At 42.1% G+C, this 66529-nt stretch overlaps 4 protein-coding genes across 8 annotated transcripts; 3 read left to right on the plus strand and 1 right to left on the minus strand.

Moving 5' to 3' along the window:
- The first annotated feature begins 3808 nt into the window (after positions 1-3808).
- kcna2b (potassium voltage-gated channel, shaker-related subfamily, member 2b) lies at positions 3809-8951 on the plus strand. The gene has a single exon (XM_012834532.3). The coding sequence runs from the start codon at positions 4457-4459 to the stop codon at positions 5942-5944; it is 1488 nt and encodes a 495-aa protein (XP_012689986.1). The 5' UTR covers positions 3809-4456; the 3' UTR covers positions 5945-8951.
- An 8848-nt stretch (positions 8952-17799) lies between these two features.
- On the plus strand, positions 17800-33102 carry LOC105906387 (potassium voltage-gated channel subfamily A member 10). 5 transcript variants are annotated; one of them, XM_031566545.2, is made up of 3 exons: positions 17800-18268; positions 25660-25765; positions 29778-33102. In XM_031566545.2, the coding sequence occupies exon 3, from the start codon at positions 29919-29921 to the stop codon at positions 31608-31610; it is 1692 nt and encodes a 563-aa protein (XP_031422405.1). In that variant the 5' UTR covers positions 17800-18268; positions 25660-25765; positions 29778-29918; the 3' UTR covers positions 31611-33102. The 5 variants fall into 5 exon arrangements, with proteins under 5 accessions (XP_031422405.1, XP_031422404.1, XP_031422403.1 ...); XM_031566546.2 differs by lacking the exon at positions 17800-18268 and adding an exon at positions 23029-23567; XM_031566544.2 differs by lacking the exon at positions 25660-25765.
- Positions 33103-46522: 13420 nt separating this feature from the next.
- On the plus strand, positions 46523-50504 carry LOC116220316. The gene is made up of 6 exons (XM_031566549.2): positions 46523-46648; positions 47447-48093; positions 48473-48616; positions 48752-48822; positions 48921-49187; positions 49832-50504. The coding sequence occupies exons 1-6, from the start codon at positions 46560-46562 to the stop codon at positions 49868-49870; spliced, it is 1257 nt and encodes a 418-aa protein (XP_031422409.1). The 5' UTR covers positions 46523-46559; the 3' UTR covers positions 49871-50504.
- Positions 50505-51284: 780 nt separating this feature from the next.
- Positions 51285-54514, minus strand: LOC105906388 (patatin-like phospholipase domain-containing protein 2). The gene is made up of 9 exons (XM_031566548.1): positions 54168-54514; positions 53851-54083; positions 53681-53746; positions 53351-53560; positions 53167-53227; positions 52804-53043; positions 52243-52372; positions 51983-52105; positions 51285-51873 (listed from the first exon to the last, which is right to left on the minus strand). The coding sequence occupies exons 1-9, from the start codon at positions 54397-54399 to the stop codon at positions 51678-51680; spliced, it is 1491 nt and encodes a 496-aa protein (XP_031422408.1). The 5' UTR covers positions 54400-54514; the 3' UTR covers positions 51285-51677.
- Positions 54515-66529: the final 12015 nt, after the last annotated feature.

The following is a 66529-nucleotide window of genomic DNA, read 5'->3' on the forward strand; positions in this document are numbered from 1 at the left end:
CAATAGGAGAGGGGATGACCACACCCTTTAGGTGAGATAGTGGGGTGAGGGGTTCACCTATGGGGGGAGGGGGGGTGATACCAGGGTGCAAAGAGTTTTAGCATGAAGGAGGCTATCTGGGGGGGAGGGGTTCACATGCCTTTTGTTCAGGTCTCAGTGAGACAGAGTACACATCCAAAATGAGTTGCAGATACAAACTAATGCTACACTAAATGCATGTCTTTTACAACAACAGAATATCAGTCCCCTATATGAGCATTTATATGCTCACACAATAACCACCATGCAACAGCAAATCAGAGCAGGAAACATCAATATACTGTATGTTAAAGATACAAATGATACAGAATAACAGTAGAATAGCTATTTTGCAGTTCCATCAGTCCCCTATATGAGCATTTATATGCTCACACAATAACCACCATGCAACAACAAATCAGGCCAGGAAAACATCAATATGCGGTTCCATCAGCTGTAATGTTACAAAATGGAACACACATAAGAATCAGAAAACAATTTTGTTACTTCAGTTCTTAAGTTTCCTATTTGTCTTGATATAAACTAGACTATTACTTTTTGTAGTTTCATATTATCTATGGCTTCTAAAATCATTTCATTCCATTTCATTACGCAACATCATATTACCATGTGGACTAATTCTCATAATAATAACAGCTGCTGACATAATTCTGTCTGATGCAAGGCATACTACATACTATTGATCTGCAGCACAAGGAAAGGGACACCGAAAGAAACGAACAGGACTATACCAGAGATAGCTTTGCTGAACCCCACACATACACACAAACAAACACACAACCACATCCTCCAGCCACCCCATCCATGTGCTATGCCCAGTAACTGAGCATGGTCCATAAAATGAAGGCTTTGGCTATAATTCATAATGACATAGAAATACAGGGTGCATGCACAACAGGGTTTCACTGCAGCAACTGCTACCCATGTTCATCTCTTAATTGCATTAAGCCATTTGTCTTCCACACTAAGAGCTCCATGGAGGATCCTGTGGGCTCCCTACAGAGTGATTTATCTGCTCCAAACCTACCCTCACCCTTCCTTGCTCAGAGTGATTCTAAACCCCACCAATCAGGTTCTGAAATGGGCTCCGCCCTCACAGCTCATATACTGAAGGCAGTTAAGATCTGGCCAGCATATAGAACCATAAGTGTCCACCCCCTACCCTACCCCTCCCCCAACGTTTTACTCTATTGTATTTTTCATTAAGATCCCTGCTAAAGAAACCTGCAGTCCTCACTAATGCTAACAGGACAAGGTATCCAAAACAAGACGCCTCTGCAAGACAGTCGTCTCTCTGGCACTGTGCACCGCAGTCTTTCCCAAGCCCTCCTTGTGGGACATATTAAGGTCTGCTGCCGAGAGCTGGCTCTCTGAGTGGGTAAACAACAGAAGGGTATGGCTTACTGGCAGCCCCATCTCACAGAAGTGTCCATTGCCAGCAGAGAGGGCTGCTGATGGCTCCATTATGCTCTGATGATGGAAGTTCATTGGATTAGAAGATGACTCTGGGCAGTGGAGATCTCCAAGGCTTTTACAGGCACTTAAGGTCCTCTTCATGGTTGTCTCACCCTCCACCTCCGTTTATGTGATGGTATGGGAGGCACTGGGGGCAGATGGAGGATGGCAGTTCATGAGACAGGGCAGGATAAATGAATGCTGCATGCAGGCCATGAATCACCATCATGTTAAGGTGCTGAAATGAGATGTGTGTTTAACACTTGCTCACACTTACCATGTTTAACCACGGCTCATACTAACCCTCACAAACATGTTTTAAGGCTATTCCCACCCCCTCACTTCAGGCATGTGTTACTGTACCTGTGAACAGGATCAGGCATTTTTTATATGTAGGTTAACTAAACGGTATCATAATAACAAAATTACTTTTTATGGATACCCCCTCATCTGCGCGTTCATATGTTCAGTACTGAAAACAACACAACTATTCTGATGAATTGGTCTAACATTTCTAGGTTTCTTCCAGACTGTGCCAAGCGCTCTTGGCAACAGATGAAGTAATAACGCGTCCCCTTTAATTTGCCCACGCTGTACATCGGGAAGGAGTGGTACAGCGCAGAGGGATCGGCACTCTCTGAAGTCCCTTTGTATGCGCGGCATTGCCTAACTGCAGCCTAGAGCGTTGATTGTAATAGACATATCGTGTGAAATTATCAGCAAATGAAAGGAGAAAAACAGAGGCTATTATATGCTGCCGCCTTGTTTAAAAAAAAAAAAAACCGGGTGAACAAGTAAGGGCATGGATCATCCTAATCCATCTTTTAAAATAAGAAGGCAGTCAGATATTTGAATCTTGAATGTAACTAGTTTAATAGGATCTGCATGTAACGGTTTTGCACTTTATGTTTAAAGAGTGTGCGTGCTTTGCATGGGCATTGTGATGCTTTGATCTACCCAGAAAATAAGAAACTATTGCACTGCAGACACCTTTCTCATCTCATCTCACGGCATTTTCAGTGCTTGACTATGAGAAGAGAAACAATGTAATTGGACACAAACAATATCCTAATTAAATGGGAGCTTTCAATTTAACATACTTATAAAGAAATCATACATTTTGGGATAACTGTTATCACATTAACCCACTTTTAAGACTTGTCTGTAGAAGGTGTAGTGTCACGAAAACAACGTTTAACGGACCAGGCATAGGTGTTGCCAACAGGCTAAATTGCATTGTGGGTTCCCAATGCTTTAGTGACTAAAACTAAAAAGAATACAAAACAACCACTACTATCTGTTATGTGAGATTTTTAACTGTTCAGTCAATTGTATGCTACAATTTGTATGACAGCGTAAGATGGTGGGAAGACAAATGTGGAACACTTTGCTTTCCTGTGGCAAATGTGTTTTGTATTAAATGATCTGTAATTCCATGTGTTGTTTTCAACACACCTTTCTTATATCTTTGCAGAGAGCTGAAATTGTACAAGGACTACCTTAGATGCTGTTGCAGACAACGTTATTAGTAGTGACACTGGGGGCGTCAGATTTAGCTTATCCCAGCATATCCAGATGACGATTATAGGGGGGCTCTTGGAGATATTAAAATACAGCTTGACAAGCTCAACACTTCGTGCTCCCGATTACTCCGCACTCTGCTTCCCCTGAAGCAACCAAATTCTTGTGGCTGGAGACGCAAAAAGAGCAGGACTCTTCCGCATCTTCCTGTGTGCGGTTCCTTCCATGCCCAGCGCTCTGTTGTCGGAGCCCCCAGTTGCTGCAGAGCAGCTCTACGATGAATAAATACAAGAAGTACCTTTGACGGACGCCTAGACATGCCTGGGGAAAGGAAAACAACACCGTTATGACACAAAGTGACATCTACAGAAGCGTGTAAATGTGTCAAAGACCTGTAATTGCAATCGTGGCCGTTGACAAAGGTGTTATTCATAGGTAAGTGGACATGCTTTGAAAAACCAAGATGCGCTCTCAGAGCAAGTATATTACTTTTTATAACAGCAGATGTGGAAAAAAATGTACGTAAATTGATTCATAGTATCCAGCCTAGCCGTAAGTTCCATGTGGATATAAAATATACTTTGTTTACTGTTTAATAATAGTTGTTCATTGTACATTTAATGGTACATTTAAATGTCATACGTTATTTCACACTTATATGTTATTTGAAAGCTGATTTGTGTCTTAGTAAAACTATATAATGTGTATAGGAACATGTGATCTTTGAAACTCTTGAAGTAAGGTATATTGTTGTGACTCAGATGGTTGAAGTAAGTGCTAACAGTTTCAAAGCACATATTGATAAAATGCATACCTTATTTCTATTGTAAGTCACATTGGATAACAGATTGATAAATAAATAAATGTGAATAATGTGTGGGTGGCTTAGTCTCCTCCCAGGGATGATTTTAGAATGGCCATGGTTGGATTTAGAGTGCATGATTCCACCCCAAGAGAAATTTGAGGAAGTATTGATCTCCCTGGCAAAAATAAATAGATGTAAGCCTAATACATTAAGGTAGTAAATACAGGTGATAATGTGTCTGTATGCTTAAAATAATTCAGAAATGACAGAATAGTTGATTATTTACTATTTTTACCATTATTACTATTATTAGTGCTGGTCATCCAGATACATTACATTGAAATCCCTATACACAGGCACATTTGTGTAATACAACTGACAGGAAGCTGAATGGGTTTAGCATCTTTATTGATCTTAATATCACTTATACAGATTACATTTAGATTTTAATTATTTCTGTTTTGACTTCAAGATAACGTCTGGTGACCTGGAGTCTGAACGTGTGAACCGTGCTTCTCTCCTTCTCCTTGGCCGCATATCACAGAGGTGCCACCCTCACCCACCCCCCCACCCCTCTCCTCCCCACCATCACCACCACACTGTGCCTACTAAGAAGAGGGTCGGACCCCCCCAAGCATGACCGTGGCTACAGGTGACCCGGTAGATGAAGCGGCAGCCCATCCCTGTCAGGTGCAGGACACGTATGGCCATGCGGCGGACCACGAGTGCTGTGAGCGAGTGGTCATCAATATCTCTGGCCTACGCTTTGAGACGCAGCTCAAAAGCCTCTCGCAGTTCCCTGAGACATTACTGGGGAACCCCAAGAAGCGCATGCGGTACTTCGACCCCCTGAGAAACGAATACTTTTTCGACAGGAACCGGCCCAGCTTCGACGCCATACTGTATTACTACCAGTCGGGTGGAAGGTTACGTCGGCCGGCCAACGTGACCCTGGATGTCTTCTCAGAGGAGATCCGCTTCTACGAGCTCGGGGACGAGGCCATAGAGATATTCAGAGAGGATGAAGGCTTCATTAAGGAGGAGGAACGACCACTGCCAGAGAATGAGTTCCAGAGGCAGTTGTGGCTGCTCTTCGAGTACCCAGAGAGCTCAGGCCCTGCCCGGATCATCGCCATCATATCTGTGATGGTGATTCTCATCTCAATCGTCAGTTTCTGCCTGGAGACCCTGCCTATATTCCGCAACGAGGCGGAGGGCATGCACAAAGTCTACCATACCGATATTAACGGCACTTCGACATACATTTCAACGACCTTCACCGACCCCTTTTTTATCCTCGAGACTCTTTGTATAATCTGGTTCTCGTTTGAGTTCCTCGTCAGATTCTTTGCCTGCCCCAGCAAAGCTGGGTTTTTTGTTAACATCATGAACATTATTGACATTGTTGCCATCATACCTTATTTCATCACCTTAGGAACTGAGCTGGCGGAACAACAAGATGAGGCCCAGCAGGGCCAGCAGGCTATGTCATTGGCCATATTGAGAGTTATCCGACTGGTGCGAGTATTCCGAATCTTCAAGCTGTCACGACATTCCAAAGGCCTTCAGATTCTAGGACAGACTCTCAAAGCCAGCATGAGGGAGCTGGGGCTGCTCATCTTCTTCCTCTTCATCGGAGTCATCCTCTTCTCCAGTGCCGTCTACTTTGCAGAGGCCGACGAACCCGACTCTCAGTTCGTTAGCATTCCAGAGGCCTTTTGGTGGGCCGTGGTCTCTATGACGACGGTGGGTTATGGCGACATGGTGCCCACAACAATCGGCGGGAAGATTGTGGGATCATTGTGCGCCATTGCTGGTGTGCTGACCATCGCCCTACCAGTGCCTGTGATCGTCTCCAATTTCAACTACTTCTACCACCGCGAGACAGAGGGGGAGGAACAGGCCCAGTGCCTGAACGTCCCCAGCGTTCCCAAGATCGACTCCAACGAGGACCTGAAGAAGAGTCACAGCGGCTCCTCAGTAAGCAAGTCAGACTACATGGAGATACAAGAAGCTGTGCGCAACAGCCACGAGGACTTCCGTGAAGAGAACCTCAAGACGGGTAACTGCACTTTGGCAAACACCAACTACGTCAACATAACTAAAATGCTCACGGACGTATAACCCTCATCAGGGTTTAGAAAGGCATTGACCACCTTCTTGGGGGACATGCTTTCGAGGACTAAAGCAAGTGAATCTTCAAGAAGGTCATGGTCGTGAAGACAGAAAGCAGTGAGATGGAGCTGTCCGAAACCTCTCTTCTTATGGTTCCTTCCATGTGCCCTACTCCCAGGCCAGCCTTCTAAAAGTTAACCTGAGGAGGTCTGGCATCTGCATGGAACTCATCTCATTAATGTGATTACTCTGTTGTCGTCCTGCTCACCATAATAGCCTAATAGCTTAATAAGGAGGGCATACTGCATAGACGTAGCATAAGAGACCCATGGGTGTCCCTTGCTTGTATACCACCCCAGACACACTGCCAGCGCATTAAGATTTCCCTTGCTGTTACATCCAAGGCGAGAAGTGTTGGTTGGTTGCCCCAGATCAAATGCTGATGGGTTTGTACAGCATTGTCAACCTATATACCCTGAATAACACATAGGGTTTATGTCAGTGGAGAGAAAACCAGATTATTCACTGCCACCCCTGCCTACATGGTGTCCCATGTGAAGCACCTGAAGAATGTCACATTCCACTTCATGTTAGGCACTTATCGAAGAACCTGTGCGCGATTCACTGTTGCAGAAGGTAGATACATTGATATTTTCAGTGATATTATTAGTAGCACAAAGTTGTCCACTTTTTGCCACCATAGTTAATGGGGCAATGGATGTCCAAGAAGAAAAGTATATTCTTCAGTATCAGGCTCACCAGTGAGTGACAGCCGGTCAACATAGAGCAAATGTTTCTTAGGCATGTATCAATATACATGTGATACCATCCACTCTACCCTTATCATATGTTCTTGTTTGAATGTACACTGCTGGCTTGCATAGTATTGTTTTTATTCACTGAGGCATGCAATGTCCTGGGTTCTGTTTCATGTCAGACGTGAAAGAATCCAGGAAGTGAAAATCAACAATATCAGAGGTAGCCGCAAGCTGCTCTCATCGCACCATTTAATTCCTCTCATACTCCATCACTATTTGTCACCCGCTTCCTCATACATCTCATGCTCATGCCTTGTTGTCAGTCATGCCCTGCCTAATAACTTCATAGCATTCCACGTTTTTTAGGAAACATATTACTAGAGTCATTTTATGACTGTATAGGCATTCCAACAAGCAATTGTGTCATTGGGAAAAAGTAGGGTGGGGTTGGGTGGGTAGGGACTGCCATTTACTGTGATATTGGCAGCTTAATAAGCAAATAGTTTGCTTGCTAGACAGGTCACCAAAGACAAAAATCACTGCCATTGTACTTTTCTTGCATTTTTAAATGTTTTTTAATTTATCAGTTTCATCAGGGATCACCTGTAGTGTATTGGTGCATTTTGCCCATCCTGTAATGCTGGAGAAAATGTGGTGACACCTGTGTTCGAAATATGCTTCGTAAAAACAGCTTTTTTGTAAAATAAGAGCTATACGATTACTTAAGTGCTGCATGCCATGTAAACATTCCATATAGCATGCATTTGGAATGAATGGTACTTAAAGACACTAGTAATGTGTATTTATATCTCAAAATAAATTTCTCTGTGAGACATTCATGCTATGTGCAATATACGAGAGTGTAGAGTTATGTATAATATCTTAAGGTTTTAATAAACTGCAAACCCCTTTGCTTGGCTCATGTCACTAGGCCCATTAGCCACTGGTTCACCCACTGGAAGGTTGCTCGTTTTTCTTATATCTGAATTGAAAGATGGTGCAGATAATTTGGCTGTGGTTGCTTAAAACCCATATGCTGTTAATGAGAAACTGGATGTATTAGGAGTCCAAAGCATCACTTACACCTGTTGAGATGTCTTAAAGAACAGTTGGACATATCACAGTCTCTCTGTTACAGCACTTACGGTTACATTCCCTTTCAGATGACACAAACTGACAAACAAATGACAGATTACCTCTGCACACCTGTATCTGACAGGTACACCAGGGAACACACAAAATATTAAGATAATATCAGTTCCAAGCCCTGTCAATGTTTCCCATATACCTTAAGTCATCATTCAATAGCACAATGACTCAATGAAGGTCTATACGCCTGTTTCATTGTATGCTGAAGTAGCCTGTACAGTAAGTATAAGCGCATGGGTTTAATTGGTTTAAATTGAGCCAATATTAGACAAACGTTGTGGTGACATTTTATTAATATATTGAACATGGTTACCACAATTGCTGCCTTTGGAAAGGGCAAGACTACAGAGGTTATGAGTTATCAATTATCTTTCTCAGTGTAGCAGACTGCTTGACTTATTTGTATTTTTTAACAATGATTTTATGACAGAAGAGAACATTGTAGTATAATAACTAGTTTTAGATTATTTAGTTTTTTAAACAACTTTTATTTAGATATTTGTATGTTTCTATGTTTGAAACATTTGATGTCAAGAAGTGTTCAAATATCCCGTATCCTAAAGTATGCCGTTTAAAGTTTCAACACAATTTCAACTGTGTCCCTTTGACTTTGGAGTTTAACCTGAAGTGATTCTCAGTTGATAAGCAGGCACACAAAGCACAAAACCTACAGCTCTGTATACCTCTGCCACTTATAGTAAAGGCCCAACTATTTAGTCCCACTACATAGCCTTGCATGGAATGATTTTATGAACGGGACTTTCTGCCAGTTGGTTTCAATGAAAAACCTGCCTCAGGCAACTTACACCAGAGTGTCTGACTGTTTAGATCGCTTGCCATCTCTGAAACAAAGCCAAGATCTCTTAGATCCTTTTTACCTCCAGGGATGTGGTGCCCTGTTCACTCTATCCAAATCTGCTGCCCTACTTCAGGTGTGTTCTACAGTATCTGAGCAGCTTAGCGACAGCTCTGAAGGCAAAACTGTGCTCAAAGACAGACAGCACCATCTACAGATGTAAGGACCCCAAAATAAATGTATGTTGGGAGACAATTGCAACCTTCCTATAGAAAAAGTCTCCATACCAAGACAAATACAGGATTTCTTAATTGGCTGGAATGTACAGGGCTTCTTCTTTCTGAGGTAGACATGGCCTTAACATGTTTGAGGTTTGTGTTTATTGATACTGATGCTGTTCATTTCTTCAGTCTTCTGTTTCATATTCTAACTGTATGGAACTCCATGCTAATTCTCTATCCATTTATGTATGTTTCTGTAATTTGTCATTTTTTCAGTTAAGTCTGACTGTCTGCATATAAGTGTGACTATACTGTGCATACCAATGCCACCATGTGAATGTGGGTGATGCCATAATTGCTGGTTTGCCAAGTGTTGCAATGTAGGCTTGCACTCTTGCTTTGTCATCTACAATGGACATGAACAGATGGATTATGCCTAAAGGGATAAGCAGGAAGTCAGTATACTTGATGGACTCCAACACTGGACATTTTTTTTATCAATTGCTTTCATGGACAATGGCACCCTTTTTTTGAATTCACAGTTGCCTCATTCCAAAAACAAACATATACCTACACATATTTCTCTCTCTCTCTCCCTCTCTTTATGTATATATATAGAGAGAGAGCGGGAGGGAGAGAGAGAGAGAAAACAGTCAATTTGGGATGTACAGTCCCGTTAGGCCTAGTGTATGTACACCCACTATCATTATAGACAGAGCCATGGGACTACTGTCAGAAAATACAGCTGCTTCCCTTATTGTCTTACAGTAAATGCAATATTTAGCTTTAAAAGAGCTTCTGCCATATAGAGCAGCTACTGGATATGCACAGCTGTCATTATGTACTTTTGATCTCCATCACGAAGTATTGTAGTACTACTATAAGGTTTTGTATATTACAAGTGTATGAGATGTTTGAAAAAAGAAAACCATAAAGGAGATATGAAATGTTTATAGCAGCTTTGCCTTTGATTGTAAATATGTCAGCATATACTCCACATATAAAGCCTTTAATTTTCTCAGTAATATAATTTATTAATTATTCACTATTAATACGCTCTTAAAGTCCCTGTACTGAAAAAGAGAACTTGCATGTTTCATATGTACTGTAAATATATACTGGTAATTATAGATATATTGATCAATCAATCGATCAATAGATAGAAAGATAGCTAGATAGATCAGCGCCTGTGTTTCAAGATTGTATTGATCCAGGGAGACATTTTATGCACCATTGTTCACGCCATTTTGCTCCTTCCATATCAATCATGTCTCGGCCCCTCCATTACCCCTCCCATATCTATCCACCTTCCCCTCTCTCTGTCTCCTTCTCTTTCAGTCTCTCTCTCTGTCTCCTTCTCTTTCAGTCTCTCTCTGTCTCCTTCTCTTTCAGTCTCTCTCTGTCTCCTTCTCTCTCTCTGTCTCCTTCTCTTTCAGTCTCTCTCTCTTTCACCTTCTCTTTTAGTCTCTCTCTCTTTCTCCTTCTCTTTCAGTCTCCTTCTCTTTCAGTCTCTCTCTCTCTCTGTCTCCTTCTCTTTCAGTCTCTCTCTGTCTCCTTCTCTCTCTCTTTCTCCTTCTCTTTCAGTCTCACTCTCTGTCTCCTCCTCTTGCTTTCTTTCTCTCTTTCAAACTGCTTTTATTCTCACCGCACCTGTTATCAGCCAGGCTTGAGATAGAACCTCCACCTCAAGAATCAGCTAAGGGTTTGCTTGGCTTGCTTTTGCAATTGAGCAAATGTGTTTGTTTGTTTGTTTGTTTGTCCATGGATGAGGGTTTATGCGTGTTTGACTGAAACCCACCATCACAGCAGCTGGATCTCTGACTTTCTGTTCAAAGCAAATTTTCCTTGGAAGGAGAAAAACATGGAAAAACTAATATTGGAACACAAGGAAGGAAATAGGAGTCAAATGACTGAGGAAATGATCTAATGTATACACAAACACACACGTACACACACCACGGTACTCTGCATCTAACTAAATGTCCTGCACTTTAAAAGGACCTCTGAGTACTCTGGATGCTATACCAGACCATCTATGAAAACTAGGGAAAAGGAACCCTCCAGAACATGTATTCCATTCAGATGTTTCAAATCTGTATCTAATAATATCAAAAATGATGGTATTAAAAACAACAACAACAACAATAATAATAATAATAATAATAATATCAGTATCAAATCATTAGTACTGAACCGACTCTTGTGCCTTTTTCTCTGCTTGCATTTTGTGCCAGATATAGAGGCGTGCAGGTGAGGCCTTTGCAATTTGATCCAAACCACTGCTGCTCGATCGATTCCTATGATTTTGGTATATTACTCTAGGTGTTCCACAGGGTAAAATGATTTGGCTTTGATCATTACCAACATTAGGTGCCATCCTATAGATGTGTGGGGCTGTATGAAAAAAAACTGAGACATAATTTACTGCCTTTGAAGGTTTGCATCAGTAACGCGGATAACAAACCAACAACAACAGTGGAGGGTTGGTGACGCAGTGTTCAACCGCCTTTAGTCTTGTTGGCCTTGACAGAGGCGCTGAGGCTCTTTGTCTTGATGCTGTGGAAAGGAGTGTAGGGAGAGGACGAGGGTGAAATAAACACCTCTCAAATCTATTGTGTTGCATTCATCCTAAGTGAATAACATGCACTTAGTGGTTTACAGAGAAAGCAGAAGTATACCATGGAGAGGAGGATGTTCCGGCTCCTACTGGAGGACAAACAGCTTTAACTTCCCATCAAGGCAAGCGGTCTGACATCCACTTAATGTTTCATGCTCTGATCGTTTTGTCGTTTATTTCTTATTCTGATTCCCCTTCTCTGTTCTCTCAAGCCAGACTGATGCAAATCTGATGTTTCATCTTGTCGTCACACTTTCAATATTGCAAAGCTTATTGGTGGAAAGTGCTATCAAATATCTGATTCTGTACTCGTTTTATCAGCACTCTCATTGGCAATCTGATTGAGAAGAGACAGTCAGGCTGTTGTCAGAATTTGAAGTAGCTGAAAGATATTGATCCAGATTGCTATTTCATGGCTCAAGCGTAGAGTGATTTGGCAGTTTTTCAAGTAAGAAAACAAAAGAAAAGCTTATGTGTTGGTTCTGACTTTAATACACAAAATATTCTTCCAAATTGTACACTGTTTATTGAATATCCAGTATGTTCAAGGATTAAAAACAAAATCCGTCTCCAGATGTAAACTAAGATAAGCACAATGCCTGATTTTGCAGAGAAATATGTGCAAGTGGCAGAACTGTAATATCGTTAGGTAATTATTTTAGCTTAAAAATACATCAAATGTCTCCTGAAGACATGAAGTTAGATAAGATGATAACGTAACACCGTCTAGAACCAGACCATATTTTTACCCCTTACTGTGCGACCATTTGGGACATTCGTCTAAAATCTGGGACAAAAAAGCCCTGGAGAACTACCTCGGGGGAGCCTGGCATTCTCCGAGTGATTAATATACTGTGTGAACCAGCAGAGGTTGGCTCTGTTGGGATGGCTTTTGGCTATGCAGTTTGTCAAGGAATGATAACACGCTATAACACATATGCAGTGACAAAACATGGCCTTTATGAAATTCATCAACATCCTTACAAGGGTACAGTATAAGGTTACACACAAATCTAATGACGTACGTAACGTCTTTAAGTAGAAAAGGTAATGCATTACTTTAACAGCTGGTGACATCACCAGCACATGATGCCCAATCATACTTTCAGTCTTCTTCACCCTATTTTGGTAAATCCATTGGAGGGAAATGTGACCTGTTGATTGCTGGTTCAATTGTCAAAAAGAATTGTCCAGTTCAGAATAACAAGGAGTATGTTGCCCCCATGGACCTTAAAAGGCCAATGTCAGATCAACTATTCCTCGAGATGATCATGACAGATTTTCTGTTGAACTCTTCACAGTATTTCACTATATATTGCATGACTGACATGATATAAATAGATTTTCCAAAGGTTTACCTGGTGTAAATACACAGATGAAGACAGGGCACGGGTACCATTTCTGACCAAGCTTTTCCCTGAAGGAGGGACAGGCACAATCTGAAGGACAGAGAGGGAAAGGGAGTCACAAAGACTATGAGAAAAAAACAATGCTCTGGCAGATCTCTCAGAATGATAATACAGTAAAAGGTTGAAAGCAAACAAAAAATTATAAAAAAAGTAAAAGAACAAAAGAGCTGTCTCTCTTTTTCAATGTTTAACACCACAGATACAGGTACCAATAAGTACGCTGCAAATGTAATGTCAAAGAGATGTCTCTGTGATGTCATACTACAAATGGCACATTTGACCTTCATGGATAATTGAACAGAGCAAGATCAAAACCACTTTAATCATATCAAGGAGACAGCAAGGAAGTCCATGTAATTGCTTCTAAGTGTGGCAGCCTGGGCTTCTGGTCCACTCTACTCTGATTTTGAGTGTGGAAGAAGACTTGAATTTTCCAAGTGCAATCATCTTTGACTGCTAATACGTCTCCATTATACTACAGCCATACTCCTTGGTGAAAGGCATTTGTAATCTGTGAATGAAAGCTTAAGGGGAATTGGAATATACTGTATGAACAAGACTATTGTAAGGGTATCAATTAGCTAATGAAGTTGTAAGTAAGCCAGTAAGCTGGTTAGTTAGTTGGTTAGAAGCTAACTAAATTGTAGGCTACTCTGATTTCATGAGTTATTTGGTTAGGCAAATTCTGGCAGAAATGAAAGTCATCACCTCAGCAGAAAGACCATGGGTCAAACATACAGTCAGGGGCGGTTTTTCCTACAGGCGGTATAGGCGGTCGCCTAGGGCGCCACTCAGAGGGGGGCGCAAAAAAAAAAAAAAAAACAAGAATTGTGTTTTTTTTTTGCTGGACAGAGGTTTTTTTGCGCCCCCTCTATATCTCCAACCAATATTTTGACATAAAAATTAAATTCTAACATTAGGGTAAAATTAGGTAAAATTCGAAAACGGAAGGGGTACGTAGGCTACGTCCTTGGTGTTGTCAGAACATGCTAGCACAGAGGCGTTTCGTTAGAGTGTGTGTGTTCAAGAAACTTTGAAGAACAAAATAATGAAGAGGCAAAAGCCATCCGGGGCGCAATTTAGGAAGAAAAGAAAGGAAGAAGAAAAGAAACGTGCCAAGGAGAAAGGTAAATCCTTAAATCCTGTTCTAGCCTAGAATGAATTCCAGATAAGAAAACGTTCACGAATGCGTGAATTGCCGGCGGCACTTTAGTGTAGTTAAGAAGAAAATATGTACCTTATCATTGAAAGTTTTCCTACTCCCTGTCACATAGTTCTTTAAGGATTTTACAGAGGCGGGTATATCAAAAATGATATGTCCATTTATTCTACATTATACAAAAAAAGACATGATTAAAATAGGGGCGCACATATAAAGCCAATAGCCAGTGCAACAACACTACACATATCTTACTCGTTGCACAGCGCACACCCATTAAGGAAGCCAAACACGCCAACTTGTCAATAAGTGAGGAATACTGGTAAAAATCCAAGTGTTGTATTGTCAACTTTAGCGAATGGTTTGTATGTAATCTTGATAGTTAGCTAACGCTAGCTAGCCAGTGACTTGTGACATTCCTTGTTATACAGTTCATGTAATATGCACAATGCACCTATAGGGTATCATGTGTCTGCTTGGAAAGACTGGAGAGGTTACTAGTGCAAAATGTATTTAAAAAATGACTGATATGAATACGTGAACAATTACAGGTCAAAGAAAGCATCTCCTATCATTATTCATTGTACTCTGGCCTCTGCCTCTCTGGTTTCATCCTGCTAAATGTTTAATATCCAGGCTTCATCAGATCCACGCTCACACTCTTCCCTGCCTGCATATCATCACAGCGGTGTGACTGCTGGGCAACTACCTGTTTCCTCTGGGCAAACATTCATGTAACAATTTAAAGATCATGAAAGGGCGTCGTCTTGTTTTCTCTGAGGTGCTCTCGCTCTCTCTGCTGTTCCCTACATGACTGCATGTATAAGTGAATGAGTGTGTCTGTTCCCTACATGACTGCATGTGTAAGTGAATGAGTGTGTCTGTTGACTACATGACTGCATGTATAGGTGAATGAGTGTGTCTGTTCCCTACATGACTGCATGTATACGTGAATGAGTGTGTCTGTTGACTACATGACTGCATGTATAAGTGAATGAGTGTGTCTGTTGACTACATGACTGCATGTATAAGTGAATGAGTGTGTCTGTTGACTACATGACTGCATGTATAAGTGAATGAGTGTGTCTGTTGACTACATGACTGCATGTATAAGTTAATGAGTGTGTCTGCATATGCCTTTTTTCTGTCTGTGTTTGTTTGTCAGGGACGTCTGTGAATTTGTGCCCAAGTTCTGAGGCACAAAGTTCTGCCTCTGAACTATGTGACTTTCCCAGATCCAACACCTTGCCTGCCTGCCTTTGCAGACCGTGCATTCGGCCCACTGTGGAGAGTGCAGCAACAGACAGACTCTCCACTCTAAATTACTATGACATCGTCATCATCGTCATCATCATCATCATCATCATCATCAGAATCTCTTCTATCTTCCTGACATCTACGCTGCTGGAGAGACCTCTGCCCAGCTATTCATTCCCAGGAACTCACAGGGAAACGTGTGCAGCGAAAGCTTCAGAAACCATCCCAGAAGATGGAGTAGTCTCTGGTGAAATATTAATTCAGCCAGGATATTTAAAACCCTCTACATCCTGTCTGCTGGAATGACATTAGAATGTAGTATGTTCAATAGTTTTTTTCTTTTGTGTTGAGACTCAGGGAAGCTTCAACATACATTACAGACTATTGCTGGAGAGAAAATAGTTTCTGTGCTGTGTGTAAAATGCAATTCCATAATGGTTGTGAATTTCTTTCCACACAAAGAAACATTTTGATTACTGTAGGTCTTTTTTTCATCATAAAGTGGTTTGGCAGATGAAAACTACTAGACTTATATATTTTCATTGCTTACAGTATATTGAAAAATATAGATTTCTCATGTGGTTGAAATTGTAGGGCTTCTCTTCCAAAGACAAAGTAAAGCGTTAGTGTTAGTGTGAGGGCATTGCACCGGATCATGATACAGCAACAGCACCTAAGCAATCACATAATCAGGTTATATATCAGGAGTGGGTTTCCCAAAACCTTCTTAGCGCTACACCATCCGTTAGTTATACCTTAAGCGGCACCTTAACTTTTCAAGGTGATTCCCAGAACATCCTTATCTAAGGTATACTTCTCTTAGAGATACTTTCGTAAGGTTGGTCTGGACCACGCTTAGCTATACAATCACACAGTTTTCAGATTAAATACACTTTTTAGAGACTTACAATTTTACATGTCAGACACATTACTGTAACTGTTATGTAAGACCAAGACAGGGCCTATGTGTTGCATTAAAGTTTATACTTCATTATATAATATATATAAAAAAAATATTGGCAGAAATTAATTAGCCTTTAATTGTTAAATGCCCATCATACTCATCTCATGCATGCTCAAGCCTTCGAATGACAAAATTAGACTCTAGAATCATGGACTGAGCGTCTTAAGGTACAGTATAAGTAGGAAGGTTTCTCTTGCGGCTTGAATATATTTTGCACATCCGCAAAGGTCCATGTGATATACATTTTGTCATGAGAGGGTGTCAAGGCTCTGTGCAGACATGTTTCACATACCCTTCATTTTTTTGTCCCGCTATGCTACAAGAACATGAACTGCACAACTGCAGATTTAATGAACAAAAGAACAAACACCGCATCCGTGGTGTCTGCAACTGCCCGTATAGGCGAATAATCAAGGCCTTAGGCCAATGTTTAGTCTTCAAGCACTGGCTCAGGGTCAAAGGAAAACTAAATCTATTTATGCTATTTATTCATTTAGCAGAAGTTTTGATGTTTACAGATGCACATTGTCATTAGTATGTTTGCTCCCTGGGAATAAAACTATGGGAGACCCACTGATGAGATGAGAGTTTTGTTTACGTCATGCTTCAGCAGATCATATCCGATTAGATTACCAGCAGCTGTATTTTAAGGTAGGTAGCTCTTGCCATTTAGATAGAGGAGTAAAGTGGCTGGTATGCTTGACGGATTGGTCCTTGGCGCCAAAACCTTTTATGCCCACATTTGGTGCGCATGTGAATCACTGCAGTTTCCTCCTAAACGATAGGTGTCGCTGCAGAGAAAAATACCATCTACACCACTGGAGAGTAAAATGCGCTGAATTAGAGAACAGTGAAATGTACATGACAGTTAACTGTATCATCAGTATTCATTTGTGGATTAACCGCTGGAAGCAGCAATAAGAAGAGGCAATGTGCCAAACAGAGCCCAGTGAAATAGCCTAGGCCCTAGGCTATATGACATGACAGTTAAACTGGATCACCTGTATTCATTAAAGGCACAGTGTGTAGTTTTTAGTGGCACTAGTGGTGGGGTTGCTGAATTGCAACCAGCTGAATACCCTTCCTTTACAAGTGTGTGCGAGTGCCTATGGTGGCCATCAAATACCAAATGGTATCAAATGGTTTATCCGTATTGGTTTATCCTGAGCAATAGGAGCTTAAAGAAGAAAGGGCAAAACAAAAAGAAATGCAAATGAAACGGGCTACAATATAACCAGTAGGCTACAACACCTACAAGACTATACACACTCACTAGTGAGCTAATTATAGATTAATACAATCAGGAGTAAGTCACTGAGCAAGTCATTGTTTTTATTCATTTTAGTTAACCTTACAGTTAAAGCATTTGTACATGAAAGTGTTTATTATTTGCTTCATATAATTACATTTGCTTCATACAGCATTTGCCAGTGGGGGGCGATATATTACAGGGACAAATTGAGTTCCTAACAGTAGGACCCTGGTGGCCCTGTATTTCAGTTTCATGTATTAGAATTGTTTTAGTTTTCATGTATTGTGTATCTGTCCACTATTTTAACATATTGTCATTTTTAATATTACTAGTAGTAGTAGAAGAAGAAGAAGAAAAAAGTTATCTCCAAAGGGATGACACGGAAAGTAAATGGTAACACATGCTACAACCACATCGTCCGTCTTTTCTGTAAACCAAAATATTCTGGCTGTACATCTATTTATTTATTTATTTATCTATCTATTTATTTATTTCCTCGTGTTTATGTATTCCCCCAGTCAGAGAATTGGCTAAATAAACTTAACGAGCTGTCACTGTTATATCACAGCCACATCTGTCCTCGTGTTGATGACCCAAACAGTTTGCCCAGCCTTCTGTGCCGCTGTCCCTTGGCTTGAACTGCTAACCCCCGTCCTCTCGCGGGTCCTCTTAGACAGCCATGGAGGGGAGCTAAAAAACTTTCAAGGACAATGCAATGAACTTCTCAAGGATATTCGACCCGAGCAAAGAGGTATTACTTTGCTTTTTACACTTTTGCGGGTTTCCTTATAGTTGAAGAATTTTCTTGCGTTCATCAGCTCGACCACAGCGTCCCCTTTAACGTAGCAGCTGTTGCACAGTTGTCAGCGGAGAGTCAACTACTTGTGCGAGCTATAGATTATTTATAAGGCATTTTACTATTTCATCTCAATGAAGCAGGTGATATTAAGAGCGCTGAAAATTCGGGCAAAGATTCACGCAGGTTTGTGATGACAGAGATTTGTAGATGCTGAGCTGATACGTCTCTGTCATGTATGCATGCGATGCTCTTATCACTTTCGTGTATAAAAAGAGTTCAATTGACACTAGTAAGATCTGCAAAGTACGTCCATTCTGACACAAACAATTAAAACAACATAATTACAATACAGTATGGTGTGTGACCTACTCCCTGTAAAATGTAAACAGCTTATGCTCTAAATGTTTTGACTCGTGACGCCATGGAAGCAGAAGATCAAACGTGAAAAGTGAGACTAAATAGTGAAATTTCTTTTTAATGTCAGTGATATCTGCCAATGCCTTTGTGACAGAATCACTATCATTGTTTACCATCATAGTAGTATGGGTAGTTACAATATTGCTCATCATTTCTACATGAAGTAACCAATATGCATTCAGAGTGTTCTTGTATATTATACTGTAAAACTAGTTATCAATCAGGAGTGTGTACAACGATAGAGGTTAGCACTGAACTAACATGGTATTTTACGTCGTTAAACTTACTAACAAATTAAGAGCGACGGTTTCCCAAAACTATCGTAACGTTACCAAATTTGAACCATGCTAGTTTGAACTAACTTGGTTAATGACGCAGTGTAGCACATGGGCTAGCTCACCAGCGTATTTTAATGAGGGGCAAATATAAAATATCAACCACGAGTGGGAATACATTCATAATGATTAAGTTGGGCACCAATAACTGACAGTGACATATACCTGAAATAATTAGCTTCTACCACGGGTCAAAGGTTGTAGTTAAAACTACGCAATTCAACAGCAGTTCGAACGATGATATGGGAAACACCTGTGTCGCTTAACGATAGTACTACTATATAACCTGATTTACCAATGTTGTTAGCTTACCTCGATAGTTCGTACTATGGCTCTGGGAAACACTTGGGTCGCAATTGCATGGTTCCAATTATGTAAGTTGCAGTGCTTGTTGGAAACGTACCCCTGCATATTATTTAATGCTTCGGTTTGGTTGAACATGCTGCTAAACAGACACATGAGAGACATTTACTAGATTACCATAATCAGCATTAATCTGGAAATATATTCATTTTAATAGTCATAATAAATTATATGTGATATCATATCAATAGTCATAATGTATGATAAAATGGACAGAAAAAGTGTAAGCAAATTAACCAAATAGAGAAAACTGCATAACGTGTGCATGAACACACAGTAACAGGTCCTGGTGTCGTTATCATAATACAGTAACAGACAGTCTGGCTCTCCACAAACAGATGGTTGCATTTTCTGCTTGCTTGATTTAAAAAAACTAAAACATGAAGCTTCTATAAAATGTCATATTTTCTGTAAATGAGAAGGGCTTAATCTCCCGAGAGGGAAGCAGAGGCAGAGAGTTGAGGCAATGCGGGGGATGGGTGTGTGCACATGTGTGTGTGTGTGTGTGTGTGTGTGTGGGGGGGGGGGGTCATGGGAGAAGTGCCCACCCTCTGTTCCCGGAGCGCGTTGGGTGGCGAGGGATTACGACGCATTACTCGTGGGCATCAGAGGCCACTGCTCCCCAGTGTCTGTGGTGTGTTTGCCCATGCCCGACTCTAATGCCCCGTCCTTGCCCGGGCTGCAGCACAGATGGACACAAGGTGGGGGCTGTGCTATTTTTAGCCAGGGGGTGAGGGTGGTGGTGGGGTGGGGTGGGGGGGAGTTGTAAGGACTTTGCCTACCCCAACCCAACCCAACCCAACTCCACTCCACCCTCCCACATGCACCAACACAACAACCCCAGGAAATTAGTTTCTGAACACGGCAGGCCATCACAGGGCCTGTCAAGTTAGAGCTGGGCAGTGTTCCGAGAGGGGCTTACCTATGTATGAATACCCTGAGTGGGCACATTTTATGTGTTTGTGTGCATATGTGTTTGTTATGTGTGTGTGCATGTGTGTGTGTGTGTGAGTGTGTGTATTATGTGTGGTGTGTGTGTGTGTAGGTGTGTGTTTGTGTGTGTGTGTGGGGGGTTTATGTACACAAGCTTGTGTTTGTTTTCTTCTGTTCGTGCTTTTCCAATGTCAAGTTCACTGCAGTGGTCATTATTAAGGGAATCAGTAATGAGGGTAGGTAGAGCTCAAAAAAGAGAGGGAGGTGGTATGGATTGCCTTGGTTAGCCCCCACACGTTCAAAAGTGAAAGGTCTAAACTGAACGTTTAAAATGTTCCATTACGTTAAATATTCTCTAAAATCAATGGAGTCCACCTCTTCCTTCTTGGATTGCAGTTAGGTTCATGCAATTTTAGAAGCTACATGATACCTCCCATAGCCCTCAGTGCTGTCACCTCCTCTATCTTGGTCACATCTATGATGTGTAGACCACCCAGTTATTATGGGTTTTACATATCCTGTTGCTATGGATAAGCTGAACAGATACACTTTTTTCTTATTTTCCAGCCTCAAATTACACAGATATGTTATTGTGCTGCCTGGACCTCATCCAGTCACCACTCTGCATCTCCTTTGGTAATCACTGGCTTTCTCAAAATCCAACAGATGAATTCCCAGCCTCTATTATTTTAAAAGGATTTTTGGGGAGCAACTTATGCTTGGGAAATGGGTGCTGCATGCAGCTCTAGTCACTCAGAGCTAGTTCTGCTCTTTTGTCCCCTAACCTCCTGGCCCACTAATTGCTTGCCGTCTTGACGCCTGGTGATTAAGCAGCGGGAGGATCTTCCCGTCGGCCGGCCCGAGGAGGGTTTTTAATCACAGCTGTGAGCCAGGCAGCCACAGCGGGCCGCCTGAGGAAGGGGCTCATCTGGGCTTTGGAGAGGGATGGAGGAGGGAAGAAAGAGGATGAGGGCGTCCTCCCTGTTCATCTCTCCAAACTGTGCAGTGTGAGTTTAACCCTGTCCACAGATGCAGGATGTGATCCCAAAACGAACCCACATCTGTGTCCTTAAAGGCCAGTGAGACCTAGATGATGAGCAGTGTAAGTAGTTTAAAGCATACATTACATAGTTTTTTGGTGAATATGTTTTATGTACTAAATATCCTGACCTATCATGTTCTCTTATTTCTCATATTTGAATGCCTTATCAGCTAGCTAAGTAGCCTGACCTGCAAGCAGAACTCTACTAACCTCCCATCTGTTTTCCTGTCCTGCTCAGGCCATCGGCTGCAGCGTTGTGTTTGATTGACACCCTTAAGGCCCAATCCCTGATTTACAGCCTTTCTGAGTTTCTGATAACTGAAAAGGCTGAGGTTCATGGTGTTAAGGTAATATCTAATATATAAGGCATTACGGCAAGGTGACATTGTTCAATCAGACAGGCTTACAGAACCCTTTGAGGATACAGTACACTTTTGAGTTTGATGTATGTGCTAGTGTGAGCTCTTAAGCTATTTATAGTATTCATATAATGCATGGCTATGCGAGTAATAAGCAACATAGTTACATACAACAAACAAACCCTGTCTGTTGATAACTTGATCTGATATGCCTGCAAGACAATGTTTTAACAACAAAAAAACAGACAACATAGCATAGATTAAAAAAGAAATAGTGGGACAGTTGTCTTGGATGTCAAGCTGACGGTCAGTTTTCTGGCAGTGCCTCTGGGCTGAAATACTTTGGTTCCCTTGTGTATTTCTGCATCTGAAAAAAGTGTTTTTCTACTTCATGTATTATCTTGGGACATCATGCCACCTCTGTCTTGCATTGCCAAGGGAAATTCAGTGACATTTAAATAAGACATCCATGCCCGTCTGCCCTCTCCCCAAAAAGTATGTGTTTGCTTGTGTGTGTGCATGCATGAATGCGTGTGTGTGTGTGTGTGTGTGTGTGTGTGTGTGTGTGTGTGTGTGTGTGTGTGTGTGTGTGTGTGTGTGTGTGTGTGTGTGTGTGTGTGTGTGTGTGTGTGTGTGTGTGCATACTGGCACAGGTGTTTTGCAGAGTTGTATGTGCTGTGTGTGTATATATATTTTCTTTTCGTGACCTTGGATTCTGGTAGCACCCAGATGTCTGCAGGGGCCCCAGGACGATTTGTGTGTGTGTGTGTGTGTGTGTGTGTGTGTGTGTGTGTGTGTGTGTGTAATAGTTTAAACATCTGAGCACTGGTATTCCTCGCCTCTACAGTAGCAGCATGCGTGCGTGCGTGTGTGAGTGTGTGTGTGTGTTTATGAGCATGCGTTCGTAAAACAACACTCCTTGGGTCAGGCTGTTAATTTGTCATTCCGGCGTCCTTCCTCTTTATTGTAAACCTCCGGGCCATAGCCAAGGTGCTATCTCAAGCCTGCATGAATTCTCAGGAAGGCGGCTGAGGGCATCGCTGCCCAGCAGCAGAAACAAACACCACACGCCCACGTCATCCGCACACAGTCAGCTCATTTCACCACAGAAAGACTCCCACAGGGGCTCCCAACTACACTTATCCAAACAGAGCCCCTTACTCTCTACAAAGCCAAAATCCAATAGAAGCACTCTTTACTAAATTGTCCATTGATTGCACTGATTTGCAATGACTGCTTATCTGCAAAGTAGGAGAAGTGCCATGTCAACCCCCTGGCCCCACTTAACACACACTCCAACCCTCCCTGTCTCCTCCTATCCTTGTAGACTCATTTAAGTCCTTGATCAATATCGTCCCCTCCTGTTTATGCCCATGGTGACCGACCATGTCCTCACAACCCATTTGGCATTTTGTAGTCATCAGGGGGTATGGATTATGTTATTCATGTGTCCTGTTCACTTTGAGGCTCTTTCTGAGACAGCAGGCCATACGTTGTGGACTGGAGGGCCCCCGTGAAACATGGCCCAGAGAGGGAGAGAGAGAGAGAGTGTCTGGGTCACATGTCCCTGTGTGTCACAGTGAGAGCCACCCTCTCAATCCCCACCCCTGGACATGCTGACTTGGTATTAGCAGTATTATGGAAATGGAGCAATTCGTGCACGGTGTCACTTTTTTTTTGACAACTTCCCTCTCAGCTGTGCATAATCGGAGTAGTTGGAGATAAGAGGAAGTGTCCATTTCCTTTTTAGCTGTGGACATCTGTACGCAGGCTGGACTGTGTGTCATTGAGAGCAACAACAGGTATATTCTTTTCATCTTTGAGAAAAATAACCACGCATATCATACTATTCCTTTCTAAAACACCTCCATTAATTCCATTTCAGAAGCAGACTGTCTGCTACAGACTGGCAGTAGAGCATCAAGTTGTGTTACTTTTTCACTGTGATTAAAAGACAGAAGCTGCTCTTGTGGGGGGGTTATCTTGTATAGACTGCTCGAGAAGACTCTCTGTGTGGTGAACTGATGTTTTTAAACAGCGTCTTGCTCTGTTCATTGAGCCCAGGGCTCCATTGCAGCTAGTGTTCATCCGTGGGAGGCGATCCTCTCGGCTTATGCCATTGAGCCCCCAGAGGCGATTAATAGGGTTATTCCAGCGCTGGCCCAAAAACACCTGGTCTGGAACACCGGGCTCTGAGCAGATATGCTGTACCTGTGTGCCTCTGGGCTCCAGAGCATTCATTTAGACCTTATAGAAAGGTCTGGAGTTCCAAGCTGAGAAAATGAGGAAGGCAAGGGAACAGAAGGGAAAGCCTTGACTAAAGTGAGACAGCTGGTTTGGGTTCCTTAATCTTGTAGTTCATTTGGGGGAAAAATGGCGAACACTAGTCGGGGTTTACAAACACTAGTCAGGGTCAGTGACAAGCTTTTGGAATGAATCAGGGCAAAAATGGTAATCCGAAGTCAGTTTCTAAATAAAGAGTGTCATCACAGCCCACATTACTTAATTTTAAGTGGAAATTCCTGTCAATTAATCGCTCATTGATGCCTTTGTGTGGCCAGTCATTTGTCTCTCTCAATTATGCTGTATTAATTCTATAATACACCGTATAATTAAATGCTGCATAACAGTTTGTCCGCAGTGTCAACAGGAATGAGGTACTTAGGCGCTGGCATTTGTGTTGTCCGTGATGAAACATATACACCAGTGACCTTTGACACTGCTGCAGAAAGTCCGCTATGGCAGCTGGTCTTTTCCATTAACATAACTTATATTGTTACAGGTTGCCCTACTCACAGCTCCAGGATATAAATAGGCTAAGCTCAGCAGAGGACAAAGGTTGCTCTTTTTTATGGCAGGTTTGCAAAAAAACCCTGCTGTTGGTTATTCCATAAGGTAACATTTTTCAAGTTTTTGCCAGTAACTATTGTTTTGTTTCATTCATTCTGATGAACATGAAGGAGACCTGTCATCTCCATTTTCTGCCTAGGCAATTCACTGTGGCCTTATGCTCCAAAACAGAAACCCTGTGGAAATGTAAGAACAGCTGTTGCTGGCAAATATATCGCCAAAATACACCAGTTAGCAAAACAGTTCTCTTTTTTCAGTGCCAACTGAGTTGTAACTGGTGATTGCAGTGTTCTGTTAGCCAGTTAGCTTGCTAGTTGTTGTCAAATACAGCACAAAGCAATCGCACCCTGAAACATAATTCATGTGACCTGTGTTGCTTTAAAATAACTTTATAGGCCAGAATGTTTGATAACAATGTGTCTGAGAAGCAAGACAAATATTTAATTTAAAAATACTATGAACATTTTGGATCTTAAGGAGTCATGCCAGAAGTGATCAGAATGTAGGGCACAGTTTTAGACAGAGGGCCTGGATAGAGTGACTGTGTTCCTCATAGTATCCCCAAGGCTTGAGTTTCTCACTTCTTTTATTTACAGGGCAACAACTTCTATTTCCCCTCCTTGTATGAAGAGAAAAGCTGTTCACTGTAGTTCCCTTCAGTCTTTGCTGTCATCTTTGCTCCCAAGACTCCTCTCACACCACTTATCACCGCTGATTTAATCATCTTGTTAAAACATTAAGAATTTAGAATGAATTCGTTAGTGAGTCGGGCGAGGCAACCTGTAAGTAAGTGGTTCCAGTCTGCAAGGTTCTGTGTACAATGTAACCGATCAGGTAGGTTTTGGTGTTAGGTGAGCTGAGATACTTGCCTACTGTAGCCTCATTAAAACTCAAACAAATATTTATTCTCCAATTCCCTTCACTGGCCCTGTGCCCAGTCAAACTGTAGACTCTCCAGGCTAGGGAGATGGTGTTTTTTGTTGTGCCCTGGTTTTGACTCATGCACTGTAGGTGAAAAGAAAGCATGTTTATATGCATCTTCAGGTGTGGATATCGGGCTGCAGTGTAAAACCTAGACCTTGGAAAGTCATCAAATGATTAAAGAGCACTGAAATGGGTACCCTGCATCTCACGTCAGCCAATGTGCCAGGTGAGCCCCAAACTTTCTCCACACTGTGAGAGTTTGTGTGATGTTTTTGAATGTATATATATATATATATGTGTGTGTGTGTGTGTGTTGAGGAAGGGGTTCTCTGTTTGTGTGTATGTACTTGTTTGTGTGTATACGTGCTAATGAGTGTGTGCATGTGTGTGTGTGTGTGTGTGTGAGTAAGATTGCCAGCTCCCCAGCTCTGGTTTCTCCTTAGCGTAGAGTTACCCAACGGTGGCTTTAATAGATTATGCCAAACTGAGCCCAAATAAAGAGATGGTACACGAGAGTAGGACAAACCCTTGCTCTTCAGGGCTCATCCCCTGCCTCTTAGGTCAGCCCCCAGCCAAGGAACCCACTCAGGTACCTTTTAGATGAATATGTGTTCAGGCTGAGCTCAGGGCTTTGAAGAGCACCTGTTAGGCTACACCATGTGAGTGTAAGTAATGCATCCCCATTCTTTTATTTACTGTACCGTGGGTTGACTGTTGTGATTGCGACCAGGCAGGTGTGAGAGAAGGAGATGATATGGATTTCCAGGGTGAAGTGTGTGTGCGAGCAATTGGAGCTGGAAGTATTGTCATGTGTTTACCATAGTTGGGTGACAGTGCATGGTGAATTGACTGGCAGGGGTATTGATGCAGATAAATATTGTCGTATTAAGTTCGACATAGGTTCGAACTGAGAAACATTGACTGACGACCCTCTGGAGCGCATCCAACCGGAATAGTTTCATGGATTACGTTGCAGAGGTATCACTTTTGTATTACGTCGAAGGCTTTATTCAACCCGATAATGGAAACCGCTGTTAAATTAGGACACTGGTCTCAGAGCGTGAAATGGCTGTAAACATTGAAAAAATATGGTATCAGATGTTTTAAAGAGTGAACTTCTTTTTTTTTACAATCTACAAAACTTTTTAACAACCTCAAAAGCCAAAAATGTATATAGACACTATCGCCTGGGTTAATAGTTTTAATTCTTCCCATTATCTCTTGAACAGTACTATAGGCTGTCTCCCCAGTCTCACTAAAACATTCCTGTTGCTAAATTCTTCAGGAAATAACATTAGCCTGAGCTCCATGTGACCTCTCCTCCCATGCGTCAGATCCTCTAAATGCCTGTATCGTTTTCCTCGGTTCCTTCTCTCTCTCTTTCTCTCCAGTGTTTCCTGGCTCTGTCCGTCTCCCACGCAGAGACTGTAACCCCCTAATCTCATCCCCTCTGTCTGACCTACATGCCCCGTCCTCCCTGCCCGCATCAGTGTGATGGATGATGACTCATTTTTGGTGGCTTTAATTAAACATCTGTTGGCTTCTTCTCGCTAGCTCTGCTCTGCACTGCTGTGGGGTTGGGTACTGCGCTTATGCCACGCTGCTGATATTCTCATAGCTCCTGCCTATGCTCTAATTGATATGAGAGAAAAATAGTATTTACCTCATGCAGTTCATTCCATTGCAGTACAGAGTATATGAGTTCAATTGAGCACCTCCCTTCCTAACTTGCACTTCTACTAGTACTTAACTTGCACTTACAGTAGTTACTTCCCTGCACTTTTCTCCATTTCTTATGTAAAATAGTATTTATTGTTACACTATTGCTCGTAGCTTGATTGTTCTCTCCCTTGTACGTCTTTGGATAAAAGTATCTGCTAAATGACTAAATGTAAATGTAATTGAAATACTCAATATTATCTTTTTTTACATGTTAGAAACATTCGCTCTCTTCAGTGAATGATCTCTATACTTATTTGCTTGTGAAAAACATTGAGAGCTATAAAATCTAAAAGAGTTGTTGAGAGCTTGGACCAGACCCTGGCAAAACAAGAATATTTCTAATCTACCAGGTGCTTGAAAATAAGCCAAAATGTGTGTATGTACACCTGAGCTGGACTTGTGCAAATGGCCAAATGTTACAATTATGTAATCATGATATCACAAAATACTATGATTTCCATGACATAGTTGGTAGAAATATAGGTTTTAAACCAGTTGTGTCATCGTATATTAGAAGACCTAGCAAGGTACGGTAGTCTACAGTACAGATCATCCCAGATGTTGGCTCTGTGTAGTCTAATGCAGATGACACAACAAAGTAAGTCAATTAGACCACCTTCACTTGTTTCAACAGTGACTCTACTGCCTTGTGTGAAGCCTGCTCTACTTTACCAGCATGTGGTATGATTTGGTGAAATAGCTATGGGTTTATTTGATCAGCTCCTGGTTGGTGGTAAACATTGTTTTTCTTCAAGTACAAGTGTTGATCTGAAGGTATCTGTAAGACATATGTATGAGCATATGTGTTTCAGTGTGATGACATGTTTTATGATGCCTGCTCCTGACTCCGTGAAGCCTTAACACATTCTTAAATACAGAGGTCACGCATGTGACAGAGATTCTTCTCTGAAAGGTTTCCTTGAAGCTGTTATTTAGGCAGTCTTGGTCAACTAAAAATATCTTGCTTTAGAAAATATCTGAACATACAGTAATTAGAGGATAATTAAAGAAAAGCAATACATGTATACACATAATTAACCGCCACACTTGACACTTGATCTTTGTTGTTGAACATTACTGCACTGGGTTAAGATCAAAGTATTAAAAAAATCTTTGACTGTCCCAAAATCATGAGTTTTGGCAGAAACCTAAAATAAATAAATAAAACAACAACAACAACACACGGGTCACAAAGGTCGGGGGCTGTCTGTGATCTCATAGTAGTGGGTATCTGTGCCGACCAGTTAAATAATAAACAGTAATAATGTATTCAAGAGTCTCAGTCTTGGAGCTCTACTAACCCCTAGGGGCCCTGGCATCAGTTTAGAGGAGGGTCACTGGAACAGTGAAAGGTGAGTAAAAAGAGGAGGAGGCTCTTGATCCTGTCATAGAGCCTGATGCTGAATCTGTGGACTGTGGTGTCAAGTGAATGGCAGCGGTGGCTGTGAAAAAGGAATAAAGGAGGAGGGGGGATGGCGGTGTCAGAGGAGTCATCTCCAGCCTCGCCGGCTCTCTGAAGCGACAGATCTAAAGGCGCTTTCAGCACGCTCACACTTGTGTCAGAGGTCTGTGGAGTGGAAGGCCAGAGATGGGGTTTGTGACATGCTCAGATGTCTAAGGTGATGGCAGTGAGGACTTCCACTGACTTGAGCTCCAGAGCTTGACAGAGGTGGGCAGCTTGTTTGTTTGCCCTGTGCTGTGTTTCGGCCTTTTTCACACAGATATAGTCAAAGTTTATGTGTATCACTGCAGACAGTTGATAGGTAATATTTTACAGTTGAAGAGCTATTATCTATTCGAGATAAGATGTGTATATGTGTGTACTATGTGCATATATGCCTTGAGGTCAGATCATTTCCCAGCTTTTCTTTTTGCTGTAATGCAGTGTGGAAACAGTTAGATTTATTTGATTTCATATGTGGAGTTCATAAATTCCAATTGGAAATTGCACAATATGCTGATGAAAAGGCATAACCCTTTTGACATGCTTTTCCTCGTAAGTCATTTTTGGAAACGCTGTCAGGCTCACACCTCCAGAAATATGTTTCCTCACCCTCTCCCAGCTGCTCTCCTCTGGTTTCCAGAGAGACAAGTATCCAAGGAACGAGGTATTGGCCTCATAAGTGCCTTCAGACGTCATGTTCCAGAGGCAGCTAATGATTCCCTTAGCTACAAAGTCTTGATTTGCTCATTCATTCACTCTCTTTCCTCTCTCTCTCTCTCTCTCTCGCTCTCTCTCTTTCCTCTCTCTCTCTTTCCCGGTCCTTTTGCTTTTGTTCCTCTCTCTGTCTCACTTTCACTCACCTATTCATCTCTTTATTTCATGATCACTCACCCTCTTCATTAACTCTCACTCTCTTTTCTCCGTCTTTTTCCGTCATCATGAACACCTATATTTACCTCTAGTCTCTCTCTCTTTCTCACACTCACACACATTCTTGTTCTGTCTCACTCATTAACAAAAACACTCACAGTCACACACTCAATCTGACTTTACCCTACCTCTGTCTTTACAGATATTTAGAGGGGCAGTCCCAGCTGTACCGGTGACCATCTGAATGCTGTTAAACTACCTCTTTGCCCTGGTGGAGTGGTTTCTAATCCAGGTCGGGACTGAAATCCCATGACTCCCAGGCCTGACTAAGGCAACAGGCACCATGGAGGTCGCGCTGGTAGACTTCGAGAATGTAGACGATGTCGACTGCAGCATGGGGGACCTGGACGGTCCGAACTACCCAAACGAGACGACGGCTCTCGCGGTGGACATGCCAGAGTGCAGCGCCAGCAGCAACCACCTGTGCTCCCAGCGGTCTTCACCCCCGCGGAAGCCCAGTCTGCACGGACCGACCCTGGGGCTGCCTCACTCGCCCACCTTGCCACTCTGTGCCTCGAGGGGACGAGCCAGCTGTGCCAGTCTCATATCTAACTGGAAGCTGCTGCTGAACAGCGAGGGGAACCAAAGTGAAACCATCTTCAGCAAGCTGGCAAAGGAATGCTGTGAGGATCTATTCGTTGACAAGCGGGGCTTGGATGACGGTGGACAGAAGGTGATCATCAACATCGCTGGCTTGCGGTTTGAGACGCAACTCAAGACTTTAGACCAGTTCCCTGACACCCTCCTCGGGGACGCCATGAAAAGAATGAACTACTTTGACCCTATGAGAAATGAATACTTCTTTGATCGCAACCGACCAAGCTTCGACGGTATTTTGTACTACTATCAGTCTGGAGGCAAGGTGCGTAGACCTGCAAATGTACCCTTAGATGTTTTTGCAGATGAGATGATTTTCTATGAGTTAGGGAATGAGGCAATGGAACAGTTCAGAGAGGATGAGGGCTTCATCAAAGAGGCAGAGGTGCCTTTGCCAACCAATGAGTTCCACAGACAATTCTGGCTGCTCTTTGAGTACCCCGAGAGTTCCAACGCAGCACGAGGAGTTGCTTTAGTCTCCATCTTTGTCATCACCATCTCCATTGTCATTTTCTGCATGGAAACCTTACCGGAGTTCCGAGATGACCATGAAGTCCTGCCCACTGCTGGTTATCCCTTAAACCAATCCCGAGGCAACTTCCCATCTTTGTTCCCTCCAAGTGCCACGCCCAAAACAATCACCGCCACCCTCTCAGACCCGTTCTTTATAGTCGAGACTGCCTGCGTCATCTGGTTCTTCTTTGAGCTGTTTGTGCGATTCATTGTGTGCCCCAGCAAAAAGGAATTCTTCAACAATATCATGAACATCATTGACCTAATCTCCATCGTCCCTTACTTTGTGACTCTGATCACCGAGGTAGTGAACCATCCAGAAGTAATTTCCACCAACCAAAACCAAAACATGTCCCTTGCCATCCTCCGAATTGTCCGGCTGGTGCGAGTTTTCAGAATCTTCAAGCTCTCTCGCCACTCCAAAGGCCTTCAGATCCTGGGCCAGACCCTGAAGGCCAGCATGAGAGAGCTGGGACTACTAATCTTCTTCCTCTTCATCGGAGTCATCCTCTTCTCCAGCGCCATCTACTTTGCTGAGGTGGATGAACCAGACACGCAGTTCACCAGCATACCAGATGGATTCTGGTGGGCTGTGGTGACCATGACAACTGTGGGCTATGGAGACATGTGCCCCATAACACTAGGCGGCAAAATGGTGGGCACTTTGTGTGCCATTGCTGGTGTGCTGACCATTGCTTTGCCTGTGCCTGTCATTGTCTCAAACTTTAACTACTTCTACCACCGGGACACTGAGCAAGAGGACAAGAAGCCTGTTGCTGAGGCAACAGACAAGAACATGAAGTCAGGGGCAGCAGCCAAACATGGCAGCAGCACATCTCTGAACAAAGCCAATGGCAAATACTGATGATTGAATTTCACCACTGTATCTCAAGGTATTTATAATGGATCAGGCTGTTGATTTGTTGTTTGTATTTTATAATGCTGTAAACATGAGACCAGCACACAACTTGTACATTAGATGTGAACGTTATTTAGAGGTTAGAATCTCAAAGAAGTTTGCATGTGCTGCAACTGTTCTGATATTACCTCATTAATTAATTCAGTAATTCAGAAATTCTATAATTTAATTAATTATTCTGTACATCCTCAATATTTGTAGCAAGGTATACTTATCAGACTCTCTACCCAATATCCATAATATATAACAAATGGATCCAGTTTACTTATCGAGTGATCGGTCATGACATATTCAAAAGGAAACATTTGTCTGTCGGTCATAATACAGTACATTATTTGACATAGTTGCGGGTATACTGATCTATCTATAACATACATTAATTTAATAGATATTTGATTTCCAATCGTGTATTGTTGCATTATCAATGAGTGAAATTACATATCTCATTCATATAATTATGAATTGATTAAGTTAATCAGTTATAGTAATCAATAAAGTGCTGTATTTCTTATGTGATGGTATTTTCTGGTGTCATCTTGTATAGCGTCTTGAGCATCGTAATGACATTTGCTTTGAGTTGTAAGAGAAGAACATCATTATACTGTTACTTTGGAAAGCATCATTTTAATCAAACCTTCTCTCAAATGTTTAACTTTTTTTCTTATCATTTTCCTCTCATTTTCTGCTCTTCGTCTGTTTGAAGTAAGTGCCTTTTATTGTGAGTGAATATTAAATACTGTATAAATACCTTAGTCCTCTACACAGACAAAGCAAGGTCATATTAAAGGGAGAAAGATAACTGGTTGAGGGGGACATGTTTTTTCAGTTCTATCATTTCTGTCATCTTCATAGGTGGGAGGGAGTTTTATTGCATAGAAACGCTAACTCAGCAAGGAATACAGACCCTGTGAACTCAGCTGCCCCCTATTCATAAACTAATGGTTTGTTATTGGACCTGAGAGAGGATTATGTAAGTAGTGACATTCTGTCATGCTGAGGTGGTTCTTTAATCAAAGTGCACTGTAACCAAGGGAGGTGATCCACTTCTTCTGTCTGTCCTCTGTTACATTTATTATTTATTTGTCAAGTACCTTTTCATCCGAAGCAAAGTACAACAGAAAGAAAGCATACGTTTTATCATTGTCTGGGCTACCTTTTTTTATGTGGAGATTTTCTTTGTTGTGGATTTCAAAGGGGAGAATGATCAGGAAATGTTCTGAACTTTTGCCATGGGACATCGTTCCTACATTTTTTTTTTTTTACTGGATTATCTCTCATAGCTTCACCACCGGAGATGGGATTACTGAGAACAATTTTGCTTGCATAACAGACATATGTGAAGTTTGGAAGTAGTACTGTATATATCATATATATGCATTGTGTACTGGTAAAGATGCTGCTGTGTCTGAGCTCAAATACAATACACGCTATTTTAAAAGCTTCCAACATTCCTGTTTTTTTTTTATTTCTTATTATTTGACATCTGTCTCTGCCTGTTTCAAGATCTTCAAGAGTAACATATTACTGCAATGCAGCCAATGGCAATACACTGGGAAATGGGAACATGGGAAAAATGTGGGGGCTTCACTGTGGCGCAGGAGTCAAGCCCACAGACTGCAGATTGTGCTGACGGTCCTGAGAACATAACAAAGTTATGTCATCAGGGGATGGGGACTGAGATCACAGGGAAAGGGCAACTGCCAGTTACTCAGCCTCAGCAGGACAAAATGGGCCACAATTAGTCAGGGAGCTTTTATGTTGTGACACAGACCTTGACAGAAACACGTGCTGGGGGTTTGTATTATGGGGGGGGGGGGGGGCAGTGCGCAGATCAGTGGGGAATGTTTTTGTTGGTAGGTAAACAATTGGGCGTGGTTCCTGCAATCGCCCTCCATATCAGAGGTCTGAAGACAGCCCGCCCACAGACTTAAATGTGATCCAATCAGGGGAGAGGAAGGCATTGACTGTACCAAGCAATGCAGGGAGATGGACCTTTATCTTAGGATTGCATCATTACTGTCTCTCCTCATGCGTTGACTGTTTATTTCTGCTATGAAGTGCCATACACAGGGAAATGAACTGACTGTAGGTTACTGACTACTGTTTAGAGAACGGAGATCCCCTGGCTGCTTGGAAACCCCATTAGCTACCCCTGTTATATAAGATGCCGTCATTACTATCGGTAACCATTCTCTGCTTTCACTGTAATCCGAGTGCACCTTCATTTTCCCCTACGACCAGGGAGTGCGTGGGCTGGACCCAAGTCCCCCTCATCTTCCGCTTCCCCTGCCAGGTTATCCTATGGATTGCACGAGGTCCGACACAGGCCCAGGCAGTGGCTGGGATTTTTGCTGGTTCAAATGGAAACCCTCTGTGACTGACAAGCTACGTGACTTAACCTACCACTGGCCCTCTTCTTGGCGCCGCCAACAATGCCATAGCATAGCATTACCAGACTCTGCCTGTCGGCTGCATGGAGCTCCTCTCCCCTGTCTGGGCTGTCAGGCTCTGTTGCCCCCATTATGGGTGGTCATAATGCCCCTATGTGTGAGGTAATCTGACAAGGTGCCTGAGACTATGGGTGTGATCAGTTAACCCAGTAACATAACCCACATCAGCACACCAGGCTGCTAAGAGTCTAAGGGGGGGGGGGACAATGGCCACCGGTCAAAGAGAGAGGCAAAGCAATGTCCAGTGAAGGTATGAAATATAGCATGGCACATGGGTGAGTGAAACAGAGCTAGCGTGGGTGTTAGGGGAGACGGTGTCGAGTGATGTTGTCGCTCCTGCTGATTGTGTACTGTGCATAGCTCACCTCATCTTCAGGTCAAGGACAATATGTGTTATTATGGAGCCTGAGATACATTACCACCATGGCAGTCTGGAGCCATTCAATGAATGTTCCATTCCATTCGGTTCCTCTGTTATACAACATATTGTTGTATTGCCACATTAGGCTATGATTTTAAGTTCTGTGATTGTAAAAAGGAAACAAAATGCAAAAGGTTTTGTTAGGTGAATGTACAGAGTGTATGCCCACACTTTTTGACATAACACTTGATGATTTACTGACATGAAATGGAGTTTAATGAAGCACTGATTGTTAGACAGTTGCATTGTGCTATAAGTGTTACCAACAGGGGCCGAGCAGGGGGTAGGGGAAGCGAAACCTCAAAAATAAGGGGTTGGACAGGGGCCCTGAAACAGGCCAAGCAAGATCATTTTTTACATAGAGGTTGAGATATTAGGGGACCCCGAATATCCAGCTCTGCCTCTAGATGTGAAAATGATGTCCCATTTAGGGAGTGTGTACTGTAACATGAACACGGACTGATATTTCTCCAATGCTTAGTCCTGACAGATTTTATCAATTGGGCAGGCATTTGTATGTATTACCGGCTGTGAGATTCCAATGACCAATCACACTGAGACACTTACAAAAGAACAAAGGAAACACTGGAAGCATGAGGGGCTAATTAATATTGCAACAGCTGCTTAATGTTTTATAGCCTTATCAATCTAGGCTTCACTTGCACAGGTTTTGATGGAAGCAAAGGTCTCAGGTATTTTCTTTTTCACGAAGACTGTTCATCACATGTGTGTATGTGAGCGTATCTGTTTTAAGATGTATAGCTGTAACTGTAACATCTATGGAGTAACTGTATGCGTGCATGTCCTGTGTGGCATGTGTGATGGTACCAGATTTCTGACACAGGAAGATCATCCAGTGTGTTCAAAGGTATGCTTGTATCTCCAATACATGTGTTTATGGTCATGTCGTTTGGGTGGTTGCAACTGTCAGCACATCTAATGCTGAGTCCATTTAAGTATAGTTCTGTGCATTTAGCTGTTACCAACTACAACACTCACTACATAACACTCATATGTCAAACAACAAGACAAATTGATTTTACGATTCTGTATCTCATTACCTTTTCTCCCTTACATGACAGAATATATCAAGTGAGAATTACAAATATGTCTACAAAATAAGATAATGACAGAGTTCATATTTTTATACTCAAACTAATTCACGACTTTGACTTCTGATCTATTCAGTTTTGCAGTGCATCATTTTGAATTCAAACCTTTGTGTGCAGGTAATCTTTTGGGGTTAAAGCCATTTTATGTTTGGAATCATGAGGTCAGTTGTCATCAGCAGACCTGTCCACCACAGTATTCAACATTAAGAGTGATTCATCACAGTTGTTAGTGTTGTCCCCTGTGAGTGTGTTCTGTTCATAGGCCAATAAAACACTCCCTCTGCTGGTTCATTTGAATATGTAGAGAGGATTGAGTACAGAATGTGCAGTGTGACTCGTCTCCTCCTGCCTGTTCTCCTGTGCCTGGGAGGTCAGACTTTATTACCAAGAGGTGAGTCTTCAGTCATGAAACAACAACACCTCTGGTGAATAAGATGCAACAGCTGAAGGAGTTCACCTCTTCACTTTCATTAACTGTATGTCTCTCTTGCACACAGGCAATCTCGCTCTCTCTTTCTCTCCCTCTCTCTCTCTCTCTCTCTCTCTCTCTCACACACACACACACACACACATACACACACACACACACTCGCACACGCACACTCTCTGCCCTTTGACTGACCTTTCTTGTTAGGTTGTTTCACTGAGATCCAACTTTAAAATTCAAATCTGCATTCAGAGCTAAGAGACCCAGTGTTGATACATGAGTGATGCAAATTTGTATTGTATCACAGGCATGTGGTAGTCATGGCCTCCGCTTGGGTTGTTTCCCCTCTTCGCTTCCTGGACGCGCGGTGCTTAAGGTGTACACAAACAGACGTGATGTGAGTGCGGTGCTTAAGGTGTACACAAACAGACGTGATGTGAGTGCGGTGCTTAAGATGTACACAAACAGACGTGATGTATCACCCCATAGTCATCTGACTCACTCTGCGTCCTACTTTTTAGTTTTGGAAGCGTGGTCCCATCCACTGTACCCCTGACCACTGCTGCCTTTAATATAAACAAGACCAGACTTGTGATGTATATTCTGACTGTTTTCCTTCCTTCCTTAGTCCAAATGTTAGACATTACCTCAGGTGTAAATTAGCCTGATCATATTACCAGCTTCCATGAAATTATGCAAGATTAAAATACACGACACAGTGTCAAGTATCAAGTTAAAGGGTATAGCGGTGAATCACATACAGTAGGTTTTAAACCAAATCACTAGAACAGGATTATATTTGGTCCTAGAACTGGTTACATGAACAGCAATATATATAACAATAAAGTCAACATTTGTGCATTTCTAGAAGTGTGTTCTTTTTCTTTTTTTTTTTTTTTGAGCCATCCTATTTATTCATTCACCAGACATCTTGGCAGACACCGTAAATAGGGATTACTCTTGCTGGCAAATTGCTTGGCAGATGTTGCCAAGTGGTAAGTTGTGACATCATCTAGATTTCCTGACCTGCAAAAGGCCCTTGTTCCTTTAAGTAGAAGAAGAGAGAATCTGATGAGGTCGTGGTTTAAGATTTTATAATCTCCACCTGTTTTTAAAGCTTTATCATACCGACACCTAGAAGCTGGGTGGAACCATCATTTTCATTTTCAAGGAATTATCAAAATCAAAACAAACTTTAGAGACTGCATTTCTGTGCTACATATTTTCGCTTAATGTAATTGTGAATTGTGTAGAAGGTAAAATGACTCAAGTTTAGTCTGCGGCTGCGCCTATCTCACAGCTGTGATGCTATTCATGATAACACAAACCCTTTCATTGTATGTTACTTAAAAGGACAGCCGGAATGATACTACAATCAAAATAAGATAAAAGATAGAGATAAAAGTATTATAGACATATACAAATAAAGAAGACAAATGGGAATAAGTATTGGTAAAAAAGGAGAAACTCATAGTAGATAAATGGCTAGATAAACAAATTGATTAAAAAAAATCCACTTGAATTACTTGTTTACAAATGCTCTTTCACTAAAACGATTTTCATTGCAGATATAGAGACAGGCACGTAGGCAACAGATCTAATCCCAGCCCATCTAGAGTCTAAGACCTACCACAGACAAAGATCTGCCCCCTTTAGATTTAAAGACGCTGGAGTATCCAGAAGCAATATATATCTCTAAAACTAAGCCATGTAGAGTCATGATGCAATCAGCACAATTTTAAGGTGTCCTAAAACTTGCAAAGTTCAGAGAGGCCAAACCTGGACTAACATGGAATCTTTGTTTCGTTCCCAGCATGACATGCCGGTTCTCATGGTTTTCAGTTTTCCATACGTGATGCTTTTTTTAAACACATCCACTCAAGAAATATACTTGCTGAATAAGACTTTCTTCACCATCATGTTTGAATGAGTCTTGTCAAGTCTCTTCAGCTAAGTGAGATTTAAAAAAAGTAAAAAGCAGTCCAATTAAAGTGCATGACACATAATCTAGATTATTTACTAGATTATCTACTTTTTTTTGTGAAGAGAATTTGTCCCAGAGGGTGAAGGTGTATCTATGAGAGATGTTGATGCTGTTTCACCAGGGCTTGGACAGTGGAGGAGTAATTAGCAAATCTGTTCTCAGATAAAGTATGAACTCCTTTGGTGTCGCCAATGGCAAGATAAACATGTAGTCTGCGCAGAGTATAAAAATGTTGAGTCTGTGAGCTATGTGGTTTGGATTCTTCCGCAGTCAAGAGGGGCATTGTGGGTACGAACATAATTCATTTTCCATGTATAGCAGAAACAATACACTCTTAATACCTCATGGCAGATCTACTGATAATAAGCCCCCCCCCCCCCCAAAAAAAATTATGAGATCCTAGGCCTCTTTAAGTTATATTAGCCGGAAGATCTCTGTCTGCATAGTTTCTGGGAAAGGTTTGAGTGTTCAGACAACCTTTCCAAATATTTGGTGCGTCATGTCCTGAGGATGTGACATCGGACAGTACATTGCTCAGTGACCTTTTCAAGACAGAAGGCTGGCATTGTGCTGTTAAACACGGGCATCGGACTGCATCTGGATGGTGTCTTGTCATTACACAGTCTGCAGATCACGCACACAGCACGTCAGTCTGAATTATTGATCGGGACTCAAGTGCGGGTAATCAAGTCAAGCCACCCGGGATCTCCCGGCTCCACAGTGAGATCTGTGGGATGCCAAAAATAACCCCTGTCACCAGCCTCCTCTTCAAAACAAACACATTCTCAACTGCCTGTACAGTTACACTGGAACTTTCCATCAAAGTCGCCTCGTTAAAGATGGATTGACGTCATGCATCTTTAATTGTTCATCAAGAACCTTCCATGGCACGCCAGGCAGCCCTATTAACCCAGAATGTATCATATATAATAATCAGAACATTTTTATTTATGGCAAATGAGAATATCAATAATAAGTCTTTCAAAATCATGTTGACAGCAAATAAGGGTTTTTAGAGGATGTAAATGGAAATACTCTTCCTCTCTCTCTCTCTCTCTCTCTCTGAATCTCTCTCTCTCTCTGACTCTCTCTCACACACATTCTTTATGAAGTGAAGGTTTGCTATTGCAGTGAAATCTAGGCCATTGTCATGTGTTGGACATGTGCACTGGCCACAGTTAAACCCACACTGAGCCCCCCTCCAAAGCAGAATGAAAGTGTGGTGCGCCCTGAGATTAGCTAGATTAGATTACTGGCTACATGCCCCCTGCACCTCTATATTTCAAAAGGCTTGAATGTCCCGCAAAGGTCCTTTCTGTACTGTTTCCCCCATGAGATACAGCTGTAAATTAAGCTGTCCAGGTACAAAGATTAATAAAGGATAATATGTGACAGGTGACACTAAACAAAAACAAATATGAATAGATAACGCATGATAATGCCCCATACACTCTGCCTGAACGCACATAGGTTAATCTCATCTCGGCACATCAGATTACTCTTCGCTGGCTGGCATGAAACCAGACGTTCAAACTGGGGAGGGTTATAGGATCAGGGTTTTGCTTTAGGATTAAAAAAGTACATGGCGCTTTCCTTATGGAGCATTAACAAAACAGTGCATTCCAGGGATTGTCTAAAAAGAACCCGACTTGTGTTAATGGAATGCCCAGCAGAACGATTTTCAGAAGCATGCTATATGCATCTGATACTATAAAAAAATAAAACAACGCGTGGCACAGCAACCCACAGTAGGGCACAGCACATGACAAGCAAGATCCAGCCACAGAAGAGAATAATGCATTACAAGACCACCATGGTGATTATTTAGCATTGTGCAAACTGTGCAGATTTGACTTCAGTGACCTGGGATTTTATAGATACGTAAATACATGGATTTGCACCATTTACACAGCTGCTACTTATATATACGTATATAAAGAAGTGGACATGAAGTCGATAAAGTTAAAAAAAGGTGAGGACAAGTTGTAGGTCTTTAGGGTAGAAAATAAACGTGTGTAAAAGACTTCTCATCTTTGTCCATATGAACCAAACTTCTGTAAAATGATAAATGTTTTGGCTTAATCTATTCCTTTGAACTTGCAGCAACATGCCAGTCGGCCATCACAGACTCATTCCTCCTGATGAAGAGCAGTCATGCTTTCCCAGAGCCACAGGGGTGTAGTAGGATTAGACTTGTGCTTCACCCACAAGTGGCTCATGCGAGAAATGAAGGCGGTGGCGGGGGTTTCCATTTCTCCATCTGGGGCTTAATTGACGGAGTTCCTTCAGGAGACTCACTGTGTCCCAAGAATGAGCTGAGCCACAGGCTATGCCCTAGGCAGTGAATCAGCTGCCATCACTCAAAATGTAGGTCATGTTTAAAAGGCTTCCAAAGTGAAGCTACTGGAAAAAAAGATGGCACACTTACATGCCTTTGATCATTGTCATGCATATTCCATCTCATATCAGAATACACACCTTTTGTCTGGAGCATTTTATAAATCAGCAGTTCCTGCTGAAAATTGTTAAATAAAAACAAAGTGCAGGGAAATATACATTTTTTTATCCAAACCAACATAAAATATCAAGGTCAGTGTGTGGTTCATCAGTATGTCTGTCTCACTGTGAGATGACCCAATGATCTTTGTCTGGCTGGGGCCTTGGCTTGCCCATTCAACTCCAGAACATTAAAAAAAATCAAATGTCATAGATCATCTGATGTCTACTGCTAATCGAATTAACTGATTATAAAAGCATTTCCCATCTCACCATATTTTACCAGTTTGTCGACGTATGTCACCATGTTACAGTGTTACTCCAGACAGACCCAGAACAGCATTTGATCCATTATCTCTAAAAGAACCTCTTAGGGACACTGACACCAGCGATGCCTCCAGCTTATGGTGATAAGGGGAATGGAGAGAAACCAGCAAACTTAATACCTTTAATACCCTACCTCTGTTTGTGTCCTCTCATATATACTTAACCAAGCAGACAAGCCTTACGGTCATTGACATCCATGAGTCACTGCTGCTTAACATTTGATAGGTACCCAGTTTGCATGGTTCCTCTCCATCGCTAATGACAAATAATCAAATAATCACAAGCTTACTCTACATGGCTATTTGAGCAGTATGCAAACGATAAATCATGCACTGACTTGTTTAATGGAAGACACAGGGAATGAATGTTCAGAGGTGTCGTGAATAAAAAAATCTGTCCTTTACTCTTCTAAACTGTGAAGCGTAATGGGGAGAAGTGGAGGAAGGCAATCAGGGTGAATGGTCTGGCCACCCAGCACCAGTGGAAGGAGTCGGAGGGGTGAAAGGCCTTATCGAATTCATCACACACCACTCGCTTTCCACTTTCCAATGAGGGGAACAAAACTCTCAGCAAGATCTGTGGATGTGCCAGCAAAAGTGTGTGTGTGTGTGTGCGTGTGTGTGTGTGTGTGGCTGATGGTATTTGGAGTGTTTGTGAGATTATGGTTGTGCTTATGTTGAGTTGCGAGTTCAGTTCATAATCATGCACCTGTTAGTGTCACCACATGTGCCTGTGTGAGTGTGTGGTTGTGTAAGCATGTGTGCTTGCTTACACAATGTTTTGGATTTTGATTTTGAATTTGTGTCTGTAGTGGGAGTGTGTGTGTGCGTGTGTGTTCATGCATGTTTTCTGACCATACACGTGTCCACAAGCATGAGCCAGTTAGACAGTGACTGTTTTTGCATCAACTCCCATCTGTTTGTGTGTGTGTGTTTGTGTGTGTGTTCTGAAGGACAGAGGGAGGGAAGCCAATGCCCTGGCTTTTCATGACACAGCGCTGGGAACAAGGGTGCGCACACACACACACACACACACACACACACACACACACACACACACACACATACACTCATACACACACACACACACACACACACACACACTCACACACACACACACACACACACACACACACACACTTACACACACACACACACACACTCATACATGCACACACACACACACACACACAGAGCACACACTCATACATACACACACACACACACACACACACACTCATACATACACACACACACACACACACACACACACACACACACACACACACACACACACACACACACACACACACACACACACACTTATCTGGGATTCATTCTTGGCTAAGAACAGGATTTAAGGATGTACCTTTCTCCTTGGCACGTTTCTCTCCTTCTTCCTTTCTTTTCTTCTTAAATTGCGCCCCGGATGGCTTTTGCCTCTTCATTATTTCTTTCGTCGAAGTTGCTTGGACACACACACTCTAACCATACGCCTCAATGTGCTAGCATGTTCTGACAACACCAAGGAGGTACGTACCCCTTCCTCTTTCGATTTTTGGCTCATTTTACCCTTATGTTAGATACATTTTTTTAATGTCAAAATATTGATTGGAGATACAGAAGGGGCGCAAAAACTCTGCCCAGCAAAAAAAAATAAAAATTATAGTTTTTGGCCCGCCTATGTCGCCTGTAGGAAAGGCCGGCCCTGCACACACACTCATACATACACACACACACATACACACATACACACACACAGAGCACACCCACAGAGCACACCCACAGAGTGAGTGAGTAGCATCATGCATCACCCTGCCAATATAGCAAAGGTCACCTTCCTTTCCCCCCACATCCCCTCATCAACTCTCCCCCCCCAACACCAGTCTGACTGTGATCAATCGCCTATCTTTATTCATACCCTTCGGTTATTACCTTCCTTTGCTTTAGTGATCTCATTGTATCCCTCACCACACACCCTGTCATCACAGCACGATGACCACCACACGTGCCATCTAAAGCCAGCCGCAATCTGTATGCCTCTGTGTACCACGTCGATGTGGAGATTACAGGAAAGGTCATGTTCTCATTGTGGATGTCTGGCATCATCCACCAGGTCAAGAGAGCGAAAAAGGAGTGTGTGTCCGGGGGGGATTTTAGAAAAAATGCCATACGCCTAATTTTATGGCTGTCCTTTTGAAATGACATTCAGTCGATCTCCTCTGCATAACAACAAGCTGTCTGCATGTCAGCCGGTGGGGAGCGGGTGAGATTGTTGGCAAAAATGAACATATGCTGTGAGAGTAAGTGAGATTATCCCTTTGGTTTGGCTTTACTGTGGATGAAGCATTTGCTAATAAAAAAATATCTGCAATATGGCAGATTGCAAAGCCAGAAACACAGTGCATTTCTCACATACAAAAAAAGCTAAACTTAACCCTAAACCACATCTTAATAATTGAGCCGGTAGGGTTAAATTAAACTCTGATGAAATATTTACAAGGGGAACAAGGAGGGTAAAGGGTCACAAATGACCTAAACCTAGATGACCATGAAGGAGTCTGCTGGTTTCGGCCTATTTGGCCTTATATGAGTTCACCACAAGACCACTGTGCCAGCTGAGACCACATACCTTCTATGGTCTAAGAGGTGTGGCAAAAAAAAGTAAAAATGTAATTAATTCTGATTTGGAAACAAAAGATGCATTTAGTGGCAAAGACAACCCTTAATAATGGGATGCAAATTTGTCAGACAGTGCAGGCTCTAACTTGAGATGACACACGAGTCACTAATTGTGCCATTTGTCAGAACTGGAGAGTTCTTCATGGGGGGTATCTTTGACTGAGTGAAAGCTGAACCACTACAGAGGTACTGTGACAAGTGCAAAAGCAACCCCTACGATAGCCTCTTACCTTATGTAACCTCAGGTAAACATATTGGTGTGTGTTTAGAGTCCGTGAAAACCATTTGGGATTTTAATCTCCTACCCTTTAATCTCTGTGTTTTCATTCTCATAGTAATAGGCAAGTTCAATGTTGCAAAATCAATGGAGGCAAGATGTTGTCATCAGCTTATCTGCTCGTCCTGTTTTCTATCTTACATTTGAAATTTTACAGTTTACTCAGATAAGATCATCCATCCAGTAATCTCACAGCTTTGTTTGATTGTGTTGAACAAATGTATTAGGTTTATACAATAGTTGCCACCAATCAGATAATAAAATAAATAAAATACCAGTAGATGTATTCTACGCAAATATCATTACAGATTATCATTAAGAATAAAAAAAAATCTGCTAAAGAAGTCTTTAAGACATTTATAGACTGTGCTGAGTCTTTGTCTCCACGCATACCTCCAGACAGTGGTCTATGTCCCCAGGACTTCTCAGGGGAAGGTCAGTAAACTCAAGGATCCAGACACTTTTCTCCTGGCTTTACCCAGTTCAGCATATATGAACATGCTCCAGAAGATATACTATCAGTTGTGTTGGTTGAGTGCACCACCTTGTGTACAAAAGATGATATAACATATTCAACTCAATTCCATTGTATTCTATTTCATTTGTATAGAGCCAATAACAATTGAAGGACTCATAAGGTTACTATTATAAGGATAAGCAGAGCTATGAAGCCAATGAAGAATGTCAGGAATGCCATTTGTTTATATCACTGGTAAATAGGCTGGCATAGATTCACATTATAAGCAGAGTAGAATTTATGCATACTAGTTTGGTGGGAATGGGCAGTGGGTTTCTGCAGGTATCAAGTGGTAGGATGGCGGCAGCATCCCACAGTGGAGAGCCTTATATGTGTATATGTAATTATAGGGTGTGTTGAACAATATTAGAATGTAAGCAACAACATTAGAAAATTACTTATACACACATTAAAAAAACAGATGAGTTACCTACCAATTATTTATACATCAAATTAATAATACTATGGCATGCCACAGACTATCCAGGGTACGGGGTGGGGTGATCCCCTCTGGAGTACGAACCCGGGTTAGGATAAGGGAAGGGGTTGGGGGCGTTAGAGCACCTCGGGATTATAAACTTGGATTGGGGTAAAGGAAGAAACTGGGATACGAACCCTAGTCACTTTAGACACCCAAAGAGAACAACATGTAATATGGCATGTCATCAGTATCAGCAACATGGCACATTATGATATATTGAAAGAGGAAGAGGAAAAAGTTGCCCGTCATGGTACACAGTCATTTTAAATTTTAGTTATACACAGTGTTACACCCGTAACAGGACAAGAGCCCAGAGTTTGGCAACTAAACTGCATTGTCTTGGGGTTTTTACTCATCAACAAATTAAACAAAACAAACGGAAAAGAGAGAAATCAAACCGCTAATCCTAACATCCCACACACTATCCCTGCATGATGTGAATGCGTGGTAGTGAAATTTACCAAGTGTGGATGAGTGTGTGTCACCTTGGCGGAGCCACAGGAAGTGACATCACTGAAACCCCAGCATGGAAGTCAGTGCTTTCCCTACCATATGACCTAACTTATCCTAACAACAGGAAAAGATGTATAATTCCTTGTGCTATTTATTGGGGACTTCCCGGGTTTGGGTTAAATTAAAGTTCCCAGGTTTGAGTTATGATAGACAGTGTTAAAACCACTTTAATCACCACACTGACCTCCCCAATGAGAAAGAGGAGCAGGCGGATGAGTGAGAGCAAGAGAGCTGTCTGGGCAAGACATCTCCAAAAAGCCTGTCGGGGCTTATCTCACACAGCCGCCCCAACCTCCTCCCTATGGTGGAGCCAGAGGGTGAGAAGGTGTACACCAATTTGTAAATCATGACTAAATCCATGTACACTGAGGGCTCAACACGTGTCTGTAGGGCTGCAGTAGGATGCACTAAAGAAGACCTGAACCCTTTGGAACAAAGTAGGGAACAATTCATTCCTTGAGGTAATTGGGCCTCATCTTATCTTCTTCTGTTTTGCTAAGTAGATTTGTAAGCAAGCAAATTAGTAACGTGTGTTCACCCCCCACAATCTCTACAAACAGGATATAGTATTGCTGAGAAGTGGCAAGAATGCGTCTATATATACGCGAGTCCTCATTTCATAATGCTTTATAAGCATGGCAAGAGATTGGCAGCCAGAATGTGCATTAACAAGTTCTCTTGGTGCTGAATTTTTTACCAAATAATTGAATTGGAGTTACATTTTTAAAAATCAATACAAAAACGATTTAACTTGCGCAGGGTAAAGGCTTAATGAAGAAAAATAAGAAACCACGGGTGAATGCTGTTTTCCAGCTGTCTAGCTGTGTGTGGTCCTCAGGGCAAACATACAAAATTCCACGTCCTACAAGTTTCATTCATCGTCTTCAGCCTCCTTCCTTGCGAGATGAGCAAACAGTGGGAAAGCAAACAACACTTAGGTGCAAAGAACTCAGAAGAATGCGCTAGTCGTAGTTATAGTTGAACTAGAACATATAGTCATAGTTGTTCAAGATTTCTTTAAGTCTGTAAAAAACATGATAATATTTTCTTTGGATAGGTTGTACACGTAAAAGACTGTAAAAAGCTTGTAGGCTACTGGTTCCTGTAATTTGTGATCTATTCGTGTCTCGCAGGGGGCGTGACTAACTGTGAGCTACGCTGGTTGTTGGCTGGGGGGAAATAGACTAGAATAGAATTTCATCTACAGCGATGACGTCATTCCGAAATCAACGAACAGTTAGGCTACTTTGTCGCGTGTGGTGGGGACACTTCGTGAGAAACTCCAGTAGCCTATTCAGGTGAGTTTATGTGAACAATCTGTTTATGCACAATGAGCAATCTTTTAATATCTTCAAAGACAAACAGAATTCCGATAAAGGACTTAGCGGTTGATCCAGAAAAGTAGACTCTCCACGACCGATCTAGACATGCACTCAGAATATTGCGAAAAATGCGTTCCGGTTAATAATATAGCCAAGTATGTTAGCTTGTTGAAACCCATACAATTACCATTCGTTTCTATCGTCAGATTGAAAATGGTTGTGTTTGCTGTAAAACTATGCAAAACTTCCGCATTCGTAGAAAGTCAACAAATGGAATAGAGGAATTGCATGTGAGGAAAAACATCTACGTGGAGTGATAACAGGCCTATTCTATGGACGTAATACATAGTTGTGGGTATTATATTGGCCGTGGCTGCATAAGGTTACACATGTTTTCGCTCGGTCCATGTCGAAAACTACAAAGTTAATCGAAGCTGATAACCGATAAACCGGAATTATGCCTGGGTACATCAGCGAGTACAGATGAACACTTCCGTTTAATTTAAGGTAATGTGGAATAAAGCCTGGCTGGATCGTGACGAATGTCTAACAGTGAAGAGAAAGCTCTTGAACAATCAATAGAAAGCATTCCAGGTAGTGTGTTTCCGAGCTGGTAGTTTGCTAATCAGTGGGCCTGATACAATCTAATAAACTCTGTATAATGTAGACCTAAGTAGGTCTAACCTGGATTTCTTGCTGCATTTCATTTTACTCAATTAGACTTACTTTTACTTGATCGCATTTCACACTACTTTTGTGCATCCTGTGATTTAGATTCAAAGGTATTGATATGGAGACAGACAATGTTGAGGCTGCTCCCAGTCCTCAGCTCCTGTTTCTGGGACAGAAGTCCACTAAACGCCTGCTGGAGGTTTATGTGAAACGCAGTCTCAGCCTCAACGATTCTGCAGCCAGGGGGCAACGGGTCAAACCTCGAAAATGGATAATAGTGGACAACAAAGGCAACCGCATCAGGAAAGCATCTAGTGACAGCTCAACACATCGTCTGTCGCGTGAAATATCACAAACTGACCAACCTAAGGAGCCAAGTTCAGACACAACCAGTGACTCTCATCAAACAGAATCTAACCAAAGGGAAAGAAAGCCTGGGACTCATAGAATTACCAAAAAACCATCTATACTGAGGAGCTTTTTAAGACTGTTCTCCAGGAAGAATTATGAAGTTCCAAACAGTTCAGTGCCAGACACTCCTGTGTCCAGTGGGTCTTTGGACAGCTGCTTTGAAGCAGAGCTGTGTCCCCCTGTCCCTAAGATGTCCAGCGAAGACAAGGAAGGTAACACACTGTGTCCAACGAAGTCCATCAAGAAGAGGCTCTCACTGAAGAAGCTCTCCTTCAGATCTGATTCAGTCAAAAGACATACCAGCCTTGCTACTGCTGATGTGGTGCGAGTACCAGATGGTAAGCCCAGAACATAGTTACCAGAGGATGATGTTCTGTTATTACACTGTAATAGTGTTAATTGCTGAAAATGTTAAAAACTGATTTCAAATGTCTTCAAGTAGATTACTCATGCCTTTAATACTTATGAATTCACAATGAAACACGATTCAAAAGCACATTTTCAAATCATAGTAGGTGTAACACATTGTAGGTGTACAAGTTCAAGTGGTTGGGTGGTTAACATCCCACAAGCTGAGTAAAGTAGTGGTTGGAAAAAATCAGACGGTGAACGGCAGATGAACAGAAAAGTATCCTGAAAATATAAGCGAGGGCTAAAGTAGAGTATGCTTACACTGATTTAGGGATTTCTGTACTCATACTTCTTCTGTTCCCCAAGCGATTGTCTGTGTGGAGCCTTCAAACACATACTTTGAGAAAGTATCTGAGGAGTTGGAGCGCATTGTGAAAGAGCTGAAAGAAAGCCCAACAGAGGATGAGGCACATTGTGCTGCAACGCTAACTGATCAGAGGCCTGCTAAAGGTATTTTCTGAACTGTTTAACTTTCAACATTCAGCTCTGAGCTTTAGCATTCAGCTGTTTTGTTGTCATAATATGTTTACTTAACCTGCTGTGTGTTTCAGTTGCTCTCTGACTGCATGTTATTCTGTATTGCAGACTCAGAGGATGACATTGTTGAGAGGATGGTCAATATACTAAAACAACAAGGAGATGAGATTGATGAGAAGGTTTGACAGCTGACATATGCAAAGTAATCTCTGAAAGTACATTATTTGGAAAAAGTAGAGATGTGTCATTGAGTATTTGATCCCCTCTTTCTTCTCAGATCAGGAGGAACAGTAGTATGAGTTCCTTCTTTCAGAAGCTCACCTACAACAACTTCCAGCTACTTGCCGATCGCTATGTGGCTGACATCCCTGATCCGCTACCTCAGAGGACCGCCACTCCCCCACAGCTTGTGAAGCTGGCCTTCACTCTGGATTTCACGGCCAAGGTGGCTGGACTATCTAGCCAAGCCGTTGGCCGCATCATGGGGTTTGGGAACCAGTACATACAAAACCGCTTTACCCAGATGACAAGTGTCAATTGCCAGGTAAGCCAGGTCGTCTGGCTGATGTTCAGTGTTTGTGCAGAAAAAAAAGAAGCTCAGATTTTTGTACACAGTCCTGGGCCTGTAAATTGGGAGCAAACTTAGTGGCTTGGACTGAGCCATGAAGAATCCCAGCCAATCAAAACCGTGCTTCAGGAGCACGGAATGGAGGGGTACAATTTGAGCTAAAAAATGGACAACCTTTCGTGAAACCAAAACCAATCGCAGTCTGCATCTTTAAACAGATAACAATCTTACTGCCAAAAGACACCAGTTAGTGTGTTGGCAAGTTTCTATCAGTGTCAGCTGGGCTGTTGGTGGTGTTTGCAAGGTTTTTGCATGTCTTTTAGGTAGTTAGCTTGCTAGTTTTGGAACAGAACTCCTTATTGCTGCTTTAATAGATAATTTGTCTTTGTATAACAAGAACTTGATTTTGAGTACCAAAAGTTAATGTGGTATAGGAATGTTGTTGCATGTGATGCTTCCTCTTTCTACTCATGTTTTTGGTCATAGTGGGTGACAATAATGCTTCAGGTTTTCTCACCTGTCTATTATATCAATCACTCAATTAATTAATCAGAAAACTAACAAACAAGAAAACACTTATCTCAAAGCTGTGTATATTAAGCTTTTTTTTCTCGGTGCAGGCATCTCAGAACATGGAGGATCTCGACCTGGTGGATTAAGACTAAAACTTGTGAATCATGATACCAACTACCCTTCTACTGCAATGCTCATGCCTTTGGATATTGCCTGATATTTAGGTATACATAACAGATGTGAAGGTGCCAAATAGTCTCGGTGTGTCCTGAAATGCTGTATAATAGCATTTAGATATTACCTGATATTTAGGTATGCATTACAAATGTGAATGTGCCAAATAGTTTTTGTGTTGTCAAATACTGTTTTTACAGTTGCCTTGATGTTGCCCTCTGTCAGGACTCCGGCCTGGATTCCTGACCTTTGGCTTCCCTGATGAAAAGTTTGTTCATTGTTCTGTTATGTTTTTGTTTTGGCTCTGTCATGTGTTTCTGTTTACATTTTGTCTGCCATGTTGTTCCATATGTTCTTGTCTCCACCCCTAACCTGTCATGTCACCTCTTGTCATTGGTAGTTTCCCCCTATTTGCTGTGGTTACCTGTGTCTCATTGAGTGTCTCGTTATGTGTCATGTTGGTCTGTTGCTACTTGTTTTTGTTCCCGTTGGTGTATTTGTTGGCGTTGACTTTTTTCTCCATCAGCTCCTTATGTTTGATTTTGCCTCCATGATTTTTGTTACCTTGGATTTACCTTTTTGTAAGTAAATCTAACTTTTGTTCTATTCCTGCCATCCTGTGTCGTGCCTTTGGGTCCTCTCCCCTGTGAAACCGTGACACCCTCACCATAATTTTATTACTTAATGTTTAATTGGGAAACATGGGAAAATAATACTGAGGATTGCTTTGAAAAACCATGGAATTTAAAAAGGTTATCAAACAGGTTTGGACTAATTCAGGGTGTATTCCCATGCCTTGTGTGTACAGCATATGCAATATTGTCCTGTGTTCATATATTTCTATTTATGGTGGGAACAATCTGGTCCTGTTCCCAGTCCTCAAATTCTAGATGGTGGGTAAACTACAAAAAACAGAGACACTGTTACAACGTTGTGATGTTTTCATGCAACACTTTTTTTAAACGTTTAAAAAAGTATATAGGAGAGCTAATGTGTATGTTAAAACACTCATTCAGATTATTATTGAGTGTCTTGTCACAGGCCAAACATGTTGGCAAAACCGCCACAGTTTGTCTTCTGTTTTCCAAATATCGTAGAGAGGCATGGAAATAGAAAATAGCAATCAATTACTAGAAATCCCAAGTGTGAAGTGCCCATTCCCAGTCAAGTGGTGAGGCATTTTAGCACAGGAGACACAAAGAGGGGGTTTGTTGTCATAATGCAAAACTAGTGTCATAGGACTTACCACACAGCCTGTTCTTAATATGATCTGACACAGGCAAACAGTGTTAAGTGGAACTGTGACATTCAAGCAATTCATTTAAGAGCAAAACATCTTATTTAGCCAAATATAACTTAGAAAAGGATAACTGTTTGACTTCAAAACAGTGCACAAGATCATGTTTTATTTTATGACCAGATTGCATGTGCACAATGCTAACTTAACCTGTAAAACTGTATTATGTGCATCGTGTGTACCTAACCTACTGTAGCAATACTCCTTTATCACGTCATATACAAATGTTTTCTCACACACTTCAGTCACCTGCATAAAATAAAGTACCAATGTCACATAATTTAAAATGTTGCAGACACAATGTTAATAGATGAACAGGAGGCTACTCTACTGTGAGTACGAGTTAAAGCCAATCGGGATGGTTATCAGACAACTTTATATGTGAGGTCAGGTACACTGATTACTCTGCTGATATTTCTGATTAGCCACCAGCTATAGTCCAAAACATACATGTCAGGTTTATTCTAAATAGCTTGTAAGGGCTACTCAAGTATGAGCTGGAGGGTGCAAACATGACGGTCACCACTGGTGACAGAATCTGTCTGATGATGCGAGGCAGAGGATAACAGTGCCACCTTCAGGACAGAAATGCCACGGTGTCCACGGGAGACCTCAGTAGAATTCTCATACTCGGTGTTCACCTCCAGAGATGGGAGCAGAGAGAGGAAGAGCAGGAGCCTGTTGGCAGTAAAACAGTTGCTAACCTCATCCTGGATGCTTAGCTTACGGCAGTGTAAAGTAGTGTGTAACAGCAGACTTTTAAAACAGGTAATGGCTTTTCTCTCACCTGTTTCTAAGGTTTTGTTTCACGGTTGATAGAATAAAGTTGTTGACAAAGAACACAATTTGCTTCAGGTCTTGCCAGAGCCAAAACACTGCCATTGGAGCAAAGATGATCCAACGCAGAAATCTAAAAAGGCATAAATGTGTGCAGTTATATAGCCGGCAAATCTAAAGGTAACCTCTTATTGTATCAGAATATCTGAAAACCATCTTTCTCAATGAAAGAAGATATACAGCAGTTGGAGAAGTTACTGACTACAATACCTGTATGTGACCATGAAGATGACCCAGAAAGGGAGGATGCATGAGATGAGTAAGATAGTAAAGAGGCGGATTGGGAAATAGAGGCTGAAGAACCCCATGAGTCCAAACAGACTCATGTCATACAGAAACACTAGAAAGAAACAGAAGCACAGAGGTATGCATGGATAGGAACACATACTACATTTCACATTTAGCAAAAACAACCACAAAAAAAACCAGTACTGAGACTGCTGCAGGAACAGTGAGTAGGCACGATTCAACATTACTCATGCTTCATGTCCAATAGTGTTAAATTCCCTCAGTATACTCATACCATGCCATATTAACTTTGCTGAAATATCACTTATCACTTGAAAATCATTTCATGTCTCTAGCAAAAGGCTTGGCTTCATATGTGTTCAAAGCACCTTTGAGGATCATGACAGTGATGTACAGTATATAGGACTCTGAGTCTGTCCACTTTGTCAGTCACTAAAAAGCTTTTATGACCATGCACAGAGAGGGAAGCTGAAAATGGCAGACAGTAATTTTTTAGCAAAGGATGAGTGGAAGGACAGTTACCATTCTGGATCCATCCAGGAGTGTTTGAGTTCAGAGCTTGTTCTAGAATGTTCAGGCCCCAAGGAGCATTCACCAACCTCTGAATGCCTTCCCTGTCCTGGGGAGTGGCCTTTGGAGCAGGTCTCTCATCATGCTCCTCTATTTCATTTTCCTCAGGCAAAGGAAACTTTCCTTCTATAGTACGAGTCACTGAATTTGAGTGAAGGCGAGTTACCAAGTTCTGCTTTTGCTGGATAATACCTGCAGAGACAACGTTGACAAGAGAACGTTATTAATTGCCACATCAGCCGGATACGTTTTTTTTTGCTGTAGTTATACTTTTGAAAGTATCATAACAATATTAATGATAAACTGAACACAAACCATGGTGCTGTAGGTACTGAACTCCGTCTTGGTATCCATTTACATATGCCTCACTGAGAACCTGAAACACATAAGGAAACACAAAGATACTCGAGATGAATGTCTTGGCCACATTCTTAGTTGTGTTTCTAACAACATCGTACATTTTTTTTCAATACCAAACAAAGGTTAAGACAGAAATTACCTTCCAGTCACGTGGATACAGTGCAGTAGTCGCCCTGAATAGGTTTAACAACGTGGGATGGAAACATTGGCCGTTTACGACAAAGTCACACGAAGGACTCGTGTCATCCTGAGGACAAATATCCATTCCTCCAGCAAAAGGTGATATAGTGAGTGTGTAACCCGTAGTCTGAGTTGGTTGTATATTAGTCAAACCACCATCAACATAATGCTGCGGAATAAAAACATGGTGATTGTTTCCAAATGACATAACTGTAACATGTTCAATTATATTGACAGCTAGGGTTGTTTGTGTTTAACAGATTTCAAAACGTTGAGGAGATTCACGTACCACCCCCTTGTAACTTGGCGGTATCACGCCACAGTACATTGGAATGAAGCAGCTGCACAGGAGTGCCTGAAAGTGAATGAAAAACAAGGTCCTTGTTATTTTCTTGGTATCCTTGTGATTTTAACTATCGCAAAAGAAAAAAGTGTTTTGTCCCTTGGCACAGCGCACACCTGGATAAGATCCTCATGTGTCTTAAACTCAGACATAATCACGTTATTGCCGTCAGGAACTCGAGTCATTGAGATACACAAGCGCCCATTGCAGCGCTCGTGCGCATCAAGTGGAAGACGGCGTCGCATTATGTTTTCCATCCATTTGAAAACATTAACAGCGGGATGAAAAGGCCCAAAAGAATGCTCTCGAACAAGTTTGGCAAACTCAATCACATCATCTCTAACACCACCTGTGAAGAAAGATTGAAATAAAGGTTCACTTTATTTTATGAAACAGGATTATCATATTTTTTGAGTAAAGAAGCAACACCTACCCATACTCGCTCCACATACGACGGCAGCAGCAACTAAGGCACCGGCAGACGAGCCGTAGACCTTTGATTTTTTGCCTATGATCCAGGGTGCATTGTCAAAGAAACACTGTGAGACACCGAGTTGGTAGGTTGAAAGAAATCCAGAACCGGAGAAAGAAATAGAAAGTGGCGTGCCTTCATATGCAGTGACATCGGATAAGGGATACATGGTAAACCGAATCTTTTGCCACATAAATATTTTCACCTCTGCGTCTGAATTGTCTAAACAGGCAGTAATAAATATCAGCTGATGTTTAAGGCGTGTCTGTTGGGACTGCAGGCGGAGGCAGACTAAACTTCACTCCAATACTGTCTGGCACTGGCGCTTCTTGACACTGTAACGAGTGCAAATATGCTAGGATAGTGGCAGCTTGACAGCTCACCAAATTTGAATTTTTTTTACTGTACTGTAATGCTTTCTGGACATTAGGCTACAAGCATACAGTCGATGCAATACATTGTACATGCTGTCTGGCACTGGCGCTTCTTGACACTATAACGAGTGCAAATATGCTAGGATAGTGGCAGCTTGACAGCTCACCAAATTACATTTTTTTTTACTGTACTGCAATGCTTTGTGGACATTAGGCTACAAGCATACAGTCGATGCAATACATTGTATTACATTAAAAACACGTCTATTTTAATTTACATTACTTAACATCATAACATTTACAACTATGAGTTTGTATCAATAAGCTTTTTAATAAATAAATAGTTAGGCCACCTAGGAAAAGAGGATTTGAAATTTGATGTGGGCTTTAGCTTTGGCACAGACAAATCCTAGAAAATGAATGAGCCAGTTTAAGTACAGTATTCATGGCATTAAAACAGTCCACATCTAAAGGAAAGCTTTTCCAATTAAATTAGTTTGCCCATTCTCTTCACTATCATATGATGGTGTCACTAAAATGTCATATGACTCCACAGTTTAGACTCGGATGAATGGCAATAGGCAGAGCAATGTTACTGGGTCAAATGTGATGCATAAATAGGGGAATCAAGTATTAGTGAATACATATGTTCTCAAAGGGACCATGAGACAAGATTTCCTGACATAATAATGTAATGTCGTATGAAGCCCCAAGCATTAACAACGTATATTAGGTTTGCTGGTAACCCACACATTCTCCTATGACACCAACTCACTGTGGCCCAAGTGTCTATAAGCTCACTCTCCCTTTTCAGAAGATGCTTTGCATGGGCATTCAGAGTAGATGTATGTGTGTGTGTGTGTGTGTATATATATATATATATATATATATATATTAATTGTCAAAAGACTGTGAGAAGAGAGTAGTCTGAATTGGGTTCTGGAAGTTAATCCCAGCTCATCCATTGGACTCATGTGCCAGCCGTGAGCGGTTCCAAGCCAGTGAGATCATATCCATCAGGTGTGCTGGTAACTGGCACAAGCTGATTTCTCCTATGACAGCAACTCACTGTGGCCCAAGTGTCTGTGCGCTCACTCTCCTTTGTCAGGAGATGCTCTGCAAGGGCATTCAGTGGCTCTTTTCTCAGACCTTCCCCAAGGTGCAGGATTGAGTGACAGTGCACTCTGCTAGTGACCTCTTCAATGAGCTTCTCCCCACTGTGTTGTGGTGAAGAGGGGGAGAAAGTTAAATGTCACCATTTCTGCCATATGTTTCACACTCATGGTGAGATTATGCGCCAATGTCATCACTGCTGAAGGGCCTAAGTTGAGGAATTCATGTTTCATGCTGAAGTAAGTTTGATTGTAAAGTGATTCATCCTTTCCACTCTCTCCTTACTCGTTCCTAAACAGGAGTGCTTTCAAGCAAGTGAGGTCATATACCTCAAATGTGATGGTTACCTGCAAGCTCAGATGTTGAAGGGACAATGTATAGCTATTTCACTCCAGATAGGTGATAAGTATCAGAAGGGATGCTAAGATGCTAAGACAAATGGTTTGTTATTCAATCTATTAAGTCACTCGTTAATTGTTTAATTACTCGTGTCCTTCTAGAGGTGTAGAGTTTATTGTCAAGAGACTGTGGGAGGAGAGTAGTCTGAATTGGGTTCTGGAAGTTAATCCCAGCTCATCCATTGGACTCATGTGCCAGCCGTGAGCGGTTCCAAGCCAGTGAGATCATATCTGATGGAGATAATTTGCAAACACTGTTAATTACTTAAGAATGTATGAATCATGTGCTTATGAAATGGCTTTTCTCTGTATGTGTGTAACTTAGAATATTAGGTGCCACTTAGTCTGCATTTGTACAAGAGCATGTTTAGACCAGAAGTGATAAGAAGGTTCGAACTGTGCTTCTTCCGACCTTGCAAAACTTCCATCCTTGCCTCGGACATCAGAAATCCACCACGTGGTTATCTCTGCTGAACGCTAAACTTCTGTCTATATAAACCTTGTGCGATGTGTTTATCATGGCTTCACTTTCAGCCTTGTGCTGGGAGTGAGCCCGATTGCAATTGTTTGTCTAATAAATATACTTATATGCAGCTCCGGAGTCCTGAGGTAACTAGGGTGAATTTTCACCTAACATATTTGGGGGCTCTCGTCCGGGATTCCAACAACCTCATCGACTCTCCACGCTGGGCTAATCATCAGGACCTGAATCGTACAGAGGAGTCACAGATATTTCCCAAACAAATGTTCTAGTCCCCTGAGCGCAGTCACCTTCCTTAAGCCTGTAAAGGAGAGCTAGTGTCTCTCCCGAAGCCCCGAAGCGCGTTCGGTGGAAGAAGACGAGAAGGCCTCTGAAGGAAGGGTATAGAAGGAAGGGTGGCCTCTGGGCGCGGACACATAGCTAGGGAAAATATTTCTGTGAGATTCCGTTTTTCTAAAGACCTCCAACTTGAATTGGAAGGAGGCCAGGGCCTGCCAGCGAGGAGAGCCGAGAGTGAAGGAATTGAATTAGACTATAGGGGTTGGACTCCGAGCTGTTTGTGAGTATATTGTTTGTTTGTTGTGTGTGCACGCTAGTATAGTTTTTCTTGGGGTTGAGACTAACTTTATGCTTTTACCAAAGCATTTTATTAATTTTAACTTGCACTATTTTTACTATTTCTCTGTAAAACTGTTTTAAGGGTACCATGGCACTGTCGGAAACCATATTGTGGCTTCAATATATCACATGTTATTCTCAGAGATATTTCCCTAACGAATGTTCTAGTCCCCTGGGCGCAGTCACCTTCCTTTAGCCTGTAAAAGAGAGCTAGTGTCTCTCCCGAAGCCCTGAAGCGCGTTCGGTGGAAGAAGACGAGAAGGCCTCTGAAGGAAGGGTATAGAAGGAAGGGTGGCCTCTGGGCGCAGAAACATAGCTAGGGAAAATATTTAACAGGGTAAGGCGGATTCTATGAAGCAGCCCTATGTTTCTGACTGAGCTTAAGACCATGCAGAAGGGTTTTATTACTTTAATTATTTTTATTCCTTTTATCATGATTTTAGTAATCCAAGAAGCCTATCGGAACATCAGGTTCTGATACGATGTTGATCATTTTTTTTTTACTCCAGGTACTGCTCTTGCTGCTTGCTTTTATTGATTTTATGTAAAGCACTTTGAAGAATTAGATCTCACAATACTAAAAGATATGCTGCAATATTGAGCCATGGTGAAAACATGGCTCAATAAGTGGGGATAGTAAGTATATATTTTTTGTTCTTATTTTTATTTTATGAGAAAGATGCTTAATCATTCATTATTGATTTTATTGAGTTAAATCCAAACGAAAGAAAGAAATATTGTCTAGCCATAGACAATCACTGTTCATACAACCCCCAGTCAGCAGGACTGGTAGAAAAGAATGAACCAACCTATTAAAAGCAATTTGAGAATCTTAGAGTGAAATTAGTGAAACTAAGCATGCATGTTGTTATCACTGTTTGAAATGATGTATGGAAGAATCTACACTGCCTAAACTCTCAAACCATTTGCTGAAACAGACCAAGAGATTGAATATACATTTGCAGAATATATGGCAAAAATGTGAATTAGCAAAATGCTCTCAGAACTCTCTGCTTCACAGGAACCTGTGAGGCTGAAACCAAGGTTGGGTCAGGAGATTGGGTCCTAATCAACAGCCTCAAAAGAAAACACTGCCACTTGCCCAAGTGGGACAGACCATTCCAAGTGCTACTGTCAACATCTACCACAGTCAAAATAGCAGAGAGAGCCACCTGGATACATCTAACACATTGTAAACGAGTAAGCCTTCCTTAGAAAGAGACAGAGAATAGGAGCTGTCTTCCTCTACAGCAGGGGTGGGCAATTAATTTCCTCAAGGGGCCACATGAGATAGTGGGAATGTTGTGGAGGGCCGGACCAATAGGCTGAACTCAATTCTGCTCAATATAAGTTGTATCTCTTTATAAAAAAACATTAAATTGTATGGTTTTGATTAACTGCTACTGGTAAGAGTAGATGTTGCATTTAGGCTATCAAAAAAATGTGGTGCAGGCATAGTAAAAACGCCAACATCATTTAATCAACATGTAATCAACATTCACCAAAACGATTTTGAAAATGAGCATGTTTGCAGTATTAAAGGTGTTCCCAGACGACCAATACACATGGCACACACACACACACGAGCAAGCTTGCAATGCAATAGTATAAGTATACAAATTAATAGTAATATCAATTTTTATCAGCGCAAATGGTCGCAGGCACGCCCACACGCACGAATGTAAGCCTACGGAAATAAAAAAATATCCCGCTTATTATACGGTTACTTGCCAAAACAATAGAAGACATTTCTCCAAAATACCTCTTTTTAATGATTTTGTTGCCATTTAGTTCTTCACGCAAATGCGAAGCAACCCACCTTCTGACTTCAAGTTTCAATGACTTTCAGTTACGTTAAATGACCGGACTACTTGCGTTGCGGAATGATATGAAAGATGTGAATTAGAAGCACAAAACCCGTTGCCAATGACACCAGTCATACATTTTTCGCAGCAGTGAATTTACAGACCTGCGAACGTTGGGTTGGCCCATTCAAATCAACGGATTTTTTTGGAACATTCTTAAGAGCCGTATAATAAGTACAGGTATTCCTAATTTACAATTGACCTCCGCGGGCCGCACAGGGACAGCCAACGGGCCGCAAATTGCCCTTGGGCCGCACTTTGCCCAGGTCTGCTCTACAGTTTTCCAAGGCCGGAACACTGTGACAGAAGTCCAGCTACAAAGGGGATTCTTTGCGTTAGGCAATTTTTCGTCTCAAACCTGGTGAAGAAAACTACACTGTCCAGTGGGGTAAAAGAGCCTAGTGGATACTGGCGGGGCGGGGCGGTCCTATCTCTGTGAAGTCATGGGGAGTTACAAGGGAAAAATGAAACAATGTGTGAAACATTTGATAATAACTGTACTGCTCTACATTTTGGTACTGTTAACATATTGATCACAACAGGCACCGGTCTTGGTCAAATGTCTGCGATGGGGCCTACCTAAAGATCATCCGTGGTGGAAAACCAGACTGCCAAAACACACTTTCCACAAAAAGACTGTTTACATTTTCCTGCCCAGTAATATTCAACAGCCGATGTGATCTGCAGAATGCCTGATGGGGAACAGGGCCTTCAAGGACACAGCAAAGAAACCTTGTTTGAATGTTATCTGAAGCCTAGGCGAGCTAATGTCACACACACAGTCGACATCCACTATGTTGGCCTACAAATGCGAAGTATTCAAATGTGTGATGAGAAATATGATGACATTTTAAATGATTGGTGTGATATGGAGTGATGCTCAGTAATGATCTCTGTTCCGAAAATCCATGTGATGAAGCTCAGAGTGATGATTTTGAGGTTATCCATTGAAATTGATAATTGACGAATTAAGAAAGATGATTTGTGATTTTGATTGTGATTTTGAATTATCCATTGAAACGGATAAAAGGAGGGATTGATGGAGATAATTTGCAAACACTGTTAATTACTTAAGAATGTATGAATCATGTGCTTATGAAATGGCTTTTCTCTGTATGTTTGTAACTTAGAATATTAGGTGCCACTTAGTCTGCATTTGTACAAGAGCATGTTTAGACCAGAAGTGATTATAAGGTTCGAACTGTGCTTCTTCCGACCTTGCAAAACTTCAATCCTTGCCTCGGACATCAGAAATCCACCACGTGGTTATCTCTGCTGAACGCTAAACTATTTATCATATATAAACCTTGTGTGATGTGATTTATCATTGCTTCACTTTCAGCCTTGTGCTGGAAGTGAGCCCGATTACGATTGTTGTTTGTCTAATAAATATACTTATATGCAGCTCCAGAGTCCTGAGGTAACTAGGGTGAATTTTCACCTATCAATTCACCTATGAATTGGGTTCTGGAAGTTAATCCCAGCTCACTGGGAGCTCATTGGACTCATGTGCCAGCCGTGAGCGGTTCCAAGCCAGTGAGATCATATCCATCAGGTGTGCTGGTAACTGGCACAAGCTGACTTCTCCTATGACAGCAACTCACTGTGGCCCAAGTGTCTGTGCGCTCACTCTCCTTTGTCAGGAGATGCTCTGCAAGGGCATTCAGTGGCTCTTTTCTCAGACCTTCCCCAAGGTGCAGGATTGAGTGACAGTGCACTCTGCTAGTGACCTCTTCAATGAGCTTCTCCCCACTGTGTTGTGTTGAACATGGGGAGAGAGTTAAATATCACCATTTCTGCCATATGTTTCACACTCATGGTGAGATTATGCACCAATGTCATCACTGCTGAAGGGCCTAAGTTGAGGAATTCATGTTTCATGCTGAAGTAGGTTTGATTGAAAAGTGATTCATCCTTTCCACTCTCTCCTTACTCGTTCCTAAACAGGAGTGCTTTCAAGCAAGTGAGGTCATATACCTCAAATGTGATGGTTACCTGCAAGCTCAGATGTTGAAGGGACAATGTATAGCTATTTCACACCAGATAGGTGATAAGTATCAGAAGGGATGCTAAGATGCTAAGACAAATGGTTTGTTATTCAATCTATTAAGTCACTCGTTAATTGTTTAATTACTCGTGTCCTTCGAGAGGTGTAGAGTTTATTGTCAAAAGACTGTGGGAGGAGAGTAGTCTGAATTGGGTTCTGGAAGTTAATCCCAGCTCATCCATTGGACTCATGTGCCAGCCGTGAGCGGTTCCAAGCCAGTGAGATCATATCCATCAGGTGTGCTGGTAACTGGCACAAGCTGACTTCTCCTATGACAGCAACTCACTGTGGCCCAAGTGTCTGTGCGCTCACTCTCCTTTGTCAGGAGATGCTCTGCAAGGGCATTCAGTGGCTCTTTTCTCAGACCTTCCCCAAGGTGCAGGATTGAGTGACAGTGCACTCTGCTAGTGACCTCTTCAATGAGCTTCTCCCCACTGTGTTGAGTTGAACATGGGGAGAGAGTTAAATATCACCATTTCTGCCATATGTTTCACACTCATGGTGAGATTATGCACCAATGTCATCACTGCTGAAGGGCCTAAGTTGAGGAATTCATGTTTCATGCTGAAGTAGGTTTGATTGAAAAGTGATTCATCCTTTCCACTCTCTCCTTACTCGTTCCTAAACAGGAGTGCTTTCAAGCAAGTGAGGTCATATACCTCAAATGTGATGGTTACCTGCAAGCTCAGATGTTGAAGGGACAATGTATAGCTATTTCACACCAGATAGGTGATAAGTATCAGAAGGGATGCTAAGATGCTAAGACAAATGGTTTGTTATTCAATCTATTAAGTCACTCGTTAATTGTTTAATTACTCGTGTCCTTCGAGAGGTGTAGAGTTTATTGTCAAAAGACTGTGGGAGGAGAGTAGTCTGAATTGGGTTCTGGAAGTTAATCCCAGCTCATCCATTGGACTCATGTGCCAGCCGTGAGCGGTTCCAAGCCAGTGAGATCATATCCATCAGGTGTGCTGGTAACTGGCAAAAGCTGACTTCTCCTATGACAGCAACTCACGGTGGACCAAGTGTCTGTGCGCTCACTCTCCTTTGTCAGGAGATGCTCTGCAAGGGCATTCAGTGGCTCTTTTCTCAGACCTTCCCCAAGGTGCAGGATTGAGTGACAGTGCACTCTGCTAGTGACCTCTTCAATGAGCTTCTCCCCACTGTGTTGTGTTGAACATGGGGAGAGAGTTAAATATCACCATTTCTGCCATATGTTTCACACTCATGGTGAGATTATGCACCAATGTCATCACTGCTGAAGGGCCTAAGTTGAGGAATTCATGTTTCATGCTGAAGTAGGTTTGATTGAAAAGTGATTCATCCTTTCCACTCTCTCCTTACTCGTTCCTAAACAGGAGTGCTTTCAAGCAAGTGAGGTCATATACCTCAAATGTGATGGTTACCTGCAAGCTCAGATGTTGAAGGGACAATGTATAGCTATTTCACACCAGATAGGTGATAAGTATCAGAAGGGATGCTAAGATGCTAAGACAAATGGTTTGTTATTCAATCTATTAAGTCACTCGTTAATTGTTTAATTACTCGTGTCCTTCGAGAGGTGTAGAGTTTATTGTCAAAAGACTGTGGAAGGAGAGTAGTCTGAATTGGGTTCTGGAAGTTAATCCCAGCTCATCCATTGGACTCATGTGCCAGCCGTGAGCGGTTCCAAGCCAGTGAGATCATATCCATCAGGTGTGCTGGTAACTGGCACAAGCTGACTTCTCCTATGACAGCAACTCACTGTGGCCCAAGTGTCTGTGCGCTCACTCTCCTTTGTCAGGAGATGCTCTGCAAGGGCATTCAGTGGCTCTTTTCTCAGACCTTCCCCAAGGTGCAGGATTGAGTGACAGTGCACTCTGCTAGTGACCTCTTCAATGAGCTTCTCCCCACTGTGTTGAGTTGAACATGGGGAGAGAGTTAAATATCACCATTTCTGCCATATGTTTCACACTCATGGTGAGATTATGCACCAATGTCATCACTGCTGAAGGGCCTAAGTTGAGGAATTCATGTTTCATGCTGAAGTAGGTTTGATTGAAAAGTGATTCATCCTTTCCACTCTCTCCTTACTCGTTCCTAAACAGGAGTGCTTTCAAGCAAGTGAGGTCATATACCTCAAATGTGATGGTTACCTGCAAGCTCAGATGTTGAAGGGACAATGTATAGCTATTTCACACCAGATAGGTGATAAGTATCAGAAGGGATGCTAAGATGCTAAGACAAATGGTTTGTTATTCAATCTATTAAGTCACTCGTTAATTGTTTAATTACTCGTGTCCTTCGAGAGGTGTAGAGTTTATTGTCAAAAGACTGTGGGAGGAGAGTAGTCTGAATTGGGTTCTGGAAGTTAATCCCAGCTCATCCATTGGACTCATGTGCCAGCCGTGAGCGGTTCCAAGCCAGTGAGATCATATCCATCAGGTGTGCTGGTAACTGGCACAAGCTGACTTCTCCTATGACAGCAACTCACTGTGGCCCAAGTGTCTGTGCGCTCACTCTCCTTTGTCAGGAGATGCTCTGCAAGGGCATTCAGTGGCTCTTTTCTCAGACCTTCCCCAAGGTGCAGGATTGAGTGACAGTGCACTCTGCTAGTGACCTCTTCAATGAGCTTCTCCCCACTGTGTTGTGTTGAACATGGGGAGAGAGTTAAATATCACCATTTCTGCCATATGTTTCACACTCATGGTGAGATTATGCACCAATGTCATCACTGCTGAAGGGCCTAAGTTGAGGAATTCATGTTTCATGCTGAAGTAGGTTTGATTGAAAAGTGATTCATCCTTTCCACTCTCTCCTTACTCGTTCCTAAACAGGAGTGCTTTCAAGCAAGTGAGGTCATATACCTCAAATGTGATGGTTACCTGCAAGCTCAGATGTTGAAGGGACAATGTATAGCTATTTCACACCAGATAGGTGATAAGTATCAGAAGGGATGCTAAGATGCTAAGACAAATGGTTTGTTATTCAATCTATTAAGTCACTCGTTAATTGTTTAATTACTCGTGTCCTTCGAGAGGTGTAGAGTTTATTGTCAAAAGACTGTGGGAGGAGAGTAGTCTGAATTGGGTTCTGGAAGTTAATCCCAGCTCATCCATTGGACTCATGTGCCAGCCGTGAGCGGTTCCAAGCCAGTGAGATCATATCCATCAGGTGTGCTGGTAACTGGCACAAGCTGACTTCTCCTATGACAGCAACTCACTGTGGCCCAAGTGTCTGTGCGCTCACTCTCCTTTGTCAGGAGATGCTCTGCAAGGGCATTCAGTGGCTCTTTTCTCAGACCTTCCCCAAGGTGCAGGATTGAGTGACAGTGCACTCTGCTAGTGACCTCTTCAATGAGCTTCTCCCCACTGTGTTGAGTTGAACATGGGGAGAGAGTTAAATATCACCATTTCTGCCATATGTTTCACACTCATGGTGAGATTATGCACCAATGTCATCACTGCTGAAGGGCCTAAGTTGAGGAATTCATGTTTCATGCTGAAGTAGGTTTGATTGAAAAGTGATTCATCCTTTCCACTCTCTCCTTACTCGTTCCTAAACAGGAGTGCTTTCAAGCAAGTGAGGTCATATACCTCAAATGTGATGGTTACCTGCAAGCTCAGATGTTGAAGGGACAATGTATAGCTATTTCACACCAGATAGGTGATAAGTATCAGAAGGGATGCTAAGATGCTAAGACAAATGGTTTGTTATTCAATCTATTAAGTCACTCGTTAATTGTTTAATTACTCGTGTCCTTCGAGAGGTGTAGAGTTTATTGTCAAAAGACTGTGGGAGGAGAGTAGTCTGAATTGGGTTCTGGAAGTTAATCCCAGCTCATCCATTGGACTCATGTGCCAGCCGTGAGCGGTTCCAAGCCAGTGAGATCATATCCATCAGGTGTGCTGGTAACTGGCACAAGCTGACTTCTCCTATGACAGCAACTCACTGTGGCCCAAGTGTCTGTGCGCTCACTCTCCTTTGTCAGGAGATGCTCTGCAAGGGCATTCAGTGGCTCTTTTCTCAGACCTTCCCCAAGGTGCAGGATTGAGTGACAGTGCACTCTGCTAGTGACCTCTTCAATGAGCTTCTCCCCACTGTGTTGAGTTGAACATGGGGAGAGAGTTAAATATCACCATTTCTGCCATATGTTTCACACTCATGGTGAGATTATGCACCAATGTCATCACTGCTGAAGGGCCTAAGTTGAGGAATTCATGTTTCATGCTGAAGTAGGTTTGATTGAAAAGTGATTCATCCTTTCCACTCTCTCCTTACTCGTTCCTAAACAGGAGTGCTTTCAAGCAAGTGAGGTCATATACCTCAAATGTGATGGTTACCTGCAAGCTCAGATGTTGAAGGGACAATGTATAGCTATTTCAAACCAGATAGGTGATAAGTATCAGAAGGGATGCTAAGATGCTAAGACAAATGGTTTGTTATTCAATCTATTAAGTCACTCGTTAATTGTTTAATCACTCGTGTCCTTCGAGAGGTGTAGAGTTTATTGTCAAAAGACTGTGGGAGGAGAGTAGTCTGAATTGGGTTCTGGAAGTTAATCCCAGCTCATCCAGTGGACTCATGTGCCAGCCGTGAGCGTGTCTGTGCTCACTCTCCTTTGTCAGGAGATGCTCTGCAAGGGCATTCAGTGGCTCTTTTCTCAGACCTTCCCCAAGGTGCAGGATTGAGTGACAGTGCACTCTGCTAGTGACCTCTTCAATGAGCTTCTCCCCACTGTGTTGTGGTGAAGAGGGGGAGAGAGTTAAATATCACCATTTCTGCCATATGTTTCACACTCATGGTGAGATTATGCACCAATGTCATCACTGCTGAAGGGCCTAAGTTGAGGAATTCATGTTTCATGCTGAAGTAGGTTTGATTGAAAAGTGATTCATCCTTTCCACTCTCTCCTTACTCGTTCCTAAACAGGAGTGCTTTCAAGCAAGTGAGGTCATATACCTCAAATGTGATGGTTACCTGCAAGCTCAGATGTTGAAGGGACAATGTATAGCTATTTCACACCAGATAGGTGATAAGTATCAGAAGGGATGCTAAGATGCTAAGACAAATGGTTTGTTATTCAATCTATTAAGTCACTCGTTAATTGTTTAATTACTCGTGTCCTTCGAGAGGTGTAGAGTTTATTGTCAAAAGACTGTGGGAGGAGAGTAGTCTGAATTGGGTTCTGGAAGTTAATCCCAGCTCATCCATTGGACTCATGTGCCAGCCGTGAGCGGTTCCAAGCCAGTGAGATCATATCCATCAGGTGTGCTGGTAACTGGCACAAGCTGACTTCTCCTATGACAGCAACTCACTGTGGCCCAAGTGTCTGTGCGCTCACTCTCCTTTGTCAGGAGATGCTCTGCAAGGGCATTCAGTGGCTCTTTTCTCAGACCTTCCCCAAGGTGCAGGATTGAGTGACAGTGCACTCTGCTAGTGACCTCT

The sequence above is a fragment of the Clupea harengus genome, chromosome 4, assembly GCF_900700415.2.
Source record: "Clupea harengus chromosome 4, Ch_v2.0.2, whole genome shotgun sequence".
NCBI lineage: Eukaryota > Metazoa > Chordata > Actinopteri > Clupeiformes > Clupeidae > Clupea > Clupea harengus.

Excerpts from the sequence above, each read along its gene's own strand:
- LOC105906388 (XM_031566548.1), bottom strand. The coding sequence starts at position 54,399 with ATGTGGCAAAAGATTCGGTTTACCATGTATCCCTTATCCGATGTCACT. Across the intron at positions 53,228-53,350 it reads TGTATCCACGTGACTGGAAG|GTTCTCAGTGAGGCATATGT; the intron begins GTAATTTCTGTC and ends TATGTGTTTCAG. Across the intron at positions 51,874-51,982 it reads AAACAAAACCTTAGAAACAG|GCTCCTGCTCTTCCTCTCTC; the intron begins GTGAGAGAAAAG and ends TACTGCCAACAG.
- LOC105906387 (XM_031566545.2), top strand. The coding sequence starts at position 29,919 with ATGGAGGTCGCGCTGGTAGACTTCGAGAATGTAGACGATGTCGACTGC.
- LOC116220316 (XM_031566549.2), top strand. The coding sequence starts at position 46,560 with ATGACGTCATTCCGAAATCAACGAACAGTTAGGCTACTTTGTCGCGTG. Across the intron at positions 48,617-48,751 it reads TGATCAGAGGCCTGCTAAAG|ACTCAGAGGATGACATTGTT; the intron begins GTATTTTCTGAA and ends TCTGTATTGCAG. Across the intron at positions 49,188-49,831 it reads TGACAAGTGTCAATTGCCAG|GCATCTCAGAACATGGAGGA; the intron begins GTAAGCCAGGTC and ends TTCTCGGTGCAG.
- kcna2b (XM_012834532.3), top strand. The coding sequence starts at position 4,457 with ATGACCGTGGCTACAGGTGACCCGGTAGATGAAGCGGCAGCCCATCCC.